The following is a 72,089-nucleotide window of genomic DNA, read 5'->3' on the forward strand; positions in this document are numbered from 1 at the left end:
TGGTGGAGGTGGCGCTGGTCCTCGGCTGCTCGGTGGGACAGGAGGGGTCAGCAATCTCGTGCGTGCGGAGACCAGGGAGTCCTCATAATCCTCTGACAGTTTGACGACGGCCTCTAGGGTATCCAGGTTGTGGCGCCGTATTCATCCTTGGGTCTCGGTGCCGACCACCTGACAGAACTGCTCCAGCACTATAGCCTTGCCCATTTGCACCCCTGTTTTCTGGGCTGGGCTGAGCCGGTAAACCATGTGGTCACACAAACATTGGGCGACCACCCTGGGGTGGGTCTCCTGTGGCCTGTGGTACTCCCAGAACCGCACCCGGTGTGTTTCCCCCGTGATAATGAGGCGCTGGAGAATGGCCTGTTTGACCAGATCGTACTGGCTAGCCTCCTCGTTGGTCATGGCCTGGTACACGACTTGGGCCTCCCCGCTTAAATAGGGGCCCAGCTGACTGGCCCAGTACTCTTTTTGCCACATCGCGGTGGTGGCCAACCGCTCGAAGGCAACTAAGTACGCCTCCGGGTCATCCTCCGCCGTCTTCTGCGCCGTTGCTTTAGAGGACGCCATCACGGGTCTTGCTGGTACTTTTCCGAGGGTGCGTTTCCGAGTCCGACCCTCTCAATCAGCGCCGTGTATTTCTCCTCCATCTCCCGTCTCTGCTCCAGCGCTTGCAACAGTGCAGTCAGTGTTGCGACGTCCATATCCCACACTGACACCACGTGTGAACGTGTGATTTGCAGTGCAGTGGTGATGCAGTGCTCTGGAAATGAGACACAAGACAGTTCACAATTAAAACGCTCTTTATTTGGCTGGGTTGTGTGTCAACAACACTTAAATAATAAGCACTGGCTCTACACAGCCATGTGTATTGCTCCATGCAAAACAAAGGTTTACGTCCTGAAATAATAAGACACTAATAAGAATAACACAAAACACAGACACGGTCACTTCTCCAGACAGTGAGTGCTCTTTGTGCAGGTGTGGTGCAAGACTACGATCGTGAAATAGCGGTGCAGCGTAGTCTGGGTATGGTGCTGGCTTGAGGCGACAGCTACAAGCCAGCACCAACAGTTAGAACAACAAACACACAAAACACACAGTACGTGCCATCTTTGATAGCTAGTGCAATCACGTATCCTCCAATCACTTACCGTATTAAGGCGATGAGTTCTGGTATTGTTACTCTGCCCCCTTCCTGGATGGTCGGCTTCCAACTGTCCCTGGAATGAACTGCCAAACCATCCAGTACGGGGCACACTGTTCCTGTTATACAGCGCCCTCATAGTGAGGGAGGGAGATTGTTGACTAGGATTCATTCGCTCTCTGTCACACCTCCCCTGACAGTTCTCAGATCAGGGGAGAGAGAGGGGGGAGAGAGAGAGAGAAATGTACTGCTGATGTCTGTCATGCCAATAAAGCATCTTTGAAAGAAAAGAGAGAGAGGGGAAAGAGGAAGATAGAGAGAAACCCAGACAGACACACACACAAAATGTGATGCCCACACACACAAGCATAGAGCACTTTCACCCATTCCTAGCAATCATTACATGTATTGAACTAATTCAGTTATCAGTAAGATAATAGTCAATTAAATGATTATTAAAAGCACATACCACAATTGTCAAAAATACCAGATGTTACAGCACTGTGACACACACACAAAACGGTAAATAAATTGGATATAACAATTTAAAAATTATACTACACACAGCTGTACAGAAAAGCAACAAACAGTAATGCGTAATCACCTACCACACAAGGCAGTTTAAAAATGAATGAATGACTCTTTGGAATCAGAATTCAACTTAAATACTGTGCATTTTGCCGGCGCGCCATATATGGAGACACTTCATTTTTATTTTTTTATTTTTTTGCCGGACAAGAACCGTTTTTTACGTGCTGGTTTTTCACAGTTTAAAAGATCTTGTGTTGGGTAAAAGGTGAAAATGATGATAGTAAATTAAGCATTATTCCAACTGAGTGGATCAAAGGGTTTACCACAAAAGATTTTGATGAGGAAGGAGATGAAGATAAATGGCATTATGTAGCCGAGTGGAGAGAGAGTAAAAAAACGGCTGCTGGAAGGATGGCAAGCTTTGGACTGTGAAGTGGTGAAAGTTGGAGGTTAATTAAAAACATATATTTATTTTAATATTCCTAAATAATAAAACAGGAATGTAATAATTTAATGGTATGTTGGAAAACAATGTTTATTATTGTATTTCACTATGTCAAGAAGGCAACTCCTTATCTAGGCCCTGGTACTCTCCCTCCTAGACTACTGCAACTCCCTCCTGGCTGGCCTCCCTGCGTCCGCCACCCGTCCGCTCCAGCTCATCCAGAACTCTGCTTCTCGTCTGGTGTTCTCTCTGCCTCACTTCTCCCACGCTACTCCACTGCGCCGCTCACTCCACTGGCTCCCGATCACCGCCTGCATCGTTCAAGACTCTTATACTCACCTACCGATGCCTTGACTAAAGTGCACCCCCACCCGACCTCTCCACTCCTCCTGCACTAGAAGACTGGCTGTACCTCCTCTATGCTCCGCTGCCTCCAGAGCCCACTCCTTCTCCACCCTCGCCCCGCAGTGGTGGAACGACCTTCCTATCGATGTCAGGACTGCCCAGTCCCTGACCACCTTCCGGCACCTCCTCAAGACACACCTCCGTATCCCTTGTTAAATGGTGTTTTTTTAATCCCTTTAATCCCTGAAAGCTATTGCATTGAAGCCTGGAGAAATAATTTAAAGATGTGCTATTAATCTTAATACAATACTTGTTGGTGTTTTGGTCTTAAAAAAAAAAAGTTCCAGTTGGCATGATTTTGGCAGATATTTGGATACAGTAAATAATATTTATTACTCAAATGAAAATGTCTCTTATAGGAGTGTACAGTGAGTTACCTCCAAAGTGGGAGATAAAATATGATAATTGGTTTAAATTTAGCTTCACAAGAAAGGGCATTTCAGTAAGATTTCCAGGTGGCCCCATAGTTTCTGACTGCCAGTGTTTATGCAGTATAATTGTTTTTTATAACTAAGTTTTTTCTAATTAATGTAACTGTTATATTTAAACATGCTTCCCAGTGGGCAATGTTGATTGCAGTGATGTTGTATATTGGCCAGAATAGAACCACAATCCAACATCAGAATCTTAACCTATATGTTTGTGCATCATTGACAGTTTATAAACTTGTTTTATGTCAAACCAAAGGTACATGTCATGTTGACCAGACACATAATTTACAGTTGGGATTTAGATACTAACTGTTTATTTCATCTTCAAAGAAAACAATTATTTATTCCCATATATACATTTAAGTAGTCCGATATAAGAACAATTAACTTAACAATCTGGGTCAGTTATGTATTAAGCTTAAATATATTACATACACTTTGTATAAAAAATAAATAAATAAATAAATAAAAAAAATAATCTGATGTTGGATTATGTTTGTAAAAGTGTGCCTTATGGTTGGATTATAGTTGCATATGAAAGTTATTTTGAGGTCAGATTCTGACCTAGTCACAATGTTCTGATTCTGACATTCGGTCTAATGTTCCTATTATGACGTTTATACAATGTTGTGATTCCAACGTCAGAAAAACTTCCCTTTACAACCTTATTGTAACTGTTCAATCAAAACTAGATGTGTCACCATGCTTTTTCCAACTGTACCAGAATTAAATGAAAGCCATCTATAGGAATTTTTCCATGTGACATAAATGCTGTTATTCCATGGCTGAAAACTGACACTGGGTGACAAAAAGTGATAGGAGTGCAGCCACCTAAAATCGTTGGTATGAGACCTTTCTTTATGCCCATGCGGCCGCCTGTAATTGCGCCCCCACCTGAGCCCAACCATATTTATGATGACAGGCCCACATTAGAGGGAGAGCCTGAACTTAGCCCCACTTGTTGAACCTCTGTGACGGTCTCAGTGGTCTCAGTGTCACAAGTGATGGTTTTTAATTGCCTGCATTTTTGTTGTGTGTTTTATTAGTGAATCTGTTGTTTCAAAACTGCTGCTAATTCTCCTGTGAACTGTGACTGATGTTTGGGTTAAGCACTTTCCCCACAGTCAATAGGATGTCCCACCTTACCTGCCAGTCCAGCCAATGATGGGCTGACTATAAAAAGGGAGGAACAGGGACCAGGAGGGGAGAGAAGCGTTTCGGGAAGAAGCACACAATGTGTCTGGAAGAATAGCGAGGAGACAGCAGTATTGGAAAGGAACAGCAGCACAGAGTATTCTATTTTAACCCTGTTGAGAAACAATAAAAATGTTTTTTACCTATCAAAGCATCCAGTGTGTGTATATTGGAACCCGGGGATAAAAAGGTCCTGCATATGGGAAATTTATTATCTACTCGGTCATCAAGTTCTGTCCTTGTCAAACCCAATGTGGCGTAGTCGTTACAAATTCTAAAAGCAGGTTTAGTACGGTTACCCCTGGTCACCCTACCCGTGACACGGGCATACTGGGTCCGACGCCTTGTTCTGTTCTATACTACTGTACTACTTTCTAATTCTTCAGGCCCGTTATTTGGAACAGTAGTGCCGCTAAAACTGTCACTGACCAGTTGTTCAGATTCATTTGTTGTTGTCGTTACTTCATTTTTATAGGATTTAAAACCGAAATGTGATAGTCTCAGAATGTTTTCCAGCAGGCATTTTTCACTAGCTTGCTTTAACTTTTGTTTGTTTTTTTGTTTCGCTGCACCACTAAGTTTTTCCATTTTTTCTGTATCTCTCTCTCCCGCTCTCTCTCTGGCGCCTGACCAGTAAGAGACGCAAATGTTTAGCTACTGCAATCACAGGGCAAGTGGATTGGATTTTAAACTGTAAAATAGCAATTTTTATTTTTGTATTTATTTTAACCAGGCTATGGGCCCCCTCTGCAGCTCAGGGCCCTGGACAAATGTCCCGGTTGCTCCCCCTTAAATCCGGCCCTGGTTATCACTTGAATAGGAGGGTGCTATACTGTTAATTTCTAGGGGGAAATGGCCTTAGAATGTCTAAGAAAATAAACATGACATCTAAGGGATACACACAGTAAGGGGTTTTAAGTGCTCCTGTGCTTTTCAAGGTCACTGCAGATAGACAAAGCTATGGGTTCAATATGGCCTTCCTTCCCCTTATTGAAGAATTAATTTAGCATCACCAGGAGGTAACATTTTTTTTACCACCCACAATTTGGCCCAAAGTACAAATACAAGCTATTGAGAAACAACTTAGTTGAAGGAATAATTCAGTTATTCCTTGGTGTAGTTTCTTGTTAGAAATGATTTAATTCCTTTGTCTTTGTTTCAAAATAGGGTCCATAGTATTTTAGTACAGTAGTCTCCAGATAAGAGAACACTACTTGGGAAGCAAGCGAAGTGTTCTCTAAGAAGGAGTTGACCACCAGACACAATATAGATCAATATATAAATATGTATTAATTGTCATGATGCACGTGCATCAAAATATGAAATTAACAGAATAAGTAAGAGAAAAGCAATAGGCAAGTGTATGTTAATAATAAACTATAATAATGAAGTAACAGGCAAACTAATGTTAATAAACTAACTGTCAAACTAAATTAACACAGCACCCCTACATGTTAAAAAATGCAGCAGCAGATCTAGATTAATTATGAATACATGGACAGGAGCAATATTCAAGACACGCACAAAAATGAATAAACAGAATGGTGAAGCAACCCGCAATAATGGGAAACACCAAATTGCTCGGCAACTTATGTCTGATTCATGTTGTTTTTTCAAGAGCTCAAACAATTTCCAATTTTTTGTAGCAAAAGAAACAGCAGCGTGTTCTGCCATTTTGTAGCGATGAGGTGCACTAGTGGAAATCAGAATACAAAACGAGGCAATGATAAATGACACTCTCACAATGACAACTCACATTTGAAAAGATTAAATAAACCATTTAAATTTAAGTTTGATGATCAAACAGTACTGTATCAGTTGTGAACTCTATCAGTGCCAAGAAGGTGTTCTTTTAAGCAAAGTTCCTGCTCCTTTAGCCGGAACATTTACAATGGGAAAAATCAGTTTCACCACAAGGGTGTTCCCTTAGGCGAAGTGTTCTCTTAAGAGGTGTTCCTATACGCGGAGACTACTGTATTCAAGTTGTCCATGCTTGGTATGCTTTAGTTTGAATATAACAGAACAAGTGTTGCAGCTGTCCTGGGTGTATGTCCTTCAAAAAGAAACATAGGGCCCAATCCAATTAACTATGGAAAATTTAAATCTACACACAATTAAGACATCATCAACAAGTATGTCAATAATATCCCCGCCACGGCTGTAAATTCAAAATTAGAGCTATCAGTATGATGAAAAAGTTGATGACAATGACATATCAAAATGATATACAGAAGAGTATAGAATAAGAATTACCAGGCTTCATGACAATTTGATAAGCAATTATCCAAATATATATGGATGAATGGACAGACATACACCCTCTAAATACCCAGAGTCTGATGCTCTCAATAACTTAAGCTAAATAATATTAATACCGAGTTTCAGGATAGTTGGATAAGCGGTTCTGATTTATGCATAAATGAATGCATCTCATAAAAATGTCTCTATATATTTATAGTTTATATTTGACTGCATTTTCCCTACTGATATACTTGTTTTTTTTTAATTAAGAGAACAAGTATATCAGTAACATATATCCCCTGCCGCAGCTGTAAATTCAAGATTCAGTATGATGAAAAAGTTGATGACCGTGACATATATCAACAGCATCACAGAATAGTAGAGATAGAAAAAGAAAGAAATGTTTAATCACAATTTGATAAGCAACTATTCACATACATGCACAAATATAAGTGTGGCATACATTTTGTTTAAAACTAATGAAAGTCGTCCATATTGCTATTCATAAAATAACACTATGTAACACAATTTTTGTTCCTGGGTAGTAAGTGTTATTTCCTAATTTCTTATGCCTAAAAAGTATAGAAAATGGCTATTATTCCCCACAAACTTTGCTTTTGTGACCAGGACAGTGATATTTTGAAATTTACCTATTTCCAATGCGAAAACGGGCGAATTTGTGTCTTTTCGTTCACATAAAGTCAGAAAAAAACAACATATGAATCCAAATTAACATGTATTTATACTAAAGTAATACAAAAATGACTACAAAAGATTTAGAAGTGAGTAGTTTTTCGAGATTTACGATTATACTGTAAATCACTTTCACGAATCAGCCCCCAAATGTAGTCTCCCATCATGTTCTCGTTATACTATCCTTGGTAGCATTGTTCAAAGTCCAGTATATCCTGGTGGAAGCGCTCGCCTTGCTCCTCCGAGTATGCTCCCATGTTCTCCTTGAATTTATTAAGATGAGCATCAAGGATATGGACTTTGAGGGACATCCTACAGCCCATTGTGCCGTAGTTCTTCACCAGAGTCTCAACCAGCTCCACATAGTTTTCGGCCTTGTGATTGCCCAGGAAGCCCCGAACCACTGCGACAAAGCTGTTCCAAGCCGCTATCTCCTTACTAGTGAGCTTCTTGAGGAATTCATTGCACTCCAGGATTTTCTTTATCTGTGGTCTGACGAAGACACCGGCTTTGACCTTTGCCTCAGACAGCTTAGGGAAGAAGTCTTGAAGGTACTTGAAGGCTGCCGACTCCTTATCTAGAGCTCTGACAAATTGTTTCATAAGGCCCAATTTGATGTGCAGTGGTGGCATCAGCACCTTCCGGGGGTCCCAGCCGTACTCATCATACTTCAAGGCATCCAGCAAGGTCTTGATGCTGTTGTAATCCTCTTTGAGGTGCCATTTTCTATACTTTTGAGGCATAAGCAATTAGGAAATAACACTTACTACCCAGGAACCAAAAAAAAATAAAAAAAATTGTTACACGGTGTAATCTGAGAAAACGGGCGGCTGTCGCAAGGCACTATAAATGGGTATACAGTCGTTCAAGAACGAAAATCCGCCTCTTTTTGATGACATCATCGTCATTATTAACGTTCCCTGGGTTGCGACGTAGCTGTTGCAAAAAAAAAAAACGGAATCCATTGACAGTGGCCTACAACTGAGTCTGCAGCTGCCAGTCATGGGCAGTTTGCAAAACCTAATTCCGATGCCCCTATCACGTTTGCCAAAAATTCAGGACACGGATATACTTTGTATTTTCTTTGTTTTGTTTGGCAATGCTGGTAAACACATTTCCATACGCACACATAAAATTTCCATTCTTAACTGCAGGACCAAACAACAACAACAACAACAACAAATAAACAAAAAGCACTGTAATTGGACTGTAATAATAATAATAATAATAATAATAATAATAATAATAATAATAATAATTTTGAAAACTTGAAATGTTAATCTTACAAATTCATTATTATTATTATTATTATTATTATTATTATTATTATTATTATTATTATTATAAAAATAAAGACTCCCTTTCAAACACTGATCGAGCCTCGCACTGAAGCTCGATCAGTGTTTTTTGCAATACCAAGCAAGCCCAAATTTCCCACGACTGCATCAGCAGCACTGGTATGCTGTATATTGTAACGCTCCATGAAAATAACAGGTTCACACAGTCAGTATTCGTCCAAACTGTTTATTGTGAACACAGGTAAAAGAAATTAAAAAGACCGCTGTCAGCTGCGGATCACGGCAAAGAAATAAAAAAACAAACTATTCTCAGTCTCTCACTTGCTCTCAGCTTCACAACGCTGTTTCAAAATAATTATGCCAGAGAATGTGTTCTTGTCTGAGTATATATATATATATATATATATATATATATATATATATATATATATATATAACATTTTCCTTTATGGGCGCACTGCGCCAGCGTCCTGGGTTCGAATCCGGCATAGGGTACTGTCGGTGTGGAGTTTGCATGTTCTCCCCGTGTTCGCGTGGGTTTTCTCTGGGTACTCCGGTTTCCTCCCACAGTCCAAAGACATGCTGTACAGGTTGAGGTTAAATTGCTCTCTGTGTGTGTGGTGCCCTGCGATGGACTGGCGTCCTGTCCAGGGTGTAGTCTCGCCTTGCGCCCTGTGTATGCCGGGTTAGGCTCTGGCTCACCGCGACCTTGTAAAAGAGTAAGCGGTTAATGATAATGGATGGATTTTCCTTCATATAAAGCTACAGATTTTTTTTTTCTTCAAAATAGACAGTGTCAATCACGGGTATGTCAAACTGTATAACAGAGCAAGTGTAGTAATAAAATATGTCTAAAAAAAAGTCTGCCGAGGCTGTCCTTAGTTTAGACGACTGTAGAAAGCGTTCAATAACTCCTAGTTATCAACAGCATTTTGCTGTCGATCACTCTTATGAATAGCAGGTTGACGCTCAGGACCGATTAAAACGTATGCTAATGAGGCAAACGTTAAGCTTTATCTCAATTCCTTTAAAACATGCTTTCATAGACAAAAATCGTTGGACCTTTAACGACACATCTCAGTTATCTCTTATAAATAGCAACTGCCGTTAAACATGGACGAAATCCGATCATGTACTCCTGTTTTCTCATTTCGACAGGCGTTAACCCTTTATGAATAGAGCCCTATGTACAACTGTTTCCACTATGTCCTTTTAACAGGGGGATAATAACGAGAGCCCAGAACCTTTAAATGGCTTCAGTTGGTAAAAGCTCAAATAGATTTCAAAGTTATTTAGCAGTTCACGGTGGTAACTGTCCTTTCTCTCAGGTTTCTCTATTGGAAGCAATAGGTTAAAAAATGACATATTAATTTCAATTCAATTAAATTCTTTGTTTTAACCAGGATGATAAACTGTTGTGATGTACATCTCAATTTCAAGAGAGTCCATGTAACAGCAGCTCACAATCACACTCAATCCATTACAAATATTTGCTACACATTTCACAGAACATTGCCAGCACAACATTGCCAGCACTATTCAACTTTATAACTGGTCCAGCAGTGAAAAAAGTCTCAAGCAAGCAGGCAATGTACTCCAAGTATGAGGGGCTTGGAATGCAAAAACGTTCTCATTGTGCTTAGTACTCAGAGATGGCTTCAGCATATTTAACCTAATGGTATCTGTGTTAGTATTAGTATTTATTATTGTATTGTTGCCTGGGAAAGCCCACATGAGTCACCTGTCTGTCCTGGGGGACAATGACAAACAAAAACCTGATCACTCACATACATGATAAACAATAACCAGACGAAACATAAATTACTTTAATCAGTTATGTATTAATTTAAAAATTCAAACTATTGGAAAAAAAATTAAAATGTCAACTACTGTATAGCATGTTTAGATTAATTGGTTTTGGTTTGGAAATAGCAGTGTAAACCACAACATGGAATGACTGATAAACTGTAAAACACTGTGTTGAAGTACTGTACCATAATGTGAATTCCTGGAAATTGTGTTTAATATTACAGAAACAATAAATAAATAAATTATTATTATTATTATTATTATTATTATTATTATTATTATTATTATTATTATTATTAATAATAATAATAATAATAATAATAATAATAATAATGTGATATTTTTAGAAAATATTTAGGAAATGTCTGACCTTTTTCCGCTTTATTAAGCTATAGGCTATACTTTGTTTGAGGCAAGACGTTCTGTAATAAAAGGTTTAGTGTTTAGGAAAATGTACATTTACCTGGCTCTACCTGTAAGATCCGTGTGTGCTTTAAATACTGGGCGGGTACTCTGGTCGTGTCTGAACAGCTTGCGGCTCACAGAAAGTCGCTTACTCGACAAGCAGAGAGAGAGAGAGAATTACTTCTCAGGTAAGTCTTGAAAACCATCCGTTTTAATATATACTTGTGTACATTTACTTGTTATATTAGGCTGTAAAGCATTCGTTCAGTTTTCAATGGCCTTTTCTATATAATGGCTCATGTTCAAAAGTGTAAAGGTGTATGTTTTTATCAATGTAAATTGTTTAACCTGCCCGCGTTTACTTGCTGTAAACGCTAAAGATAAAATTTTGTTATGCTGTGTTCATAACGTTTGTTTCACTTTTATTACAAATTTGATTTGCAGCACAGCATTGGCGTCTGTGCTAAATGTTGATTTTTATCCCAGCAATGACTTTCGGATATCTGTTTGTAAGTTATTGTATACGATTGTAAACGATGATTTAAAAAAAAAAATGCCCTGATACCGGCCTACAACCCTTCACATGTAGCAACTCGCAGAGCAGGCATGCACACAGTTCTCGGCAGTTCAGTTTAGAATGTAGTGAAACAGTTTTTTTTTCCTTTTAGGGAAAATCAGCCTATCCATACAGTAGCACAATATACAGACAGTATTTATACATTACTGCCTGTAATAAACTGCATCATACGTGATTTGTAAGATTCTGCAACGATAAATAGCTTTTAAGTAATGCAGCTTGTATAGGGGTAAAGTTTATTTAAAAAATACATCTATCCCATTTCCAGTACAGTATACTGAATATAACGAACATTCTATGCGTTTTTTTAATTAGGTTGTTGTTGTGTTTTGTTTTTAAATACTAGAAATATATATATTAAGGTACTTTGGAGTACAAGGCTTTGTGATTTTTAAGCTTGTGTAGTATTAGATTAGTAGTACAGTTATAGACTGGTTTGGTCACTATGAAAAACACCCGAGGCTGCATAATTCACAGTGTGTTTCTTGACATCACCATAAATCTAAGCAACCCTGTAAATACCAGGTTTAAAATTAAATCCATGCCTTTTTATGATTTTTTTTATTTAAAGTGTATTAATGTTATGTCTGTATGGTGTTTCAAAAGTTAGGAATTTGTAGAGCTTTCAAAGCAGACAAAACAATGTTGCTTACACTGGCAGATTACTTTGGCTGCCACAGTTTTATGACTAATCTGCATGTGCTTGTTATACAGGAACAAACAGTAGTGTCACAAAAATTAGCTTACACAGTGCCCGGGCTATGGTCTTGCACAGCTGCAGGTTATTTGTATGTTCTTTCACATTTTTCATTTTCATTCAAAACGATTATTTCATTTTCTCAGGTTTTCGGCTTACAAAATGACTACAGCTGCCGAATATGGAGCCACTTCTTGGGAGCTCTGTGTGCAAGTGGAGCATCAGTATGAAGGCGAACCAAAAGAATTTAATATCCGAGTCACAGGAGACCTCCACATTGGGGGACTGATGCTCAAATTAGTCGAAAAAATCCGTAAGTCATGTTTTCACTCTGTTGTTTAGGAGAATGTGTCTTCAAAATCTTTAATTTTCAAACTCTTGGTCTGACACAAACAGCCCAATGTGATGCACATTTCTTGTGGAGTACTAATTGGCAGAGAAAACATGATTGTTAAATAGATCAGAAATTAAGGGATAACTGCACTAATGCTGTAATAGTCTATATTAGCTTTGCATGGATCAATGCGAATCATGTTTAATATACATTGGGGCCTGTGATAGGGTACCTCTGCCCCTGGGTGTATTTTTGGTTTATTTTGTATAGTTTGGGCTATGTATCATGGGGGAGTTAATGTATATTGGTATGTGAGCGCAGGGATGTGGGTTTGTGTGTGTGTGTGTGGAATAGTGGCTACAGGGAGGCAGTTAAAATCCTCCCTGTAAAAACGAGTGGGAATGTGGCTGGAGCTGTGAACTGAATAAATGATTATCCAGCCACAGGTGTATAAATAGGGTCATCATGAGTGAAAAAGGGGTGTGTGTTCGGAGGTGGAACGAGGGTCGGGCGGTAAAGCTTAAATATAAAAAATTGCTACACGTGCTGGTTATACACCAGCACGAAACTTGTTTTGTTTCGTGTCAGTTTTGTTTGTCTATTTGCTTTAGCCACTGTGCCGTTTTTGTTTGTGCAAGTGTTTTTTTTTCTTTTAATAAAGAAACAAGCGCATTTGCGTCTCGCACCGCAGTACTTGCCTTTGTTGTGGGTTACTTCTTCCGGGTCTGACGTCATCCACACAAGCCATCCTGTGACAGGCCTTAAGGCTATACGTAATGCAGATTCTCAACACTGTTATACTGAAAGAGAGCTGGAAAAACTTAATAAAAAGCATTAGTTGTTTTTTTGGAGTAATTGTCCTATTATCGCATGATTCAATATATAAGTAATTATAAAGTTACATCAAACATAATAGCATAAAATGAAATAATGTGACAATGTTTTGGTCAACTGCAACAACCATCACTTGTCATAGCTACAGTAAGTAGCAATGTTTTTCTAGAAACACCAGTGAATGAAATGACCTAGGAAGTGAAGCAGTAACAGACAAGTGTAGTGCCAGATACCATGTTTTAAAATTAAAATACATGTTTGCTGTAGCATGTGTTTCATTGAAAGCTGCACATTTGAGATCTTTACAGTAAATGAAAGTGCACACTAATACAGTTTATGGAATTATTTTGTTACAATAATTATTTTTGCTAAAAACCATTTTAAAGTGAGTTTCAGTATTCTAAAGTTAGCTTTACAGGGCATCTTCCAGTGGGAACCATCTACTCTTACCCTGATTTTCTGAGACAGTTTGTGAGGTTTCTTATTTCTCATTAGCCACCAATGAGGACCATGACTTAAACAACCAGGTCAAACTGTTTATAATTATTTTTATCCTTCTTCTGCATTGATTTCAAGGCTGAAACTTTTACCTAAGGCAAGTATCCAAGCCAATGAAAAGCTTGTTTGTTCTTGTCAGAACAAATCAGTGATTCCGGGGGCAGATGGAGACAGGTCTCTTAAGGCCTACTGTATAATAAAATATAGCTTTAAGATACAGTTTGAATGAGCTGGCAATTATATTCTTACGTAAGGAATGATGAAGAGCTGAGTAATCGAATAAAACTTTAATGATCAGGATTAACTTGATGGGTTTGGCTGACTTAATCAGGTATTACTATGTCCATTTCATGGCTTTGAGTCAGTTTCAACCTATTCTTCAACTGATTACAGAAAAAAAAAAAACATGCAAATAATTAAACTTATATACACTTATTTATTCCTGATTTAACACACCACTTGTGGTTTGAAAAAGTAGGATGTGACACAGGCTGGACCTAGATTTATTGAGTCAGTGCTTATTCATTAGGATACCTCATTGTACGTCATCTGCTTCTTTTCAGACAAAATAGTTATGCAAAGCTTTATGAAAATGTATTTGTACAAATATGATGCGTTCTACAAAGGTTGGATAAGTTTGCAATGCTTACATAACTACAGACAACAGGAAACATATATCACTAAACATACACCCTTACCACATAGATTTCCTTCTTACAGATATTATGTATTAAATGTGCTTTGTGTGAAACTGTGACCTTAACATTTGTCTTCTCAGTAATATTATAACTCAGGATCAAGGTTCATACTGGAGGGAGGGGCGTCTGTTTCACATCTGCCCAAATGAGTAAAAGGGAGATTTATTTTCACCCATGCAGCCTAACTATATGTCTTTCCAGGGAATCATGTTGTCATTAACTTAAACCAATGAAAAACTGAAATAGTTTGTAAATTCCTCTTTTGAAGTTTTTTTTTCTTTCTTTTTTAGCATTTACAAGTGAGAGAAGTACAAATTAAAATTATTTGAAACTACTTAGAGGACCAATCCAGGAATCATATTTTAGATTTAAATTGATCACAATACTGTCCAATGTTGGATGTGATCAATCTTTTCCTATTTGTGTGTATGAATGTTCGGATGACCACTTTTTTCTTGAACTCTTATAAGTTGTGAATGACTTGTTTGGATTGATTTAAAAATATGTACACACCTGCAATATATTAAGGGTACGAAACACAAAATTGCAGATTGTTATAACAAAGGATTCGCCCCCCAAACACCCAAAATACCCACCACAGTTTAATAATAGCTCCATGAGCTTAATTAATAGCAAGCACACATTAGCCTGATTCACTGTATTCTATCTCTGGGTCACATTGAGTCTTAAGGTGGCATTTTTCTCTGAGTCTTTTCATCGCTTTCGGCACTGCTTTACCCCTTAACTACATAATAGCTAAATAAAGAATGTGCCAACATGGGGTCTATTCAGTTGATCTAAACAGGTGTGGATCTAAGTACTGCCCCCATTTAAATCATTAAAAGAAAGGAATTTTCTGAAAACCAACAGCTATAAATTAATACTGAAATCTTAATGGAACACAACTGTGTACTTCTCTTATTTCTGGTCACTCCTGAAAACCAGACACTGAGGTCTGTTTTAATGATCTAAACAGTGTTGGATTGAAATACTGCCGCTAATTAGTTATATATTGTGTATTGACCCATTACAATACAAAACACAAATCTCAGCGGATGCATTAGTAAATTGAAATACCATATGACAAAAATGAATACAATAGTGTAAATTAATAAAAAAAAAACATGCAAATAATTAAACTTATATACACTTATTTATTCCTGATTTAACACACCACTTGTGGTTTGAAAAAGTAGGATGTGACACAGGCTGGACCTAGTTTTATTTTGAGTCAGTGCTTATTCATTAGGATACCTCATTGTATGTCATCTGCTTCTTTTCAGACAAAATAGTTATGCAAAGCTTTGATTACGCAACTGATAGATCAATAAAGGTCATACTGATACAGTACCTCATGTCTTCCATCACCACACAAACAAAGTACATTATATTGCAAACATTATAAAATGGCTTAAAAAATCTAAGTGATTGAACTAGAAACTAATAGAAAACAAGCATACTCATATAAGATTGCTATCACTTTTGGTAGCAGTAGTTTTTTTTCTATTCTCAATCTGTTTAGTAGAGACAGACACAGCTGAACCTCACACTGATGAAACAGATGAGGGAATAATTTACAGAAATTCACAAAGTAGACAAAAACGTGTCAGTTTCTTCTTTTAATGAAGATGGTTTATATGCAACCATTTAAAAATAAATACATCCTCAAGGTTGATACAAAAATTGTTTTTGCTTTTTTTTTTCTAGAGATTCCTCAAGACTGGTCAGACTACGCTCTTTGGTGGGAACAGAAGAACTGCTGGCTGTTGAAGACCCACTGGACACTGGACAAATATGGAGTGCAGGCTGATGCTAATCTTCTCTACACACCTCAGCACAAGGCTCTGCGGCTGCAGCTGCCAAACATGAAGACTGTAAGGCTGAAGGTCAGCTTCTCCGCTAAGGTTTTCAAGGCCGTCACTGAAATCTGCAAAACCCTAAGTAAGTCTTTCATAAGAAATATATAAAATACTTTATTCCTTCACAGCTAATGACGCTTCTTTGAAAATGGCTGCCTGTATGTCATGGATGATTTGAGATCGGGCAGTGACGTCTTTGTTCGTCTTTTCTTTGTCAGCGATTTTAATACACACATCATTATACTTGAATTTAAGACGCAAGCCATTTTTTCGAAGGAATATGGTATATCAAATAATGCAATACACTAAAAAAAGGTTAATGTTTAACAATTAACAGATGTGCTTGTACATTATTTTGCTTTTACATTTCTGCTAATCAAATGTAGCTAGAATTTTCAAGTTATGAGAACACTGATGAAATAATTAGAAACTCTAATAGGAAATCAGACAAATGAATCTGCACCACATATTTACTTAAGGATTTATGTTCCATAATCCTAAGGTCATAGTAGCTAGAAGCTGTCCTCCTTGTGTCTTGAGCTGGACAGCAGGTAAGCGAGGAGCCTGATCTCTAAGCTGACTGAAGGGAAAAACCAAAGGCCGTTCACAGCTTATATTTTTAAACAAAATAAATATAGTGTGTGTTTATGATAGGGGTTGGGGATCCTCTTCAGTGTATGCAGTAGGATGAGAAATGATTCCATAAAAAGCTACTAAGATTTTGTATGTCTGTTTCTTCGGATCTAAGGACTTGGATGGTGCTCACAGCGCTATAAACTACATGGGCATTTTATTTCCTTATTTGACATGTTCAGTATGGTGTTAGAGCTTGCATCACTCAGAGTAAAGTATATGTATGTATGCATTTGATGTGCATGTGATGGGGATAACGCGTCAGCCACCGTATACAATTACAAAATGATGCAGCTGCGGCTCAGAAGTTTTGCTTTTTTTAATTGTTAACTGTCCATTTACAACAGGTGCCAAACTTTTATGAACAGCTGTACTGTAACTGCAACCACGATTGATCACTATTACCCTAGTCTTTAAGGAATGGCAAATGTCCCATAAGAATACTGATCGGTATATGTACAGACAACTAGGTAGTAGGTTAAAAAAGGATGGCTGCTGGATTGTGACATGTATAAGCTTCAAGCAAAACGCATTATAACTCAAACAAGCAGGTACTGAACAAGCTGTTTGAGGGTGTGTCTTTATATGGTGTCCACTTTATATGGATCACCCCCTTCCTAATAATGTCATAACAGACTTGAAGATTTATAGTGATTCTAAGTGTTTTGTTTGTTTTAAATTTGGACTGTTGTGTAATGTGTATATAGATTATTATGTTTTCTTTTAGAGGTGGAGGACACAGCTGCAGTCTTGTGTAATTCCCTGCAAGTTGGTGCTTGTAGTTACAGTGAAACAAAGAACAGTTTCTGGATTAAACTGCCTCCTGACTGCTGAGTTCATTATCAGCATAAGTAAAGCCAAATAATAACTTTATGTAACTGAAAAATCTTTGTATTGTATGGAAACCTGGTGTCATTAGTTTTAGTTTATTTCCTGACAAAGGCAAATCATCTGAAAGTGTTTGAAATTTTCAAACACATTTAAACTTTTTAGATAGATATATAAATAGACATGTTTTCAAGCAACCGTTACTTCCCCAAGGGGAACCTAGAGTGATAGAAAATAAGAAACTGATAGAGTGTTAGGATAGATTTGGCCGGGGGTCCCCTCTGGCAGTTGGGAACTCACAGCCAACCTCTAAGGTTAGGAAGTGAGCTTCACTTGCCCCCAGTGGAAAACCGTTGCAGAAGTGGGGCAGAGTAGTTGAGGAAGAGGGGAGGCTGGGGAAAAACAAAAAAGCAAGATAGAGAATAAGGATGCATTCCAAGGTTTAAATAGGTGAATTGATGAATTGATCATTTTGGCAAGGGTGGATCCCTAGCTCCTGCCCCCTGAATCTGAGTTAAGATTAAAATTATTTGCAATTGTCTGCTTGGTAGATTTGCCATTTATGTCAAGGTACAGTAGTACCAGGTGAAAATCAGGTAAAGTTGTTCCAATCTACCTGCACATGTGAAAAGTGAATATACTGTTATCCAAAATGTTACGGTAGGCAGTTTACTTGTTATTGCAAGGAATCCTCAGGAAGAAAATGTTCTGTTCTGACATAGAAATTCATGATATAAAGGTTGACCAATTTAATTTTTATTTCAAATCAACCACACAATTATGTAATGGTAAGAAATTAGTTTTTTCATTAAAAAAACAACAAACTTTTGAGTCCTTAAATAAGCCTTCTGAGCTGTGTGTTATTTTTGTAGATATGTTCCAATTTTCTTTATTTGCCTTTCACAAGAATGGGTCCTTAGATTTGATCAGTGTTCTGTAACACGTAACCATAGTGACACTCTTAATTACCTTTTTGAAATTTGAATGTGTAGGGAAATGCAAGGGAGCATGCCAGTAGATGACCAAGATCTCAGGTTATTGGTGCTTGGTCTCCCTGACCCTTAACTCCAGAATATACAACAGGCAGGCACAGGTCTGCAGTATGAGGAAATTTACCCTCAAGGCTTGTCCAGTCCGGAACATGTCCACACAAACCCTCCCTGCATTCCTGAATTTCAGCCTTCAGACTGCTCAAGATTGCTTTAACATGTGATTTCATACCTTTTATAGGCAGCCAGAAATGATTGCAATGATAAGATACAGATAATAGCAACTCCAATGGAAGGCGGAATAAAAAGTTAAGCTTCCAAAACTTTATTAAGGGTTTAACATCTATACATAAAGTATATTTAATTGTTTAAATACATAAAAACGAATATTTGTATATGTATATAATATGCTATGGACAGAGCTTGAGAATATATCTCTTTCTGAATTCCAGATATCAGAAGGTCAGAGGAGCTGTCCTTACTGAAGCCACTAGATGAACCACAGAAAAAGAAGAAGAAGACAAAAGAGAAAAGCAATGATCCAATTATTGAAGACATTTTAAATTTGGACAACACTGCAGTCACACCAGGAACTGCAGGTAAATCTGATTTTATTGGAGTAAAAGTATCCAAAGATTGTGTTTAAATGTGTTGTATGAAAACTGTTTCACTTCTCTACTGTTAGTCATTCATAGGCAAGTGCATGAGCCAAAGACAGGGCTATATTCTGCTGCTAGATCAATTGGAGGGCTTTTGACAGATAGCAAAGATCTGTATTAGAAGCTTGCATGCCGCAATGTTTTTGTCAGTGTCCAGTATTGTTAAACCAATCAGTAACATCACTAATTTGAAGTAACCTTCCACAGTACCAACCAAAATGGCAACAACAACATATTTAAATGTGTAATGCATAAATACTGTGCTTTGCATTCAGCAATAAATGAAGAGATGTTGATCAAAAAGCCAACTTTAATTAATAAAAGTAGAGGAAAATGTTAACGCGGCATACGTCTGCTGTATTAGGAACTTTCACTATAAAACTGTTTTTAATGTACAATACTAACAACTAGCTGCTCTGTAATCATTTTAAATTGATATCTTTACTTGAGATGCCAAGGTCTCCATGGTGCATACTGCACTATAGACTGCTTTTGTGGGAAACACCTGAAGGAATGGCATTCATTATACACGTCATGACAATTTTACTGCATGTCAAAATGAGTGGCAATATGTATAGACAAAATAAATGTCTGCTTGATTATCACAGACAATTAAGTTTTGCTGCTCACTGCGTAGACCTTTGTGTTACTGTTAGTGGTATAGAGACACAATTATATAACTACAGTAATCCAATTCCCACATTATCCTTTGCAATTAGTGTTGGTTTAATTACTGTTTTCATAAAGGGATAACATACATGTAAATATATTAAGTTGCTGAAGCCAGCGTTTGTAGTACTGCACATGTACAAAGCAATTAGATCATTCGAACGATTCCTACAACGTTAGATGAACCAATTCAATATATGAACCTTCAATTTGTTACTAACTCAAGAGCAGGTTTTGGCCTGTTTAGTAATTGGATTTGGTCCCTCCATGGAAAAAAAAAGGTGCTGCAGAAAGTTACATTGATGTACACGGTGCTGTAAGACATCCTTTCTACTCTGATCATTCACATTTCTATTAAAATCAATTGCAGAAGAGCAGGGGTGATAACCCCAAGTTTCATAGATCATTTTATCATATGTTAGTTCTGGCCTGGCAGAATCATCCTGCTCTAATAATCAACTTACATCTTGCAGGTTTCATCTCAAGTTTATGTGGCCTAAAACTGACTGGGTGTCTTTTTGTTTCCTTACTAGCAAGCCCTGGTCTGTACAGTAAAACCATGACACCTATATATGATCCAGTCAACGGAACTCCAGCGTCTTCTACTATGATGTGGTTCAGTGACAGTCTACTAACAGAACAGAACTGCAATGTCCTGGCTGTCAGCCAGTCAAACTGCCCACCTGAAAAACTAGCAAAGCTCTACCAGCCACTATCGTTAGTTGACAAAGCGGCAATAAATGCAGGGTAAGAATGTTTGTTACAGGGGTTAATAGGGTGATTTAAACCGATACAGAACATAGTTTTTTTGTTTTTTTCTCATGAACTCTTTACTTACTGTTACTAATAACGCTGATACATAAATATGTAAACATTTTAGTAATATTACAGTATTATAAACTACAAGAGTTCACAGCCTTACTATCTTACAGTTGCTGCGTGCCATAAAGATTGGTATCACTGACTGACTTAGCGTAAAACTTCGATTAAATGCCTCTGGCATTTATTTACAATATTTGCCAGCAGACCCGGCGCGTATTGGAGACCGGTAATTATTTGAGACCTGGCAATTATTTGAACTTTTATGGTAAGTACGTTTATTTTGGAGTTCAGGTGACACTGTAAACCTATGATAACAAAGCTGAAGTAATTTATACAGTAGAATGGTGCAGCATTCATAAAAAATTGTAGCCTTATTACAAACAGTTGGGTGTTCATTATTTCTTATGTTAATTATTTTCCATTTGTAGATGGTTAGATTCATCCCGCTCCCTCATGGAACAAGGCTTTCAGGAGGAGGATAAACTTCTGTTGCGCTTCAAGTACTTCAGTTTCTTTGACTTGAACCCAAAAGTAAGTACTTTAACTTATAATACTGGCACTGTTACTGTGCAGTACCCAAACATGCAGAGTCTAAATCTTACATATATGTGAATTGCACCTGTGCAAAATTTTCTTCCATATATATATATACATATACAGACGTGCTCAAATTTGTTGGTACCCTTACAGCTCATTGAAATAATGCTTCATTCCTCCTGAAAAGTGATGAAATTAAAAGCTATTTTATCATGTATACTTGCATGCCTTTGGTATGTCATAGAATAAAGCAAAGAAGCTGTGAAAAGAGATTAATTATTGCTTATTCTACAAAGATATTCTAAAATGGCCTGGACACATTTGTTGGTACCCCTTAGAAAAGATAATAAATAATTGGATTATAGTGATATTTCAAACTAATTAGTTTCTTTAATTAGTATCACACATGTCTCCAATCTTGTAATCAGTCATTCAGCCTATTTAAATGGAGAAAAGTAGTCACTGTGCTGTTTGGTATCATTGTGTGCACCACACTGAACATGGACCAGAGAAAGCAAAGGAGAGAGTTGTCTGAGGAGATCAGAAAGAAAATAGTAGACAAGCATGGTAAAGGTAAAGGCTACAAGACCATCTCCAAGCAGCTTGATGTTCCTGTGACAACAGTTGCAAATATTATTAAGAAGTTTAAGGTCCATGGAACTGTAGCAAACCTCCCTGGGCGCGGCCGCAAGAGGAAAATCGACCCCAGAGTGAAGAGTGAACAGAAGGATAGTGCGAATGGTAGAAAAAGAACCAAGGATAACTGCCAAAGAGATACAAGCTGAACTCCAAGGTGAAGGTACGTCAGTTTCTGATCGCACCATCCGTCGCTTTTTGAGCGAAAGTGGGCTCCATGGAAGAAGACCCAGGAGGACTCCACTTTTGAAAGAAAAACATAAAAAAGCCAGACTGGAATTTGCTAAAATGCATGTTGACAAGCCACAATCCTTCTGGGAGAATGTTCTTTGGACAGATGAGTCAAAACTGGAGCTTTTTGGCAAGTCACATCAGCTCTATGTTCACAGACGAAAAAATAAAGCTTTCAAAGAGAAGAACACCATACCTACAGTGAAACATGGAGGAGGCTCGGTTATGTTTTGGGGCTGCTTTGCTGCGCCTGGCACAGGGTGCCTTGAATCTGTGCAGGGCACAATGAAATCTCAAGACTATCAAGGCATTCTGGAGCGAAACGTACTGCCCAGTGTCAGAAAGCTCTGTCTCAGTCGCAGGTCATGGGTCCTCCAACAGGATAATGACCCAAAACACACAGCTAAAAGCACCCAAGAATGGATAAGAACAAAACATTGGACTATTCTGAAGTGGCCTTCTATGAGTCCTGATCTGAATCCTATCGAACATCTATGGAAAGAGCTGAAACTTGCAGTCTGGAGAAGGCACCCATCAAACCTGAGACAGCTGGAGCAGTTTGCTCAGGAAGAGTGGGCCAAACTACCTGTTAACAGGTGCAGAAGTCTCATTGAGAGCTACAGAAAACGTTTGATTGCAGTGATTGCCTCTAAAGGTTGTGCAACAAAATATTAGGTTAGCAGTCCCATCATTTTTGTCCATGCCATTTTCATTTGTTTTATTATTTACAATATTATGTTGAATAAAAAATCAAAAGCAAAGTCTGATTTCTATTAAATATGGAATAAACAATGGTGGATGCCAATTACTTTTGTCAGTTTCTAGTTATTTCAGAGAAAATTGTGCATTCTTTGTTTTTTGTGGAGGGGTACCAACAAATTTGAGCACGTCTGTATATATATATATATATATATATAACTCATAAGAAAGAGGAATGTTCATTTTAACTGCTTCTACGTAAACCCAAAATGTTTTGTACAGGTTTTATTAAATAAGTGGCCCATAGTGTTGTTTTAAACTCTTTAGCAAGGAAGCATCGGTGTATATACACTAATTGGTGGCAAACAGTATATTGTATTTTGAGATCTAATAGTTTTTTTATTACTTAGTGTGACAAATTCACCTAAGTTCAGTTGTGCAATTCTGGCATCACACACATCATTTTCATAGGGTTTATATACCTTCCAGGCAGGAAACCAGGAACCAGTCTGGCCTAGAGGTTTCAACTTTGTCACAGGCCAGGGATTGAAAACATGACCCCCTAACCCTATGTTGTGTATCTCTAAGACACATTTCATTAGTGTGACCACACAGTACAATAGTTTGAGAATGCACATTGTGTGACTGAAAAGATATATGTAGCCTGAGGGTAGGGGTGGGCTTTGTTTACAGCCCTGTGGCTAGAAATTACTTTCAGATATGAGTTCACAAAATAGGTGCAGCTCTCTAAAATATGTTATAGTTAATGAGTTGCTTGACAGACTATTTGCCAGTTGCAGCACCCATAGCCTGGTGGGAAGAATAAACATGCTGTTCAAATATATTTATGGACAGGTGTGGCAGTGCGAAAGCATAAGGCACGTATGCGTTGGTGTGGGGAATAATGGGTTGGCAGGGAGGGGGTTAAATTTCTCCCTGTCAAAATACGTGGGAATGTGGCTGGAGTCATGAATTGAATAAGTGATTTGATTTTCAAACTCTTGGTCTGACACAACCAGACCTTGTGGAGTGCTAATTGGCAGAGAAAATGTAATTGTTAAATAGATCCGAAATTAAGGGATAACCCCACTCATGCTGTAATAAAGTCTATATTAGCTTTGCATGGATCAATGCGATTCATGTTTAATATACATTGGGGCCTGTGACAGGGTTTATGTGGTTGTGGTTTATTTTGTATAGTTTGGGCTATGTATCATGGGGGAGTTAATGTATATTGGTATGTGAGTGCAGGGATGTGGGTTTGTGTGTGTGTGGAATAGTGGTGACAGGGAGTCAGGTAAAATCCTCCCTGTAAAAACACGTGGGAATGTGGCTGGAGCCGTGAATTGAATAAATGATTAAATGATTAATTAAGGCTCCAGCCACAGGTGTATAAATAGGGTGATTACGGGTTAGGTCGGCCAGGGTGTCCTCGGCTCACCGCGCACCAGTGACCCCTGTAGTCTGGACGGGCGCCTGCGGGCTTGCCTGTAAGCTGCCCAGAGCTGCATTGTCCTCCGATGCTGTAGCTCTGAGGTTGCTGCATGGTGAGTCTGCAGTGTGAAAAGAAGCAGTCGGCGGACGGCACACGCTTTGGAGGACAGCATGTCTTCACTGCTCCCAAGTAAGCGCAGGGGTGGTAGTGGTGAGCTGAGCCTAAATAATAATTGGAAATTCTAAATTGGGAGAAAATAATAAAAAAATAATTGGCGACTATTACATTTTAAAAAAAAAGTGTTTTTGTTAGTGTTTTGTCTGTTTTGTTTTGTTTGTTTGTTCTGATTAAAAAGCGCATTCGCACATTTAACTTGCAGCTTTCTGTGTCTGAGACCCCGTTCACACTTTAAGGGTCGTCTTTTCTCATATGTGAAGGCTCCAATAAAGAAACGGCAGCCCAGGGCTAGTCTAGGAGTGCCACCATTTCGATGTGGCCCAGGGCCTGCAATCCGAGCCCAGGGCCGGCCTTTAAGTACCTATGAACGCAAAGCAGACTAGGGCCGGCCAATGTGGTTGCATAGCACAGTAGACACTCCCATACTCCCACTTGTGTGAAAGGTAAATAGAAAGCTGAATGTTCTGCTAGCCAAGACAGCAGTGGATCAATACTGAATGGTCATTATTTCAACATCATACAACTTTAATTATAACAGTGTTAAATATTTCTACAATTTTAATTATAATATTAAATAAATAAATAAAAACATCTGGCGGGTTAACGTTGTTTCTTTCACATAATATACAAGCTGCAGTGCATTCATAATTATGCTTAACTTGTCACAATTACCTTTTATTCCTGTTATTTAGTAACTAAGCAATAAATATAAAAACTGCCGGCGACTTGGCATATTCAGCTGCCATTGTTTATTTTGCATGCAACGATATACATAGCTACAGAAGTGTGCGTCTTTACATTAAAATACCTATCATTTCTTTAGCTGCTTTTACACACACATAAAAAATACTGTTTTCATCCACAATATTAAGATCATTGATGCACCATGTGAGGGTGAGACCCTCACTGTAATATTTCAATGCCTGTTATTGCAATTATAATTGTCAATGCTGTTCTGCTGACGCTAGAGCAGTGGTTTATTATGTATCGTGCATGTTGTTGAGCAAAGTGTATTTGATATATGACGGTGTATTGCTGTATTTTGATTAGGGCGCTTCCCTCAATGGAATGGTAATGGACTAGAGAATAATAATAACAAGTAAACAATATAATAGTTTAACGCTAGAAGGACCGGAGATATACTCATACCTAGAAGCCCCGCAGCAGTCTTTCTGACGGCTGTATTCATAACACTGTAATAGTATCACGAAAGGAGAAACAGTCAGATGTAATAGTTGGGTTTTTTTTGAGTACGTTACATAAACATCTGAAAAAACGAAGCATATATATGTATGTATATATATATATACACACACAAACATTAATTTTACAAATCAAAACAAGAAAATGTAAGTAAATAAACATCTGAACAGACATCGGTTTACAACATACATATTTCTAAAACTGAAACGATAGCAATACATTTTTAACTTTTCAACAGCAATCGGTTTATTATCAGATGCACAAAAGCAACTGAACAACGTAGATAAACTTAGAAGAAAACATTTTACAGAAGCACACAGCACAAGAAGTTATAAAAAAAGTCTAATTTATTTTTCTTTTTTTCTTGTTTTTCGACAAAATTGTATTCCTTTACCTTGAGTCTAAGGCTGTTCACAATCAACCTTGAGTAAGATAATGCGCTTCTCAACGCCGTCTTTCTGCACAGTTTGATGTTTTATTTTTATTGCATTTGCCAACCTGCATTGGCGTCTCTTGTGGCTGTCAGCGGGGTTGCCAGTGTCAGCTGTGGGTACACGCTTGGCAGTTTCTCTCTGTTCCAAATGCTTCTTGCAAAGTTCCTGTGCTAACTGTAAAATATATTCTCTCCTTGGTAAATTCTGCTCTGTGCATTCTTTGTAAAGTACCTAGGAGTTGATGGCTGCTAGGTCCAATACATTGTAAAACACCTGAACAGATCACCGTCGGGAGCCAGCTTTCACGGAATACTTCCATGCCATCTGATCCAAACATAAATTTCATATTTTGTTGCATTGTAAAACTCCACAGTCTCTGGTATTTATTTTCACTAGTCCCGATGCTAATTGACTGACCAAAGCAGCACAGCTGGCAAGCAGGTGCTAGCCTTTCAAAAGGCTATTGTTTTTCAATCAGACTGTCAGTCATTCGCTCAGGCAGAGAGTAGAGACTAATCGAATTACAGCTAAACACATTGCGGACTGGTAAATCAAAATAATACAGCAGAATACCATTTGTATAATGAAAATACAATTGTTTTCTGTGTGGCCGTCAATGTGACTGCTCCCGGGGCTTTTAGGTATAATGTAATATATCTCCTTTATTTCATGCTTTGTGAGAATATTTAATACATACGGACAGAAAGGTACACAAACGCACAGCCCCATATGTGTTACACGTCTGGAGAAAATCATATTTTAAAACCAAAAACCGCCAAAATGACCACCGCGGGGCTTCTAGTGTTAAGGATAGCGTTTGTAAACAAAGATGGTACTGATGCAGGGCAAACAAATACGTATATGAGAAGAAATGAGATGTATTTAATGCCACGTCTTTCCTTTTGGAGGGAGCAGTTGTACTATTAGGTGGTCAATCGTGAGCTTGTCTTGTGAATTTCAGTCATTGTATATACAACCTGATAGTCATTTGCAATTAAAACTGGGGCGATGCCTAATTTTTCACTATCGATATATCGTTCTCCAAAAAAAGCTGATGCATCGATTCATCGACATTATGAAAGGGTTAAAAAAAAAGGCAGTGATACATGTGGAGTTGTGGATTACTGTGTAATATTGCAAGTAACGCTTTAAAAACTATTATGCATATACAGTAGCAATTAAATATGTTACATTATTGTTTTTTTTTTTACCTTATTCGTGTTGATTTGTACCAGTTGGGGGTCAAAGCAAAATAAAAATAAAAAGTTGTTTAAAACCATAACCAGTCAGAGTAACAGGATATTTTAATAAAATGCAAAACAATAGCAGCAGTGGTTTTCTAAAACGCAGATGTAAAAGACAATATTTCCCTTTTTTCATCCCTATCCAATCATTTTGTTTATATTCTGAAGTAGTTTTATGCAATGCAACGTGTAAAAATTGTTCCACTGCTCCCTGCATCGTCTTCTGCATCTCATTAAATGGTCACGTAAATTAGTTGTGTTACCAGAGTATCCCAAACATTACTTTCTTTACTTTTCTTTCTTGCCATCGTACTTTAGAAAATAATTGTCAAACATCAAAAGGCATTTTAGCTCGGTCGATAGAGTATTTGTAATTCTAACACAACGCTCTTAACTTGCTCTGTTACTTTGAAGACTCCTGCACAGATCCAATCCCATCAGTAAACACTCACGGGGCGGGGCAGGGGGGGAGAAGGTGAGCTCAGTCTCATGCAGATTTAGTGAGTCAGACCTGAGGGGAGAAGAGAAGCGCTGAGCTTAATGCAAAAAATAATTGCCAATTCCAAATTTAATAAAAAATAAGGGCTTTCCTTTGTTTAAACTCTTTACACAAAAACGATGCACAGGCTTGACTACCGATAGTTGTCAAACGATACGATGCATCGATGTATCGCCTCAGCCTTATTTGCAATCTGAGTGAAGTATCTGTTACAAAAATAAATATTTATACCTGTCAACACTAGCAAGTTGCTGTTTCCTGCGTTCTAAATACCTCCATGTTCTTGAGAGAATAATGTGATTGTGGGTGGGGGTAAGCTCGGATCGTCACCCCGTTACACACTATAACAATTAAGTCAATAATATATTGTAATGACCCTTCTTGTTCATGGCAACTGGATTAATTATACAATAGCGTGCCGCTGCCACCACCTTTGTTTAACCGGGGGGTCTGGTAGTTACTGATATATTTTTAGTATAAAAGGAGGAGAGTGTGCGAAGTCACGTCACAAAGAAACCAGGAACAGCAACTCAGGGCAAACCAGTTTATTAATACACAATTAATTAAAACAAGGCAATTAGCGATCTTAGAACCATACCAACAGGATAGACTAATTAAGTTAATAATTCTCTTATCCAGGGCGACTTACAAGATATCACATTATTTTTACATACAATTACACATTTCTACAGTTGGGTTTTTACTGGAGCAATCTAGGTAAAGTACCTTGCTCAAGGGTACAGCAGCAGTGTCCCCACCGGGGATTGAACCCATGACCCTCCGGTCAAGAGTCCAGAGCCCTAACCACTACTCCACACTGCTCCAATGGGTAAGGGAAGGGGCAGGCACACCCACTACAGACCTTTGCACGGTAAGAAAATAACTCAATAAACAATAAATCATTAGTGAACTTAAATCTCAATGCAATCATAAATCATAATAAGTAACAATACACAAACCACAACAAATCAACTAACTGCTAATAGCAAACAAGATCAACAATATCTATACATCACAGCAAACTCAAACACACAGAAATAACCCCCACCAAAGGTTAGAGTGAGTGTGTCCGTCCCTTACAGATCCACACACGATTTAAATACAGTGTATCGATTTAAGTGTGGTTAAGACCGATAAAACACCCAGATTACAGGGTAGAATATACAATACAATAGTATAACAGTTTATAATTGATTTCACAGTCAGTCAGCCAGCCAGCCAGCCAGCCAGCCAGTCAGTCAGTCAGTCAGTCAGTCAGTCAGTCAGTCAGTCAGTCAGTCAGTCAGTCAGTCAGTCTATTGCTGGTCCAGGCGCCCCATGTTAAGTGCCGGTTCTCTTTTTAAAGTCTGGGCAGTCAAATTGCAATCGCCGGCACCTGCCGACAGACTGCATTGCACTAATTAAACAGGTGTGTCTATTCACAGTTCTAATGGAGTGATCAACGAGGTCCATATAATTGCTACTGTGCTGCATTGAAAAAATATATATTAATAAGAAATGTCTGCTACAAATCAAGGATTACTGTATATTCCTGTAGCTCTTCCATTCTGAGTGCAGGCTATCATTCCAAAACAAGCAATCTGCCACATTTTAGGCCTACTTTACAGTCATGTGTGAACTCGCAAAGGCACCTTTAACCGCAAATGTGAATGGGGTTGCAGGGCCAGCCCAGTAGTGTGAACTATCCCTGCACTGTGTGAATGCATTGAGTGTATTTTTGTTTAAACTGCTACCCTATCTGGTGTTTTAAAAAAAAGTTTATCCACAAAATAATATATATTGTAATGTAAAGTTTTTGTTTACACTTGAATAATACAATTAATGTTTGACAAATACATTCTTACAGTACCAATTATGTTTGTCTTTGGGCATTGTTACTCAAACCAAACATTTAGTTAAAGGGATTGTCAGTATTCTCACTTTGTTTGTAATAACTTTAGTATAAGTAGTTAAGTGGTATTTTTTCTGAAAAAACAAACAAACAAAAAAAAATGCTAATAATGATTTGGAATAAAATAAACAAATATATGAATGTTTTTGGCTATTGCTATTTAACGTTTAACCGATAGTTGTTGAAAGCCTTGAAAATGAATTCATTTTTATGGCTTAAGTGATACTTTAATTATATTCTGATGCATTTATTCCTGCTTTGCTCGACAGTACGATGCTGTCAGAATAAACCAACTCTATGAACAGGCACGGTGGGCAATACTTTTGGAGGAAATTGAATGCACAGAAGAAGAGATGTTCATGTTTGCCTCACTGCAGGTAGGTACCTAACCTTCAGTTGTAAAACCAGATTTGTTTTGTTTTTAATATAGGGGAAGAACAAGTCTTGACAAGAACATAATAGAGCAGTCAGGGCCTTATTATCCCAGTTACTGGCAGGTATCAGATTTTAGTCTCAAAATCTTTTGAGAAAATTTTTCAGTTCGACCAGTGTGCAAATCCCGTCCTTTTCTTCTTGTTTGAACAAATGAAAGCATAGTCGCAGACAAAAGTATTTGGGCAGTTTAAAAAAAAAAAATGAGAAAAACCACAAAGAAAGTTATTTCTATAATTTAATTGTTCTACTGAAAGATATAAATGAGAGATTCAGCTTCATAATAAAACAACAAATTATTACAATGAAATAAACACGCAAAAAACTAATTTTATACTTTGACAAAAGTATTTGGGCAATCAACGTATTTTGTATGAAACCCATTTGTTGCTAATTATTGACAATTATCATGATTGAAAACCAACACATAATGATAATTATAGAATAAAAATAAATACATTATCAAGTCCTGAAAAATAAATTGTAAATTTGTGATTAAAAAAGCAACAAAAATGGGTAAAACTAAAGAGTACAGCAACGATCTCAAAATGGCAGTGATACAACTAAATGAAAAAGGAGAAACTATCAGAAAAATAGCAGAAAGACTCTGACAAATATAGAACAGGATCTACTGCAATTAACTCCAGGTGCGCAAGACCAATAAAGATTTCTGCAAAATCTGGAAGAAGAATCATTTGAGCAGCCCAGCAAAATCCTCAAATACTGCAAAAGATTTGACACAAGAATTGAGAGAAGATGGTCAAGAAATTCACGAGCGAACAATTCAACGATACCTTAAGAAGAATGTCCATGGGCAAAACCCAAGATGCAAACCTTTGTTAAAAACAGTACACAAAAGAAAGCAATTGGAGTTTTCCATTGAATACTTGAAGAAGCTTGACGAATTCTTCAACCAAAGTTTATGGTCAGACGAATCCAAAATATAACGAAGAAAGCAACAATATGTTTGGAGAAAGAGAGGAGAAGAATTTAAAGACAAGTTCATCATGCCCATTGTTAAATATGGTGGAGGTTGTGTGATGGTATGGGCTCGCTTTTCTTCCTCAGGCACTGGCGACCTTTGTATTGTAGTAGGATCAACGAATGCTGCAAAATATCAAGACATTTTGCAGTCTCATTTGTTACCCAGTGCTAGAAGGCTTAATGGACGGTTTGCATTCCAGCAGGATAATGACACTAAGCATTCTGCGAAGTCTACAAAGAAAATTCTGAAAAAAGGAAGATTACAGTTATGGATTGGCCATCTCAGTCCCCAGACCTGAATCCCAATGAGATGTTGTGGATTTACTTGGAGGCTGCTGTTGCAATAAGGAAACCAAAGTCGATTGCAGAACTTAAAGCTGTATGTTTTGAAGAATGGGCAAAAATATCTCTGGAAAGATGCCAGGAACTGGTTTCAAAATACAAAAAAAAAAACTGCAAGCTGTAAAGGAAGCAAAGGGTGGGCACACAAAATACTAATGTAAGGGAGCCCAAATACTTTTGTCCAAGTACGAAATTTGTTTTTGCATGTTATTTTTCATTTTATGCATGCTATGTACTAATTTTGTTGTTATATTATAAAGCTGGATCTCTAATTTATATCCTTCAATAGAAATTATAGAAATCATTTTCTTTGCGTTTTTTCTCATTTTTCTTAACTGTCCAAATACTTTTGTCTGCGAGTGCATCTGTGATATTATGCTGCTTTTGTGGTTGCAGCTGTAATTCCTTACACTGACTGTTTACCTTGCTGTTATTTTAACATTAATGATAGGGCACCCACAGTTGACACTGTGGAGAATGACAAGATGGCTGTAGAAAACTGGCCATTAGGCATGTCACAGACAATTTTGTGTTTTTAAAGACAAAAGTTAGTGTATTATTTTTATGTGAAGAAATACTATAATGTGCAGTTGACATAAGGATAAACAAGACATTTATTCTTTTTTTTTTCAGTACCATATAAGCAAGATGTCCAAGTCTTCCGAACCGCAAAGTTATTCAAATGAGCCTGACATAGATGAAGTAGAAGCTGCCCTAGCTAATCTAGAAGTGACACTTGATGGAGCACATTCAGACAGAATGCTGGTATGTCATTGGTTTTTCACTTCTTGAATAATTAATAATCGATAGCTACCTCTTAGCTGTACTTCTCCTCACACACACTATTTCAGGATGAGTTTTCTTAATTGTACCCCATCCACGTGAAGGGGGGTTGTATGAGTTTAATTCCCTAGGTAAAGTTTGCGACATTTATTTTTACAGCTACATTGCATTAACCTGTGGCATGTCAATGAGATAGACAACATGCTTTTACATAGGGTCTTTATAGTTAGTACACAGTTCTGTTTTATGGTTCTCTTGATAAATGTCTTGGTGTACATATATCTAGTGTACTACATATTGGCTGGTGTTTCATCACCACTGGGAGACTGCTGCGTGACACGACTAGCTAGAGTTGAGAAAAAATGTACTCTGGCACACAGTCACCCTTGGATCACCAAACAATCTCATGACCAGGGAGACTAGAAACAGTTATCTGCAACAGTCGCACAATTAAAAGCATAAAACTCTGAGCAATGTCTTTTCACAAAGCCTCAGTTCCAGTCAATATTTGTCTACTATAGTCCACTGAAGTGACTATTGACTGCTTTACAAATGTAATTTCTAAAGGTATTTTTTTTTATATATCTTGTTCACTTTAGGAGGACATCACTGATGTACCAAAGCTTTCTGATTATCTGAAGCTTTTCAGGTGAGTATAGGATGCCCTAGTGAAAATGTATTTTACAATTTAAAACCTAAATGTTTTGTAATTTCTATAATTGTATAACTGTTCTTGTAAGATCATAGACAGAATAAAATAGATACTGTATAATACACAATGAATGTCTAATAATACCATTATTAATTTGTATGTGTTTTTAGGCTGATAAAAAAAAGAAAATCATATCATACCAATGAAATAATAGCAACATTTTTCTCAGTGGTATACAGAAGTACACATTCTGCATTTAAGTATCCAATAACAGACAGATTTATCTTTTTCTCCTCATACTCAACTCTTCAGTCTGAAATTCAAGTTTATAGAAAATTGAATGATACATATTAAAGCTGTAAAACATGTGCAAGGAAATGATTGTTCAATAATTACTTCTTATTATTTATCTTTTTGTTATTTTTTGTTAGGCAGTACACATGAAATAAAGAAAAAAAAAAACGCTTCTTTGATATTCTATTTAGAAACTTTTTTTGTGGTAATTGTCCTTCGGTGTTTTAAACAAAAATGAAAAACTTCTGAGCCACACACCAATATACATATGTTTGTTTTCTTAACATCAGCACTGAAGAGGCAACAACGAAAATGAAACTGTTACACAAGGGTGTATTAAATTAACCAAAACATGGTTGCCTTCAGCAATCAGTGTTTTGTTTTATATTCTTGAAATTACATATAAAATGAGAGCTATATTGTAGTTTGTATTTTCTTTAATTTTCTCCTTATCTTTGTGTTGATCATAACACTTTCTCACTGAGTTTATTGCAATTTGTTTTGTTAATTTTAGGCCCAAAAAGCTGACCCTGCGAGCATATAAAGAGTACTGGTTTGTTTTTAAAGACACCTCCATATCATACTACAAGAATATGGAATGTGCTCGAGCAGAGCCCATTGAACAGCTGCACCTAAGAGGTATGTCTAAACTATACACCGCAGTTACATAGAGCCTTATTTCATATAATTACATTTGTATCATTTCATCCCACTGAAAGGTAAATGTACTAATACATGGCCAGATTTATGAAACATGTCAACTGTTTAAGCAACTAGTTTGATTTGATTTGTTCCTTGAACTTTGACACTCTCCAAGCGGATCAGGCTCATTTACAGTTATAGAGATTTATTATTATTATTATTTGTTTATTTAGCAAATGCCTTTATCCAAGGCAACTTACAGAGACTAGGGTGTGTGAACTATGCATGAGCTGCAGAGTCACTTACAACTATGTCTCACCTGAAAGACAGAGCACAAGGAGGTTAAGTGACTTGCTCAGGGTCACACAATGAGTCAGTGGCTGAGGTGGGATTTGAACCGGGGACCTCCTGGTTACAAGCCCTTTTTTTTAACCACTGGACCATACAGCCGATTTAAAACCCATCTCATGACGGGGCCGAATTCTGATCGGCAGTGCATCACATAAAACTGCCCATGACATTTGCACTTGGTGAAAAGAAATGAAAAATAATAAAAATGATATGGCTCTTGTTGATACCCAGAATATGTAAAAGGGGTATTGAATTGGGCTCTAAATAGGACTTGCTTTTATTTTTTTTTATATTGAATATTATTGCAGATGTAAATTAATGATAAAACTATGCAAAGAATCTACTTGTACAACCCCGCAAGGCAAAAAAAAGCAGTTTTTTCAAATGCATTTCTTTAATGAAGGTGTACTGTACTTGTCCTAGCTTGCCTTTTGACAGAATGTGCTTCAAAGATGTTGATATTGTGAATTTTGTGGTGGGTTTTTTTCTGCTATTAATTGCATGTAAAAGTTTTGTTACAGTCTGCTTTTTTTAAAAAAAAAGTATGCAATTGTATGAAATAAATCAAGGTAACGTCGGTATTTGTTAACAAAAATGGTTGTTGGTTTTGTATGTGTGAGGAAGGAATGAGTACTGTAACTTGAGCACCTGAAACTGCTCTCATAGGTTCTTGCTGGTGTTTAATGTATGTAGATTGCCTGTCACACTTTGGTATTGTTTGACGTGAGAGGTAGTTCTTTAAGAACCCAATCTGATACCATGATAACTTACTTGTCATGACTGGCACCTGATTGGCTGGGTTATTGACGACTATGTTGAGAACCACTTGTGTGGATTTGATACAATAAGGAAATTTGTAAAGCAATTCTATTTTACATGCTGTGGATGTCTCATGGTACTGATTCCTGCTTGGTTTGTATATCCTTGGCAGAGGTTAATGTGTATGTTACCATTAATGGGTTTATGAACACATGAAACATAGGGATATCAAATGTATACTCATTTCTGGTGACCAATGTTTTTCTTGAATATCCTACAGGTTGTGAAGTTGTACCCGATGTTAATGTCTCAAGCAAAAAATTTGGAATCAAACTCTTAATTCCTGTAGCCGATGGCATGAATGAAATCTACCTGCGATGTGAAAATGTAAGACCATTAAAATAAAAAAGCATCTTTAGTAAATTATTATTATTATTATTATTATTATTATTATTATTATTATTATTATTATTAATGTATTTTTTAGCAGATGCCCTTATCCAAGGCAACTTACAGTTGTTTCACATTACAAAATCACATTACAGATAAGAGCAGTTATAAAATACAATAAAATCAGTAGTAAATAAGAGAATTAAAATGAGAGAAAATAAAAATACAGTAAATACAGACTAAGAGCAGTTAAACTTAAATATTTGGTTATAAGAGTAAATTCCATTAACAGCAAGTAGTAAGTACAATAAATTGATAAGAATGATTTCAAATAAGAGCAATTACAAAAAACGTGAATACATTTACCTTTAAGAGTAAAATCAAGTACAAGATACACAAAACATAATTATGATTGAGAGCAGTAGTAGAATACAACAAAGTGTGGAGCAGTTAAGTGTAAGTACTGATACAACTGGGTGCCATATAGTCCAGTATAGTCGAGAGTTGTGAGGTTTACAGATGTGTCTTGAGGAGGCGCCAAGGACTGAGCAGTCTTGATATCCGTGGATAGGTCGTTCCATTACTGAGGGGCAAGGGTGGAGAAGGCACGGGCTCTGGAAGCGTGGGAGTGGAGGAGGGGTACAGCTAATCTACCAGTGGCAAAGGAGCAGAGGGGGCAAGAGGGCGTGTAAGGAGAAATAATAGTCTGGAGAGAGGAGGGAGCAGAAAGTTATAGACAGTTATAGATGAGTACAAGAGTTTTGAATTGGATGTGAGTGGCGATAGGGAGCTAGTGGAGGGAGCGGAGTAGCGTGGAGTGGACGGGTAGTGGAAGCAGGGAGGCCGGCCAGGAGGGAGTTGCAATAGCGGGACAGTACCAGGGCCTGAATTAGGAGCTGTGTGGAGTAGTCGGTGAGGAAGGGGCAAATTGTTTAAGGAATACATTTGTATATTTTTCAAAATAGAGATGGAAAGGAATTGTGACATTTTTAAAATTATTTTCAAGCATGAATCACTATGGCTCTGGATTAAAGTATCTAATTAATGTTGTGTTTAATGATATAGCTAACAATATTGTAGGCAGAAAATAATGCCATTATATACATAAGCTGTTTGTTGTTGCTTTCTGCAAATCACAAGTATTATCCAGACATGAAATTGTAATACAAAAACTTAATATTTTGCCTAGTTATATATTTTTCAATCAGCTCAGCACGATTGAGCTGCATAACATTACAATAATCTTGTATTTGAACAAATTGTGGGTTGTTTCTGAAGGAGAATCAGTATGCCAAATGGATGGCTGCATGCATGCTGGCTTCCAAAGGGAAAACGATGGCCTACAGCTCCTACCGAACTGAAGTCCGCAACATTCAGTCTTTCCTGAAAATGAAGGACCTAAACTCCGCTCAAGCGCAAGCTGCTCCGAATCTAGAAGCCATGGAGATGAACTCAGAATGCTTTGTGTCTCCCAGATACGTGAAAAAGTACAAAAACAAACAGGTACTACTGCATGTTAGGTATTTTACTTGTGAATTTTGCATTTTGAGATGACATCACCCTTTGATCTTCCTGTTTATTCTATGAATCAACTATATTCTAGATACGTGATAGGTTAGAATGCCATTACGATCTGTCTGATCAGTCTTGAGGCCTTTTACATCTTTAAAGTGCCTTTAGAAAAATGTTACCCCATTTCATTGATATGAAAGGTGTGGAGTTAGTAATGCTTAAGAAGGAATCTGATGTAATCTGGCTGATGCTGAAATGTTCTAGCTAGATTACATTACTTCATAAATAGGTAACTATATATTTAACCAAAAAAGATTTCTGAACAGGGTTAGTCATATGGCATGGAGTTTACAACCACTGTCATATAAGATCATTCAGGTAATTCTGTAATAGTTTAAATGTATACTGTATAGTAAAATACAGTTATTTCAGTCTTAGTCTAGTCTTTCTCAATTCAAAACATGCAGTGTTATGAGTGTTTACATACCTATAAATCAACACAACATCCTTTTGTGTTTTAAACAGCTAACAGCACGTATCCTGGAAGCACATCAGAATGTCTCACAAATGTCTCTTGTGGAAGCCAAGATGCGCTTTATACAAGCATGGCAGTCGCTACCTGAGTTTGGCATCAAATACTATATTGTAAGGTACAGTAAATCTACTTTCTGTGTTCCATAGCTTTAAACACTCAATCACAAAACACACTTCTCAGTTTCTTCTTTTTGTATGCTTATTGGACATGATTTATGATTTATTTTTTTCAGAACCCTTATAGATACCAATGGGACAATATTAGAATATTAGAATCCTTACCAGAACCATTTGCAGATCATAACATTACCTTGCTTTCACAAACATTTTATGTGTCTGACTGCATTACATTTACATATCTTGAAACCTCTTAATCAGTTATGATTCACTCAATAGCTTGTGCAAGAAAATGTCCTTACTGTAGCAAGTTTAATCAAAACTTTTGATATCTACCCCCATTTTATAATACTATCAATGTCCTGTAAGAATTTTAATGTTTAATCATAATTGGACAAGGGGTTATGTAGATATATGCAAAACTCAAATGTTTAACATACATATGAACATCATAACCTTACATAATTGTCCTTTGTTAACATGGGTGAAAGTGGCCAATGATCATTTTTACAAACACATGAGGCAAAACCAATCTCATTCTCTGATGCATTCTGAGCTATTTTGGACCACTTTCAGTAGCAAATTTGAATAATTCAGATAACATACATTTTATAAAACGTAAGCTACACAAATCACTTAATTAACCAAGTACAACATGATCCTCTCCTAGTACAAATAAAAATGGTTGGAAGTTTAGACCAATAAAGATTAGAAAAGTGTTGGCAGTAAAAGGCAAAATGTGTTGATTTCACTGGCCACATTAAATTTAATCAACTATCATGCATTGTAGTTTTCCAGTCAGATCATTGTAATTTGTAATCCATGGTAACACTGTGTTAAATAAAATGTATATATATATATATTTTAAGTGACACCAAGCCTTCATAGTATACTGCTCACAAATAAAATAGGGGATATTCAGCTAATATTACAAAACCAAACAAACCACAAAAAATGTATGTGAATGAATTCAATTTTCTCAGTTAGAAGGCAGCTATCTGGTAATTAGCACAAAAAAAAAAAAAGGTTTTCAATTCGCTGGCAGCCACTTTCTTTTTTTTTCTAACAGGCTCTAGATAGCATGACTAGTCTTCGGTGCTTAGCAACAGCAGGTTAAGGCTAGTGTTATGGAAGACCTTCAAGGTTTTGCTTTGTGCAACAGTCTTATCACAAGGTCTTCCCTTAGACCAATTTAACTGGAGTCTGAGACTTAAGTCAATACATTTTTATGAAATCAACACCAGAATAAAATGTTTTAGTCACTTTGATTTTATTTGTGTCATTATCAAAAGATTTTTTTCATCATCACAATGTTTCTGCTTAAGCATCTGACTACTAATCCTAGGGTGGGCGAAACAGGCGCCTGGCGATTCTGCCTCTAAAGGTCTCCACACACCAGATGTGATGCTATAAGTGACCAAAAGAAATGTATTATTGAGACTTTCACACTGCCTGCGATGCGACGGGCGACATTAAAGTGGCACAGAAGCAATGCGAAAAAAATAGAATTGGTGTCTTAAGTTTGCGATTTTGTTGCGCGACACCTGGGGAACTGACCAATGAGGAACAGCTTCCCTTGCGTGCCTTCAGTAAACAATTGGGAAAGAAAAAATAATTATTGCAGTATCAAAATACATGGAGCTGTACAATAAAAGGACACAAAAATGATAGGGAGAAGATCTGCCAGTCCATTTCCAGGGAACTGGATATAGCTGGTGTGTATGAAATAAGTATTCTGAAAAGCTGTTATGTATTCTACATTTTTATTAGCTTGTAACAGGGCCAGGAGCCCTGTACATGAAAAGGGGGCAGGGCAAAGCCCTGCCATAAATGTATTTTGTATTTATTTTAGAACGGGGTACCCCTCCGCCCCTGTGCAATTTATTATTTTGTATTTGTTTTGTTGTATTATTATTATTGTTATGATTTATTTATTTATAAATATGACGGCAAAACCGTATGTTTTTGTTATTTTCATTTAAATGTGTTCTGGCAGAGGTGAGGTCGGCAGCTGTTTATTGTTTATTTAAACAAAAATAACAAAAATAAAAGGTTTAACATAAAACACACTGCTCACAGAGCAAAATAAAAAAGATAAACAAAAAATCACGAACACCAAAAAACCATATAGGTTAGACTGGGTAATCACCTTCACTGTTCCTATATTTTTGATGGGGAAGTAAAGGACAAATTCTACCTCACACTACAGGCAGAGTTAGAGAGAGTACCACGCCACAACCTAACTATCGTCATGGGAGACCTGAATGCCAAAGTCAGTAAGGGCAATACAAACGACAGAGCAATGGGCAGACATGGGTGTGGCACCATGAATGAAAATGGAGAGAGGCTTGTTGATCTCTGCAATATGAATGATCTAGTCATCTGCAGAACCCTATTTCAGCATCGTGAAATTTAGAAGCTGACATGGTGTTCTCCAAATGGCAGTGATAAGAATCAGATTGACCATCTGATGATAAATGGCGATGCTCACTGACAGATGTAAAAGTTAGAAGGGGAGCAGATGTTGGAAGCGACCACCATCTTGTGACAGCCTCCATCAAGCTAAAACTGAGAAGTGTGGGTCCACCAAACAAGGAACATAGACGCTATGACGTTGACAAGCTAAAGTCCCCTGAAATACAGAAAGCCTTCTTTCTGCAGTTGAAGAACAGGTTTCAGGCACTTGCAGACCTTCATGAAGAGGAGGGGAACACAGATGAGGAGATTAACAAGAAGTGGGACAAAGTAACAACAATCTATAAGCTGATCAGTGAAGGCTGTTTAGGCTACAGGCAGAAGAGAAGAAAGGAGTGGATTACACCCAGCACATGGAACGCCACAGAAACCAGACGAACCCTGAAGAAAAAGGTTCTAGACACAAAATCCCAGAGGCTGAAAGACAAATACCATGAGCAGTACAGCAAGGCACACTGTGAGGTCAAACATAAGAGTGGACAAATGACGCTATATTGATAACCTGGCACCACAAGCTGAGGATGCAGCTGCCCAAACCGTCTACAAAATTACGCAGCTTATCAGTGGCAAATGGCAGACACCAACAAATGCACTCATCAAGGACAAACAAGGCTACTACTACTGACAACAGAAAAAGAACAAGAAATGCGCTGGACAGAGCACTTCAAAGATTTGCTGAACAGGGAGCCACCTACAGAGGAAGCAAACATCCAGGAGGCAGAAAAAGATCGTGATATCAATACAGATATCCCAACAAAGGAAGAGATCATTCAAGCCATCAAATCCTTAAAAAATGGGAAAGCTCCTGGCAAGGACAACTTGAATGCAGAATTGTTTAGGGTAAATTCTGAGTTAGCAACATCTATCCTGGTCCCCCTATTTACATCAGTCTGGGAAAGGAAAAAGTACCAGATGAGTGGACCAATGGGGTTATAGTAAAGATACAAAATAAAGGAGAACAGTGATTGTAATAATTGGTGTGGTAACACACTTCTATCTGTGCCAAGTAAGGTATTGTGTAAGATCACAGTCCAGCGTATATCAGAGGCAGTTGATAATGTTCTCTGAAAAGAGCAAGTCGGTATTCGGAAAGGGTGTGGATGCATAGACCAGATCTTCGCTCTACGTAATATAATAGAACAATGCTGAGAATGGCAACGGCAGCTCTACATAAACTTTATAGACTTTGAGAAGGCTTTTGACAGCATTCACAGGACCATCCTATGGCGCATTCTGCGGGCATATGGAATCCCTCTCCGCATAATCAACATCATCAAAAGCTTCTACTCCAACTTTACATGCAGTGTTGATCACAGTGAGCTCAGTTTTGAAGTCAAAATAGGAGAGTGTCAGGGGTGTGTCATGTCTGCATTGCCATCGATTGGGTCATGTGGCGTACAACAGAAGATATGCCAAGAGGCATCAGATGGACATGCTTCACATCCCTTGAAGATCTTGACTTCGCAGATGATCTCGCTCTATTATCACATACCCAACACCACATACAAGAAAAAACAACATGTCTCAACACATTCAGCCAGCAAATCAGATTGAAAATTAACCACAAGAAGACAGATATCATGACCCTTAATATTGCTTCACCATCACCAGTACGGATAGATCACGTTATTTCCAGCACAGAAACATTCACATACCTGGGCAGCACCATCAGCCAGGACAGTGGAACCAGTCAGGACATCCGGAACAGAATAAGTAAAGCCAGGAACACCTTCAGGAGCTTAAATACAGTTTGGAAATCATCAAAATACCAAAACTAAACTCAGAACTGCGTACTTTCAACACTACTCTATGGTGCAGAGTGAGAATATGACATGTCCAAACTGTCTTCATTCCTTATAACCTGCCTCAGAAACAATCTCAAACCAAGACCTACTCACACAGTGCAGCCAAGATATGAGCACCATCATTACCAGGAGGCGTTGGAGATGGATTGGCCATGTGCTTCGGATGGAAACTGATTTCATCATCAGAATAGCAGTAAGATGGACACCTGAAGGCAAGCGAAAATGAGGTCGCCCGAAAACAACAAGACGAAGAGCTGTGGAAGCTGAGCTGAAAAACCTGGGGCACAGCTGGGGAACTGTTTATATTTATTATTTGATATATTATATTGAAAAACCCAAACCTAATTTGAATACATTTGAACTAATTTTGTCTCAAACAGACACACTGATAGTTGTTTTGACGCATATTAATAACGTTTGTTATATAAATATTGATATATTTTTATGCGGGGGGGGGGGGGGGTTTGCTCAGAGTGCTCAGTGCTGCTCATGAACTTTGCAGTTTTCAATTCGTTATATAATTGAATACTAAATCAGTGAAGCACAATCTTTCTGCATGATTTAGAAGTATAAATACTCCGATAAACATAAATAAAAATGTAGCTTTTTTTAAAATTTCCATTTAGAAAAAACAACAATTCAAGGAATATCACTGTAGAAAATGCACAATTAAGTATAGTATAGTAATTGAAAAAGACATGCCATGTGCAATTCATTTTTCTTTATGATTGTATCTTCCAGTGATCTCAAAACTTAACCCGATCAAAATGTGTCAGTGGTGATCCCTCAGTTATATACTGCATTTTCAAGTACAGTACCATGACCAATAAGCTACCAGCAAGCAAGGTGTGACGAATGGCCTCCTCTCATTTGTAAACTTTCTTATGTTCTTAAGTTATGGCCACGAAAACAAGAAAGAGAGAGGTGAGATGTACAGCATCTCTGCGACGCCCGCAAAGTGAAAGCACAGCCCACGTGACCTACCTCATATACAATCTCTGCTTAACTCAATCTGAGGTTGTAAATAGCAGCGCTCCAGTGTCATAAACCGGCCGCATTTTGATGGAGCTCGCTGATCAAAAAATAGTTCTATTTTTAGATCAGTGATGGAGCTTCGAACATAGCTTATCCATTTGATCCCAGAGCGGGAACATGCATATTGTATAGAGTAGTCAGTAATTTATCTAACCATTACCAATATTTGTATATTTGTTTTATGTCATGCATACTTCACAGGTTTCGAGGATGCAAGAAAGATGAGCTGTTGGGGATTTCCTACAACAGATTAATAAGGATAGATATGAGTACTTGTCTTCCAATAATAACCTGGCGGTTCTCGAACATGAAGCAATGGAATGTAAACTGGGAGATTCGTCAGGTACAGTAAGCTTATTGTTTCATGAGAGGATTTGTAGTGTGTTGCTTTTTAGTGCTGTATTGTACTGTAATAAACTGACTTTATAATTCAAAAAACATTATCTAAAAGTAGAAATACATTTCATAAAAGATAATCCATGTGAATCACTATTCCAGGTAAAATATACAAAAACACTTTAACATAAAATAACTACTATATTTGTTACTTAAAGCAAGCTATTTACTGTATATTTTTGGGGATTTTTCAGGTTGCAATTGAGTTTGATCAGAATGTGTCAATCGCATTTGCCTGCCTGAGTTGCGACTGTAAGATCGTCCACGAGTACATTGGAGGGTACATTTTCCTGTCAACCCGATCCAAGGATCAAAATGAAACTTTAGATGAAGAACTTTTCCATAAGCTTACAGGAGGCCAAGACTAAGAATGTGTTACTGTTAGCTTATTCCAAATGTATGAGCACAGTGAATCCAACGGAGGATTCCAACCTGCTATCAAATCACACTCGTTTTTGAAGAACCAATTTGGAGTTGGGAAGACCTAGATGACGACATTTCTTTGTAAAGCAACAGTTTAAAGCAGATGTATAATAGTACTACTTTAATCACTGGCCAATTTAAATCCATGTTTTCTGTAACAAAACAAACTCCAGATGAAACTGACTAAGGATGCATTTGGTTTGCTAAAAACATTTTGATATATGTAATACACATAACAGGGTCTGTTCAAATATTCAAATATTGAAAATGTTAGTGATTTAAAGAATGGCAGCAACATACAAAGGATTTTTTGGACAGATAAATACATTTTGAAAGTTTCCTCGTGAATAAAGTTTTTTCTGATGATTTTCCAAGTTGGAAATGAGTTTACAGAAATTCTTCAAGTCCCAAGTTCCAGTAATTATTTTGTACCTGCTGTGTTTAGAAGAAACGCATGTCCTGTGTTGTCTGCATCGAAGTGTCACATTTTTAAATTTGTAATCACATTTGAGTCATATTAGCTGGGGAATATCTTTATAAACATTTACTAGGGAGTTTGCCAGGAGAAAGAGAGTTTATCTTCTAAGGATCACAATGTATCCAGATTATGCTGCAGTGTGGAGTAGTGGTTAGGGCTCTGGACTCTTGACTGGAGGGTCGTGGGTTCAATCCCTGGTGGGGCAAACTGCTGCTGTACCCTTGAGCAAGGTACTGTATAAATGGGTAATTGTATGTAACAATGTGTAAAACAATAAAAATAAATAAATAATAATAATGTGATATCTTGTAAGTCGCCCTGGATAAGGGCATCTGCTAAGAAATTAATAATAATAATAATAATAATAATGCTCCCTCCTGCAACATTGCTGGATACACTGCGATGTTTAGAAGAAAAAATACTTTCTCCTAGCAATCATTCCCAAAAGTTGTAAAAGTAATCCCCTAGTTCAGGGATTTTCAACCAGGGGTACGCAGGACACCTCAGAAATGTACAAATATATTGGATTATATATTCTCAAAAACACTGTGTGTAATTATTTAATCTTTGCTTAGCAGCTCAAAGTAAACCGCATATGAAAATAAATATACAGAATCTATCGTGTCCACATTTTCCACCTGTACGCGTGCGTGATTTCGATTGCGTGGCTTTTATAGAGGTGAAGCAGGCGTCTGCCGATTGTGCCTATGGAGAGTGCGCTGTGCTGCTCCTGATTTTTGCTGTTTGCTGTTTTTGACACAGTTTTTTTTTTTTTTTTTTAAAGAAGTATAAATGATCCGGTAAACATAAATAGTAGGCTAATCACAATACTCATACTTCGACGGGTTTTGTTTTATTTATTATCGCGGCTGCATTTTAGCAACAGCAATAGAGGCTGATTAATTATGTTGTCTGTGTTTGAAATGGATGCATTTTTTACTTGCATAACAAACACAAATAATTATGCAGAGGTGGGAAGTAAATGGTAACGTGATAAACATTTACATTGCAGACTGTTGTATTAGTATAATGATTTGCCAAATAGAAAGCACAAGTGTTTCCAAAGATATTCCTAAATACTGTCTTTTAATTCTGTGCATCCAAAGAAATGTTATTAAGTTTTAAGGATTAAGCCTACTGTTTTGGAATTCTGTCTTAAACCAGCAGTTTGTCAGCACCAGACTGTTGTAAAAACTGATATATTAAATAAACAGGGAAAAATGTGTTAACCAGATTATTCAGCCTCTAATTGCAATTCAGTTAGCGAAAATTGTAAAGAGTACTTTAGCTGATCACTTCCCGACAGAAGGGGTACAGTTTCAAAAAAAGGTTGAAAATCCCTGCCCTAGTCGATTTACTTCTGATATTGAAATAACAGTATCAAAGCAATCACGATTATGTTGAAAAATGTATTGCTGCGATATGGACAACACAGGGTAAAGCAAAGGTAATGTGTTTCTTGTAAACACTGCAGGGGGTTCTTTAAAACTTTAACTATATGCAAACAGCATGAAAATGTATTGGTCTTGTTTTTTTAATATATATATAATGTGGTTTTAACACAACACAAGTATTGATGTGTAGGCTGTACAAAGGCTAACGTTATGCTTTCTTGGCTTTAACAACACCTGCTGGATTTCTGTCAACGTGGCCTGGTTCATTGTACTTAATTTTCTTTTAAACCTTCAGAACAATTAAAAACCTTAAAACCATGCCTAATGGAAGAAGCTGGTAATACCCAGAATATGTTATTTTCACCTGTTATAAACTACATTGAAAGGGATGGGCTTTCTGTTTCTGTAAGTCTAGTTATGAAGTTAAATTTAGTAAGAAAAAGTACCAATAACATATTAATGTTGGTAGATTTTTAATAATGTTCTTTATCTGTTGCCTTCAAAATAGGTACACAAATAATATGGGCACGTTACAACAGTAATGCAGTATTTTACATGAAGCCTATTCCGCACCAAGGTAACTTGGCATTATGCAATCTGCCAGCTTCATGCTTTGTTATATATTTGACAGCAGCAATGAAAAGTGTTCTGCTAGATACAGTACTCCGGTGTTACCTCAAACCCCATTTGATACCAGAACCCCATTTAGAACACTCTTTATGTTTGGGGACGGGTGTTTTTTTCTACTAGTGCAAGCTGTCATGTAAGACTACTTCACTGGTTAGAATATAAAGAATATAAAGTTTGCTTGACATTTATGTACTTTGATTGTAGGTAACAGTTTCTTAGCAGAAAAACATTTATGTAAATAAATTAATTATTATACAACTTGTTGTAAACTCATCAACCCTTTCCAAAGAATCTGGTACATCTTGCCATAAATGCAATTTTATTCTTATTTATAATACATTCACTAATTAGTTAACACAGTCTCTTATGGTATGAGTGTTGTTTTATCAGCATTGTTTCAGTCTTATTGCCTACACAAAGGGTTTGTGAAACCCTATTATGAGACATTCAGCCATAGAGATAGAAACTATCAATCAAGAACTCCATTAATAAGTAATGCACCCAAATGTATAGTTCTGAGTGAAAAACAGACCGGTCATCACGTGTATATATATATATATATAAGTACCTAACCTATTCAAATATTAGATTTTATGGGGCACTCCTATTCAAGCTGTAATAGTCTGCAATTTAGACCTGACAACAGCGATAATGATTCATAAATTGGCAGACTCCTTTTTTTGTGCAGAGACTTACCCAACCTGCATGATTCTTGCTTATCTCTTAAAAATGCTTGTTCCATTCTTACACTGCAGGTAAATTATACAAAGAGAGAGTGAGAGAACAAAAAAGATCAACTCGTACGCACAGTGCTTGAGAAGTAGTCATATGGTTAAGTAATAATCATTGAAAATTTCCCAACATATTTGCTTTGGCCTTTGTTAAACGGTTACATTTTGCACACAATCTGTTATACTTGTATTCAATATTTCCATTAGATTAAAAATTCAGTGTTCTTGTTGGTAAGTATTTGCATTTATGTTTTATCAACTACAAACTATGTTTCCTTTTGGCTTTTTTATGTTAAGTGTAGATGGATTTTACCTTTTACAGAACAGCAGTCTACAATGGCATGTGCTTAATAGTGCCTTCACAAGACGGTACTACCTCCCCTAAGCACTTTATCATGTTTTTTGCTTATCTAATGTGTCATGCAGGAATGCATTCCCCTCTTAAAACCCACCCTTCCACCATGCACTTTAAAAAGAAAAAAACAACGTGGGTTACATCACTTTTTTTTTTCTCTTCCTATACAGATTAGAAAGGCTAAGCATAATTTTTCATCCTGGATAAACAGTAGTTGCTGTTACTTATTTCTTAACAGGACTTTATCAATTTTTTAAAAATCTTTACTGGTTATTGGGGTCAGTCCCCAAAACTAATTTGTAGAAGTTGCTAATGATGTAATTGCATTAGCTAATATTGGCTAATGTTAACACAAATAATTATTTTGTTTCAAATTCAGTTAAATTGCCCAAAACCTCACTCACTAGGATGCTGTATTTTTTGGCTACCATAATGTGTGCTTCACATAGCATCTAAAACTAAAATGTATTAGTACATTTTTATTGGTTTCCTTTCAATGAAACTTTTTTTTTTTATTTATTTATTTTTGCTTCCGCATACATTGCAGAGGAATACGACCAATATTGTACAACATTTTCAGCTTTTACTATGTGAGTTTATTGTTGACAGTTACCTGTCAAAGCTAAAAATTAATTGAAATAATTAACTATAACCAACAGAATTGGTTATTGTAAACATTTACTGGTCATTATCACCAAAATATTTAACCTTATACATTACCGTAAAGGAGTGACTCTTAAGCTCATCAGTGACCCTAAATGGTAAGAATTTGTCAAGGAACACGCCCAGGCAGCATCAAAGCAAGTGTCTGTGGCACTGCCTGTTCCTCGTCACCTGACACATGTTTAATTGGCTGTTAAAGGTCTGGGTGAACTGTGACCTTTGGACTGTTTAATAACATTTGTTTGGTTATAAATTTTAAAAAATAAATGATTTAAAACCTGTTTGTGTTCATCAACCTTAACTTCTAGCACTAAACTATAAACTGCAGTACAATTATAAGAAACCAAGTCAAATAAGCGATGAAGACATGCTGTCTTCAAGTGAGAACACTACATTACCCCTTAATTAAGAACATTTACATAATTTGCTTGTATTTGATGCTCAGATTTTTGTTTATCAAAATAAGAAAGGATACTCCCTTTCAAAAAAATGTTAACATTATGAGACAGACCCCACCAGCCCACACCCTCTTTCCCAATATCAAGAGACAGGGTTCTAATAAATTCCATGGTGGAAGGAAAACAGTACAGTTCACAGCAGTGCTTGTAACCATCCGACTCATTCACTTATCTGAGTTTGTTAACCAAGCACCTGCATCCAAGACACTTCAACAGAATATATTCCATTCCTGTGAACTTTGGTGAGTATATTTTACACAAGGTATAAGAAACTTAGACACAAGTTTTGCTGGTCTAATTCACTTAAGTTTTGAAAAGTTTGATCTTATATTTTGAACTTTTTGAATTTATGGATAATTCACAAGGCGGCTGCCGGGACTAGTGTAGTACATAGAAGGCAGAAAGGAGGTGTTAGTGTGACAGTAGCGGGCGAAGGGACCCGACTTTAGAGAAGTGGACTGCGGTCCGGACTTCTGAACAGACTGCGGTCTGGATAGAAAAGAGATCCCCCCCCCCCGGAGAGCCATCCTCTGTGGAAGAGAGGGTTTGGTCTTGAAGGCTGCGGTACCGGGGATCTGAAAACATGAGAAAAACTCTACTGCAATAGAGCCGCCTCGCGGAGCGAGAATAGGTCTAGCGGTGACCTGAAAGGAAGTAACAGTAAAAGGGGTTCGTTCCCTGACCGATGTGGTGCTGCCCTCGGATGAGGTGAGACTGCGGTCTCTGAAGCCGGGAGCGGAGGAGCGTCCCGCAGGGAACCTGTAAAGAACGAGAATAGGAGGGTTAGTTGGGACTCAAGCACTGAGAGATTAAAGCGGGCCACGTCCCGAAATGTTAAATATAGGAAAGAGCCTCACTGCGATGAGGTAAGAAAAGCGCATGAGCTGCGAAAGGATAGTGTGGCCGGGGGTCCCCTTTGACTCATGCGGTGAGAACCTCCCTTAAATAAGGTTGAGGAAGCGCAGCTTGCCTAAGGTCGGGGAAGTGAGGCTCACTTACCCCCCAAAGAGAACCGATGCAAAGGCACGTATGAAAGGAGGAAAACAAAAAAACACTAGACAGGGAAGGTGTGTGTAATTAGGGTTTAAATAGGAGATTGGTAATGATAGGCAGCAATTAAGGGTCCCGGCACGCCCCCTCCCGAATCTCGCCGAAGGGCTAACATTTATTTTCACAGTAAAATAATGTATACAAATCTGACCGTGCAGATAGTTTCAAGTCATATTGAAGGCGTTCTTTTTAAAGGGATTGAAATAACACAAACAGTTTTTAATTAGGTAAACAGTTTTCATTTTGTATTTTTTTCCTTATAAATTGATTGCCTTTTATTTTAATAAAGATGGCTTGTTCTTTGCAAACAGCAACAGGATATAGGACATATTTAACCACAGTTATAATAGGAAAATGAAATCCACAGATAGGATTTGATCTATTTTTTTTTTTTTTTTTTTTTTAAGAAAATACTGCACCACACACAGTACATTTTTTGAGAAAATTAAATAATAATTCTATTAAAAGTTTACTGTCTTTAAAATGTTACTTTACCCATGGTGTAACATTCTTGAACTGAGCAACTGCCTGATGATTATCAAAGATGTCAGAAGTATTTGCTGAAGAGTAGTCCTACACAATAAAATAAACATTAAAATATGTTAGTAATATGTCTCATAAGAATTGCTTACATTCAGTTTTATGATGCTTATAAAATGTTTATTTGCGGGGGGAAAAAGTTAACAATTCACTGCATTAGGAATTATGTTATGTTAGATTTCAGTAGCAAGTGTGCTTTTACTGATACATTTTGAAGTTTACTACTAAAATGTAGATTCCATACTTTTTTTTTGTTTGTTTAGATAACCACAAAAGTATATTGTATGTAAATACCCATACAGCATTTCAAGAAGGTCTATTCAATTAACCTAAAAACAGTGGCAGATCAAAATATTGCCACCCATTAAATATATTTTTAAAAAATAATGTAAACTCATTTTTAATGCATCTTTTAATGATTTAAACAATGATGGTATTTTTTATTTATTTTAATGCTTCCTATTAGCAAAATTAAGAAAAAAAAAAATTAAAATTAAAACTGAAGCTATTTTAATCATACTAGGTTTCACAGGATTACTGATTATTTTTTTTGTTTTTCCCCCCCAAAAAAATTTCTTACAGACAAATTAAAAACATGTTCCTGTTTCTCAGCTCTGTTCTGGCCATGTCTGTGTTTTGGGAAGCTGAATGCAACCAAGCAAGTAGCAACACATCTTTTGTCCCCGAAATACACAGCAGCCTGTGGTCCCTCGACCTTTCTAAAAGAAACCTGAACTCTAGCTACATTTCTTGAGGGATCTTTAAGCATGTACAATTAGAATATCTGAATCTCTCAAACAACCGCCTTGTGAAGTTCCCTCTCTGTTTACCAGCAAACCCAAAAGTCCTGGATTTAAGCAACAACAATACTTCAGAGCTTATAGACCACAGTTTTCAAGACCTTTTGGATTTGCATATTTTGATATTAAATCATAACAACATAAAACAGGTTTTGTTGAATACAACTTTGAACCTAAAGGTGTTGGATCTTAGTTACAATCAGCTTTTATCACTGCCAGTGACAAACTGGACCAACCTCACTTATTTGTCCATTGAAGAAAACCAAATAGAAAATGATTATCTAAATGATTTACACACTTTCCAATCGCTTGAGCATTTGAACCTATCTGGAAATTCGCTTGCATATTTTAACACATCAGGCAACCTCACTGAGCTGGACATAAGGAAAACCAATATAACAAGTGAGTACTAAACTTAAACAAAACTTCTACATATTTCATACTGTAAAACACCAAAGAGCAGCCCTCTCTATTTTGTTCAATAGGTATAAGAGTCCCCCTACACATCCTGAGTGTTCCTTTAAGAAAAAAAAAACAAAAAAACTAACTATTTGTCCTTCACACATTTTAGTAAAGCAGGACGGCACAGCATGTGTTTAGTGGGGCTCTAACTGGAAAGGGACACTCTGCCCCACAAAGAAAGCATAGGGGACTCTTATACTGTAAGTTCGGACCAACATGGAGGAGAACTCTTCTATACAGTACAGCATTGTACCTTCATAAAACATTTGTTACATAGACAGTATATTGTAAATGCACACACCTTCTTTATGCTAATGTATACCTGTATTACACAACAACAAACAAAAGTAGACTGTTTTAAGTGAAGAAACATGGTTACATGTGTCAGTGTGATAAAACTGTCCAAAAGTTCTTGGTATTGCATGGCTTGTATCACATGGTTTGCGTGTACAGTAATTCACAATACATTATAAAAAATATACAAGCTATATAGGATAGAATTTAGAATGATAGGGTTCATTAAAATACAAGCTGGTAAACCTTTCTGTAGTGCAAAATCAGCATGTGTAATAATTCACCTTAGAGCCTATCTCTATATAAATTTCAATAAATCCCATGTTTTCTTTCAATATCACCAATTAATATCTTTTATTATTGGCAGATGACACTTGGTCATTTACAGAAGCTTGAAACACTCAATTTGGAAAGAGATCTCAGCCATCAGAAGTATCCTTTAAAAAAATGCATGCTCAAATTAAGCCATGTGAACTTCAAAGACAGGTTCACTGAACACTGGAAATTTGCAGCAGTTGAAATTCCTCTATCGAAAAGTAAGGACTTTTGAAAATATGTTTCAATTTAGAAAAAAGTGTTTAGAAGATTTTTTTTTTTTTTAATGTTAATCTGAAACTACTTACTGTTTAAAATATTAGGGCAAACATGATATGCAACATAGAAACAAAAGTTTAATTGACATTTTCATTTTTATGAATTTAGCTGCAGTATGAGCACAGTTGACTCAACAAATGCAAGTTCTTCAAAGACGACAGAAAATGATAATGAAAGCCTAGTTAACTGTGAGCTTGGGCTCCGTTTGCTTCTGTCTAATCCTGGCAAGAATCTTGAAAGGTAAGAGCTACAGCATTATGTAATAGTACAACTGCACAGGTCTGGATCTCAATATCCTTCTTACATTATATGTTTGTATACTTTTAAAAGGACATTTTAGAAACAAAATAAGACACAATGGTTAGTGTAGCCACAGTATAGTTCATTCACCTGCACTGTTAGGTGACTTTAAATGGGTGGATCTTGAAAACAAAAAAAAAAACAATTAAAGTAATCAATGTCTCTCATTTATTCAAAGTGGTAACATGTATAGGTGGATTTGACTTATGTTTATTTGGACAATTAACAAACAAAGATAAAATGTTACTCAACATTCTGCATTAATTTGTGTTCTGAAAAGCCTTTTTACTAGCTAGCAAGTTTACTCAATAGTTATCATTTGTTCAATATTTACACAGGCATGAAGCAACCACAAGTTCCAGTTCAGAGAATGCACTAGATAATATTGTGACTACCATCAAAATAGCAGCTTCAGCCACCACAAAAGCAGCTATACAGACCACCCAACACAGACCACCGAGCAATCCCACCATTCAATTTCAAACATTTGATTATGACTTTCATGAGCTTGAGTCTGATGATTTACCATCTAAACATGATCAATTGAATCCTCAATTGGTGCCATGTGACTGAACCCTGTAGAGACATTCAGATTCCTTGCTTGGACCTGCAGAAGCTACATAAATGCTTAATCCCAGGAATGTCTACAGCTGCTATACGGCCAAACCCACCAACACTCAAAGAGGCCTCTGAAATTACATATACATCTGCCAAAATCCATTGGTGTGCCCCTTTGCTGTAGGCGAGTACCATCTTAAGGTAGTACGAGAAGACGGACTAGTGCATCTGAATGATCACATTCACGAAACATTTTGAACGTTTACTTTGTACGGGCTTCCAGCTGCACAACACACCATGTCTGTGCTACGGCAAAGAACAAAGCAGGAACCTCCGATGAAATATGCACTACATTCAAAACTGAGCATGATTATACAATATTCCTGTATGCCTTTGCCACAGCTACAGGTTTGCTTCTACTTGTTGTAATCATACTGGCAGTATGTCTGTACAAGAGGTCTAAAAATACACCAACCGAATTTCCATACCTTACAAACTCAATCTCTATACAGAACCCAGCCTTCAGCCACCAGATGGGGAAGTAAGATTTTTCATGTAACATATAAATGGGGCGATAAACAATAGTCTGCTTAATTTGCTAAAAACTAGTTGGACAATTAAAGAAGTGACATCATTCACAAAGCTTTACCACACATTAAAGAATGTTTTTAAATCTATTTTACAATAATAAGTTTGATATCCATGAAACCGTTCTAGACACTACTTGCCTTGATTATCAACAGCATAGAACAGTTTCAGGAACTTCAAATGTTACACTATTCCTGAAAACATTTAAATACCATATAGTGGTGCCTAAAATGTAAACATTTACCCTAATATTCAGTATGGAAAGTTATATTTAGTAGTTGTGTAAAAAACAAGTCCCCAGAAAAGCCAAGTACATTTGCCAATGATCTGCAAGAGAGTAACACTTCATCCAGATGGCTTCAGACAGAAGAGGGAACTTTGCTAATCCCACTGTAGAAATATCGTTGTTGTTTTCTAAAATGATATTGTATATACTGTCAACATTATTGACATGTCACATCTAATATCAGGAGGTATCGGCACTTGCTATGTAAATTGTTCAGTTTTATGTAATAGCTTATTTCTGCCCAGTAATTGCTTAAGAGACACAGTAAACACAGCATTATATTTTCCTGGAGTGGAATGTCCACTACTGTCACTCATGATCAAAATATATTTGGATGAAATCTGACTATTCATGGGTTATATGTTTTCACTGCAGACGAGTACTGTCATCTGTAGAGGTAAAGTAATGCACAAAACCAAACCATAAAGATTATCTTGGCTTTTTTTATTTATTGGATTCTGCCGAGTCAATGCCCAGGGGGGGTAAAGGCAAAAGTGGAGAGGGGCGTTGACTCAGGCAGGGGTAAAATTACAGGCATTATTGCAGAGGGAGTATTTTTAACATTAGGTAGATAAATTATGTTTAGAATTAGGCTTGCTTAAAAATCAAAAGGTAAAGCCCAGCATACAGTCACAATAAAGAATCAAGAAGTGCAGTTAACATACTTAATGGACAGTAAAATACAATTCAAAGCTGCTGCAGTATGTCCACTGTTTTGTCATTTCAAATCTTTTCACAAAACAAACATTCAACTTAAAAGCTGCAGTGTGCAGTGCAAAAGCACATCATGAAAACATCTGTAGGTGAAAAACGCTAGAATAAAAGGTCGCTACATTTAAAAAAAAATGAAACTTGAAATTTACGGCCCACTAAAATAAATGGCTTTACAATCTCTGTAAGTAAGAAACTGGGAGTGTCCAGCGTAAAAACACAACACGAAATAATACATTAACGTAGCATTCAGCGTAGTACTTTAGCATTAAAATGTTCAATTACAAGCTGTTGCAGTGTCTAAAAAAAAAAATCCAAAATATGGATTGTTGCGTAACAGGAAAGTGTAGTCAATCAGACTGCAGAGTCTATATCTTCTGATCTGAAACCGCCAAACCACACCTCGTTATCTAAACCGAAGATAACCCTAACTCAGAATCATTCAATGCACAGAGCAACTACTATCTATTCATGTGATATTTCCCCTCAGGCATTATTAAAAACCAGAAATTAATGGTGACAATTTGACTTTCAGCTAAAAGTTGGGGTGGGGCGATTGGTCAAACAGGGGCATTGACTCGGCAGAATCTGGTAGGTTAATTGAATCCATTATGTTTTAATATTGAGGTTTCTACAGTTACTACAATTGTGAGAATGCCTGAACTGGAGATATACAGTGCCTTGCAAAAGTATTCAGACCCCAGTTCTCTCATATTACTGAATCACAAATGGTACATTGAAATTTCGTTCCGTTTGATATTTTATTTTAAAACACTGAAACTCAAAATCAATTACTGTAAGGTGACATTGGTTTTATGTTGGGAAATATTTTAAAGAAAAATAAAAAACTGAAATATCTTGATTGCATAAGTATTCAAGCCGCCTTTTGCTGCAATAACAGCTTTAAGTCTTTTGGGGTAAGTATGTACCAGCTTTGCACACAGTGTCGGAGTGACTTTGGCCCATTCTTCTTGGCAGATTTGCTCCAGCTTGTTCAGGTTGGTTGGACGACGCTTGTGGACCGCAATTTTCAAATAGTGCCACAGATTCTCAATGGGATTGAGATCAGGACTTTGACTGGGCCACTGTAGGACATTCACCTTTTTGTTCTTGAGCCACTCCAATGTGGCTTTGGCCTTGTGCTTGGGATCATTGTCCTGCTGAAAGGTGAATTTCCTCCCAAGCTTCAATTTTTTAACGGACTGAAGCAGGTTCTCTTGCAGTATTTCCCTGTATTTTGCGCCATCCATTCTTCCTTCAATTTTAACAAGATGCCCAGTCCCTGCTGATGAGAAGCATCCCCACAGCATGATGCTGCCACCACCATACTTCACTGTAGGGATGGTGTCTTGAGGCATGGGCAGTGTTAGGTTTGCACCACACATAGCGCTTTGAGTTTTGGCCAAAAAGCTCTATCTTGGTCTCATCTGACCACAAAACCTTTTCCCACATCGCAGCTGGGTCACTCTCATGCTTTCTGGCAAACTCCAGATGTGCTTTCAGATGGTACTTTTTGAGTAACCGCTTCTTTCTGGCCACCCTCCCATACAGGCCAGTGTTATGCAGAGCTCTTGATATGGTTGACTGGTGCACCATTACTCCACTCCCAGCCACTGAACTCTGTAGCTCCTTCAAAGTGATTGTTGGCCTCTCTGTGGCTTCTCTCACAAGTCTCCTTCTTGTTTGAGCGCTGAGTTTTGAGGGACGGCCTTTTCTTGGCAGTGCCTGGGTGGTGTGATGCAGCTTCCACTTCCTAATTATTGATCCAACTGTGCTCACTTGGATATCCAAACACTTGGATATTATTTTGTACCCTTTCCCTAATCTATGCATTTGTATTACTTTATCTCTAACTTCTGTAGAATGCTCTATGGTCTTCATTTTCCTTCAGATTCACAGCCTGACCAATGATCCTTCAACAGTGAGGTTTTTATCCTGAAAATGTGACAGGAACTTTAATGGTTCACAGGTGGAGGCCAATGGTAAGGTAATTGTGTCCTCGTTAGGGCAATTTCTTTCATCGGTGTAAACTGGGAGCTTCCACAGCACAGGGGTTGAATACTTATGCAAGCAAGATATTTCAGTTTTTTATTTTTCTTAAAAATATTTCCCAACATAAAACCAATGTCACCTTACAATAATTGATTTTGAGTTTCAGTGTTTTAAAATAAAATATCAAACAGAACGAAATTTCAATGTACCATTTGTAATTCAGTAATATGAGAGAATTGGTCAGGGGTCTGAATACTTTTGCAAGGCACTGTATATATATCTATCATTGGTCAATGTGATTGCTTAGGTATAAGTGTAAATCAAATGGCAACTACAGGCCAATTAACAATAACAGTTCTTTATTGTAATACACTTTGAATGTATATTGATAATTCACATTGTATCTACATTTATCAATTTAACACTTTTAATAATGTTCTGGTGTAGAGTCAATGATGTACAGTCTCTCTACAAAATGCTTTCATCATTTTGTGTGGTTTAAAACCTGTACAGTCTTTTTACCATAGTGGTAATAACTGTATGCTGATGCCGCTGTTGTCATTGCTGTAATGTACCTATGAAATACAAAAAAAAAAGTCAAAACCCCTTCCAATTTCCACTTCCAACACACTCTTAGATTCAATCCACAGTTAGCACTGCTTGTACAACAAGAGAGGCTGAAACCATGGCAAGTTAAGACAACAAATGACTAAACCTACACTTTATACTGTAATACTTTACTTTGTATTTAGACTTTTAAAATCAATTACAAGCATACACTGGATATAATAGAGCAAAGTAATGTGTCAGAGCATTATGTATAACTACATTAGTTAAATTATTTATTTATTTTTTCTGTTACAGAACTTGATGCTTGCTTTTTTACTTTTATATTGGAGACATTAATAAATGCTTGATAGAAAAGTTTGTAAAACTAATAATGTTCAGAACTTACCATAACGTTTGAAGAAACACGCTGTCAACATACTGGAAGACAGGTGCTGCTAAAGATGCAGCAACCAGTGTCAACTGAACAGCTGTATTTACCTAAATAAAAAGGTAAGGAACTGATTTAGACACTGAGCAACACATTAAAGAATGGAGATTCCACAACCACAAAACAGTATGTATTAGGCTTTACTTATTGTCTTCCATATCTTTGTTGTTTGCAGATCTTTATATTATATTTGTGACAGTCATTTTTTGTAAATAAGTCAATGGTATTCTACATACCAAATATTTAAAAAAACAATTAATTCTTTTCAATGAACATTAAGTATTAAAAGGTTTTTCAAAAATAGGATTCTCTCTCTCAAATACCTAGAAGGCGGTTCAACTAATACTATGATTATACTTACACGTTTATTAACAGCCAGTGGGATTTTTTTTCTTTTAGGGGAAGACTTTGTTTTATTTCCATATATACCCTTGTGCATAATTTTAAACTCTTCTAAACAAATCAAGTGCATCAACCTCACAGTAATGAATAAACTGTTAGTGTTTCGCATGTGTGCACTCATGAACAAAAACTCATATTATGTCAGATTTTCTTCATCTCTTTATATTTTATTCATGGATTATGGAGGTTAAAAAGTAAAAACGAACATGTCCTCTGCGTTTAACATATTGCACATTCCCAGTGATATTTATACAATACAATTATTCAATTAAATTACATAAAACAAAACAACTGCATTAGTGATGTTACAAAAAAGTAGTTTTAATTGATTAATTTAGAATCTATTCTTTATACTGTAATGTCTACTGGCGTGAATAAGGAATTCGAATTATAATTTGGAACTTATCAATTACAATGTTTTTTGTATAGCTAAATGTTGGAAAATTACAACTGTAGTCCATTGAGGTAAATTGAAGTAAGTTTTAAAACCAGTTAATTATTCATTTAGATGGGAAATGTATTAACTAGAGCTATTGTTTTGTAACTTACCACTAACTTAATGCAGTTGTTTTGTATTTCATTATTTAATTGAATAATTGTATTATTTGGGTTTAAATACCACTGAGAATGTGTAATATGTTAAATGCTGAAGATTCTGTTTTGAAATATTCAGTGCATCTTACAGTATACTATGTATTTTCTCTTACCTTGCTAATGAAGGTTGGTTTTAACTGAGCAGTAGCATAGCAGGGGTTAAAGAACTTGCTGAGGGTTCTCTGGAGGAACAAACAAACAAAAAAGAATAATCTAGTCTATAACACGATGCAGATTTTGATAGGAAAGCTTCAATGAATTTGTAAACCACACACCACTAAGGTATATGTTATATAACCATATTACAACCATAACAGCTGGTGTTTAAAATGGGCACAGTGAAAATCTCAGGGAGATTAGATCATATGACTTATATGAGGGACAGTGGTATTTTATGCTGTATTCAAAGTGTGCTTAAGTACTCTCAGGTGACATTGGGAGCCTTTTTACTAATGAGGGAAAGTACAACAATTCATAGCAGTCTACAATCAGGCAAAAAAAAAAAAAAGGTGAGTTAGAGAGCATTTTAATGCTGGGACTTTGAATCGTTGTTCCTGATTGAGAAGACAGAATTCAGGATGTCTTTTAGGTGAACATAGTATTTCAGTTGAGCTTTACTGTGGTGAATCCTTAAAAAATAGTCACTATTACATAAATCACTACTTGGGTAACTTTAAAAGGTGAACAGAATAACAGATGTTTAGCTGCATTTACTCACTGGGGGTGGAACAGTTTTGTATCGAACATAAAAGACAGCTGCAATCAAAGCGACATCCCTTGAAATAATCATGGCAGTGAGTGGTACTGGAACAGAATTACAAAGACATTCAGCATTATTAGTGTCAACACAAAAACTACACTACACTTAGAGCCAGCTGAACTAAGCGGCCACAGAAAGTAAACCTGATTGACTCCACCCCCTCAAAAATGAATATGGTCACTGGTTAATTCAGGTTTTACTGTAAAATAGTGAAAATAAAAGGAACAGGTATGAATTGCAAGGAGACAAGAAAAATTGAGTTCTAATAAAAATAAAGTAGTAATAGTTAACATGGGGTCAAATAAGGTGACCATTTTCACGTGTTTGAATAAGATTGAACAAACTGCCCAGTGATAATGTGGAATACATCATGTGGCAACTCTAAATATTCTCTTCTATTGTTATTTAGCCCCAAAATGACTTATATAAAACACCTTTATGTACACACCTTCCATATCTATTAACATATCTGAGTACACAGGAGGGACTGCAAGTCAGAGAAAAAAGAAATTGCTCCACCTGACAATTATTAATGTGACTGTTGGAGCACCTATAATTCTATAACTCCTATGTGCTTTTGCAGTTATATTGCTATTGAATGTGCAGTTTTGAAGAAACACCTAGTTTAATAAACTGTACTGTATTCTTATTTTTAAACATGGTATCTGGTTCACTAGCTTACACTACAGTAGGTTACAGAAACCTGTTTGCAAGCCATGTTTTTCAGATATTATTGACAGAGAAATGTTCCCAACCTCGTCAACGTTTTATTTCCTGTTATTAACGGACAAGTTGCTTCCCCTATTGTGCTTTTTAGCCAGTATCATGCTTTGACCCAGAAGACACTGCTGAGGTGAAATGAACATGGACGTGCAAGTGTAACCGATTTCCTGAGAGTAAAGCATACAAACGGTGAACTCTAATATAGTACCAGATACCATTTTTTAAAAACTTTTGCTACAACATGTTTCTTTCAAAAGCGCACATTTGTAGCCAATGGAAGTGCAAAACTTGTTACCTACAATCACTTTAACTTCATACCTGGAATGAGATGTGCATAAGTCAAGCTGATGTACAGGACGCTGATGAGTATTTTATCAGCTAATGGATCAAGAGCACTTCCTAGAGCAGATTTTTGGTTGGCCCAGTTACGTGCTATGTAGCCATCCAACTGTGGTGTATATGAAACAAGTAATTAAAATCAGTTGTTTTACATCAAGGTTATCATTATTATGCAACAATTATTTTGAGTAAGAGTACAAATATGAACATATGTAGAACAGATTTATAACAGAGATGCAGTTTCCCTAAATAGTCAAATGACTGGTTTCACATATAAGATCAGTGGTATTCAGGATCGGTGAAACCATCCAAAAGTGTCTAAATGAGGTTTTCGTGTTATCACAGCAGCTACAGGTATGGTTTCAGTATTATCATATCATACTATAATTCAAAAACACTACAAGTACTAATTTTTTGTTTGTTTCTTTTAGTAAAAGCTATATATAAAAAAAAAAAGCAGGTCACGGTCTGTCTTTAAAACTAAAATAACATGTTTGTATGAAGAGAAACGAAACAGTTACGGAGGCATAATGTAAGGGGAATGTAAGGGGAAACAAGTGAAAGTAAAAGTATGCATTGTTAACTGATTCTGAGGAAGGTTACAACAAATGTGGACACAAAATAGTTAAGTTTGATTGGAAAAAATACAGATGCTTGTGAACACATTCAGAAGGGTATGCCCAGATGTTAAAAAAATAATAATAATAATAATGTTGCAGTGGAATCATATCTGTAATAGAACTTTACTTAGGGAATCCTGTGTACCAAAAAGCCTAAGGATTCTAAAAAGGTACAGCAGTCCACTGTTGCAGACAGATAAATACTGAAGTATTTAAGCAATGATTGCAGACGTGAAAGCCAATTGTAGGAAATAGCTTTAAACCCAGTGCTTGCATAATTCAATTGAGCAAAAATAATTTACAATAAAAGATGCTACCAGTAGCCACCAACAAGTACTGGCCTATTTCATGCACTATTTCTGCCTATGCTTAATATTATTATTAATTAGTCATTTGGGAGATGCTTTTATCCAAAGCGACTTAGAGACTAGGGGGTGAACTATGCAGTCACTTACAATAGGACCTCGGTTTTATGTCTCATCCGAAGGAAAACACTAATTCTTATAAATTATAGTTATAAATGCATTATTTCATACTGTATGCCAATTTTCAGTACGGTACTCGTATTACATCTGCAGTCTAACCCAAGTGCCTAAGTGATCTACAAACAATCTTACAACCTACCAGATCAGTTATTCCAGCTAAAACAAAAAGACCTAGGGATAAATGAAACTCTTTTTCCACAATCAGGTATCCCAGGACCGGTGATAAACCAATCCTTGCCATGCACAGGAAATTTGGAATCGTCCATGGGTTTTCATACTGAAAGCAAATTTAAAAAATTGGTTAATATAGTAAAATACTGTATAAAACATTTAACACTGCAAATCTGGATGTCTATGGAAAACCTACTTATCACATTTCAATGCACATGAACATAAGAAGAACATAAGAAAGTTTATAAACGAGAGGAGGCCATTCAGCCCATCTTGCTCGTTCGGTTGTTAGTAGCTTATTGATCCCAGAATCTAATCAAGCAGCTTCTTGAAGGATCCCAGGGTGTCAGCTTCAACAACTTTACTGGGGAGTTGGTTCAAGACCCTCAAAATTCTCTGTGTAAAAAAGTGCCTCCTATTTTCTGTTCTGATCGCCCCTTTATCTGAAGATATTTATCAGTTGATTTGATCAACCTTTACTCCACTGAAATAAAACTTATTTGGGAGGTGAAGGGGGGCATGATTCCTTCAACACTGCAGAAACCGACATCTATGAAAAACCTACAGAACTCAGCTGCAATATAGGGAACAACTTATAGATATTTGATATACAGCTGGATTATTTTATTTATTTGACATTCAACAGTCTAGGGAATCTCTTTTGGATTGCACCAACCACTTTCCAGCACAGAAAATAATTACTTAACTGTTATTCACACTGCGCAAGCTGAGCTTTGGGAAACTCAACTGACAAAAGGCTGGATCTCTGTCCAGGAAAGGTAGTATGGGGTACTCACGTTTGACACAAAATGGGAATGGGAGGTGTGACAATGATACAAAAACAAACTCACTGTGCTCTTCAAGTTGGGAATTGCAATCAATACATACTGGTGTCCTACAGGATAAAGTTTAGATACCTGAACGTTCGGTGAAGTTCCTTTTAATGACCAGTACAGGGTCCATAGATTTTATAAGCTTTACGTAATTAGAAATACCGTTTATAAGATTATATATATATATATATATATATATATATATATATATATATATATATATATATATATATATAAACGTTGCTTTTTTTCACCCAAACCATGTAAAACATTAGCCAACTAACTCTCAGATATTATCTGGAGCAAGTCTATATACAACGTATACCTTACCAGTTCTTTAAAAGTTGTGACACCTTCGCCTCTGCCAGGTGTGCTAGAGACTTCAGTCCCTTTTCCCTGAGCTGCAGTCGGTTTCTCGTCACCGGTACTGTAACATCTGAAGCACAGAAGCCCCCCCGCACTTTCCAGTCCAGCATTTAAATTAAAAATAGCCTTTAACTTTGTCGAGAACAGGGTCATCTGGCGGCAGCGCTGGTTGTATCCCCTCAATTCCTTTCCTTCTCTTACTCCCTGAGCTAGATACGAAATACGCTCCAGTGATGGTGTCGGAGACGATTGCACCAAAGAGGAAGCAGGGGCGAAACGGCCCATGAAAACTGTAGAAGTTGTTCTTAAAATACGTTGCATATCGAATGTAAAGTGCTTGTCACAGTTCCTAGACGCTGGATTAGATGCAATGGGGGATTTCAATCTTTTGAACCATTTTATTTCCTTTTTGGCGCTTTTCAAAAGTGCACTCGATTGTGCCCATAATGTCGGTGATTCCTTCCTGGCTCTTGTTCGAATACCGGACGACTGAACAGTGTAACTTGTCCTAGCAAAGTGACTGACTGCACGTCCTTTGGCACAAATTATCATTTTACTTTTACAAACAGCTGAAAACATGGCAAACACCTAACACCGGTGAACTTTTTAAGTGAATCAAAAAAATGTATTCCCTGTACTCAGACTCCAGACCCCGGAGAAGGTCATTTTGTATGAATTTAGGTGAAACCCTCTCACACTTTTCTCCAACTCCGAACCAGTCTCTCCCGTCCCCAGCATGCACTACAGTGCCGCATTCTGAGCTGACTCGTTTACGACAGTCACAAAGTGTTTTCAGAAACAAAGCCTTGTTTGGATGAAAGGAAAAACAGAAAGCGCCCCCATCGAATGTACAGCAAAATAAAAACCAACTCAAATCTGGACAGCAAGGCTCTCCCCATCCTAAAGAAAATATTCATAATAAATAGTAATAGTGATAAAATCTGAAATATTTTTAGGTGACACTGGAAACCGATTTTGTATAAGTATTCAAACACAAGAAACTTTGAAAAGACATACTTTCTTATTATTGACTGTGTGGATTACCTTGAAACATATAATCAATTTACTGACATGCAGTGATAAGTAATTTCATAAAGCACAGCTGTAGGTCAATTTCATATACTTCACACCACTAGTGGGCAGTAAGCTTACATATTTATAACACAGTTCTACCACTGTGTTCTGTTATGTATGGTAGCACTTTGACACCAATTAAAGCCCCCTTGCTCAGGAGCCACACAATGTAAAATGAAACACAATCTTGATTGGTTTCAATGATAAATCTGTGCAATATATATATACACACACACACACACACACACACACACACACACACACACACACACACCTTGATCTCCAAGTACCAGGGCACCAGTCCCAGTCAATCCTGAGATAGTTGTGATGTTTCTGCAAACGAAGCAATATTACACACTGCCTGCAATTCAGTGAAAGTTAACATAGTTTTTCACCATTTTTCATATCCAGGTCAAGGGTTTTCTATTTCTCTTTTAAGAACAAATCATCTGCTATCCAAACTAAAATTGATGCCATTATATTTGTGCAAGAAAAAGCAAAGTCACTTCTGTCCAGTCGGGTAGCTAGGGGATGTAAAATAACATACAATCAATTCTTTTTTTTTTCAAACTATGCCTAGGATACATTTAAAATTATAACTGCTATAAGGATAGCGACACAGTATGTAATCCCTGGCTATGTCTGATAACTGTGATTACCTGTAACATCTTTTACCCAGTCCTGGCTCGCCAACAACCAACATATGGGGGTCTCCTCTTATAGGAATCCTATTTTTTTATCATCAATATACTTCTGACAGCCCCCAAACAAGGCCAGTGCTAAACCTGCTTTTACGAGCTGAAAACAAAAAAAATAAAACAGCATATAGTTTCATATTTCAACGGATTGAAGCTGTATATGAAGTTACTGTTCTTAAAAAAAAACACATTATATTTCAACAAGCATACTTACTGTATGACCATAATTGCTGGACAAAGGGAGCTGAAAAAAACAAACATAAAAGCCATATTGAATATTGTTGTATTTTACTGTGAATGTTAAAAATAATCTTAGAGTACAGTACCCTTTAAACATCATTCTTGGAGACTGAAGATTATATACCCAAATATTAATATCTGATGTTATGTACAACAATATTAAAAGGGTATCATGATGTAATACGAGCCTATAATTGAGTCCCAGGAAAGACATTCCTTGTGAAAACATTTCTGTACTTAAAACAGGTAAACGAGTCTAGAGACTCTGAAAGTGCTTTTTCTCAGGTAATGCAATAACCTTGTAATTCACTGCAGCCCACCGAAAATTCTATATTTAATCAATAAGCATCCTTAGTTGGACAAGCTTACTCAAATTGACATACTGTCAAAGAGGGGAATCCTTTTTAATTTTTAGAATGCTTTCCCTGACTTGAACAACCTTTGACATACTGAGTACTGCAATATCAATTGAGCTAGCAAAGGCTAAATAATCGTATTTTTCTTTTTATATTTAAACCAATGCTGTGACATACTTGACAATTAATTTAAGGAGGTTTTCTTTGGCCTGAATCTCTTGAATTGCATAAAGGTCTTTTAGAGAAAACTCCATCGAGGCCCCCTGGCTGTCAGATTCTTCAGAATTTGTTACTTTCTGTCTTTTAGAGGTACTGATTGTGTTGCAACAGTTACACATTCCCATATAATATAAAAAGTTTAAGACCAGTCTCATTGAATATATAATTTTTAGCAAATCAGAAATAGTCAATTGATCTGGGGGTCTGTGTTGCACATACATACAGTATATACAAATGTGGTGTGATTACTCCCATTACAAGTGGCTCATGAATAATTAAATCTTGATTTTTCCTAATTTGCAAATTATTCACCAGACAAAATTGAGACACTTTCTCCAGGTTGTTTTAATCTACTTGAAGTATGCAGATTTTGGCAAAAATGTTTTTAAAGGGTCCTATTTTTCCTTAATGTTGGAATACTTTATCTTCATGTGTACTTTATAAGAAGACTTTATAAGTCACCTACTAAGACAGTGCCACGCACCTCAACCAATGCTATTTGTGTCTAGAATTAGCACTTTTTGATTTCCTAGATATTTAAGTATTAGCTAACTACAGATTAAACACAAATCTACTTCAGATTTGAGTCAATAATTATTGGAGGATTTACAATGCCAAACTAAAAGAAACCATGCTCCGACAGTGGAAACCAGAATGGCAGCAGCACTCCAATTCTATGCAGCTAAGAACTTTAATTGGATAGTGGGCGATTAGCTGGCATCTTTCAGCCTTCGTTTTCAAAGGTGATGAGCAAGTGTCTGAAGCTCTTGGGAAAAGAGCAGGTAAATACATATGTTTTCCACATGTAATGTTAAACCAACATTTTTTATTTTTATTTTCACTACCGTAAGTGAATTTAATTGTATTGAATGAGGCCCTGAGTCTTACTTGTTGGGGCTCTAAAAGCAAAATGTAACTTAAAGGAGTATTTTACAACAGGATAATACTATAGGAATATAGTAATATTATCTATACATGTTGATTATTGCTTCGATAAAAATAATGATAATTATCAAGGTTGAGCAGATGCACAAAAGTCACTCTACAGCCACCATACCATGCACAAAACTCCAGTGACAAACAAATATGTAAAATCAAGTAAAACTACAACAAAATAGTGTGTGCATATCTTTCAATCTGTTTGTAGTTTTGCCGTAAATGCATTTTTGAAAGTGCCATCAAGTAAGCAGCTTGTTGCCTTTTTTGGCCTTTTGAAAACTTTTGTATGATAAAAAGGTTGTGTTAATAGTAGCATGTGACACTGAACTGGATCACGTTATGTAAATAGGCCTCTAGATCAAAAACCAGAGTACAAATCTCTCACCCCCCCCCCCCCCCCGCCCCCAGTACTTTGAATTCACAGTTATTAAAATAATGTGTGTCCATTGTAGAATTATTAAAACATCTTTATTTAATGATGCTTCCATGAATGGATCACTGTAGCATATGCTATCAATGTTATGGAAATTACCTGTATAATGTTACTGCTGAGATCATCATAGTGTGCATTCAGAGGGAGAAAAACATAAAAGTTATGTTTTTTGTATATTCATCAGCAGGGTTTGACTGTCAAGTTTTGATAAAGAGGGAGAGAACTTGTTTTGCTTGGGTTTAGTGGAGATATGTTTCTACAGATATATCCTGTGAGAATAGCACCTATGGGAGAGATCTCTTTGGTCTGATTAAATCATGTTCAGTTATTGAATGAGGCTTCACAGGTACAATTATATAGTTAACTACTTCAGGTTCTGGGTGCCGGTATAATTGGTTTGATTAAACAATTTACAACAGGGTTGGAACAAAGACCAGGAGGTCTTTAATATCTGACTGTTAATATATAACTCAAAGTAGCAACACATTGATATATATTTTTTTTTTTTTTCAAAAATGTCCATTGCCTTTTGTACTTTCAGGGTGCAAACTTGTCATTAGAATTAGCAAGAGCAGGTACTCAACCCCATCGACTCTGCAGCCTCCTGTCCATCCACTCCATTCATTGCACTGGCTCCCTGTCAAGACCATGGTTGTTTTTTAAATTGATGCCCCTTACATGTAAGCCCATATTTGTCGCATTATTACACTAATTCATGTTAACCTTAAACCATTGAATGAATAATGCATGAAACAGGATTTTATTTCCTTAAACCCACCAGGAAAGTGTCTACAAGTAAATTAAACAGTTCATTTAAAGATGTCAAGATGTAATTCATTGTCAGTAGCACAGAACATGCAAATATGCATGTCAGAAACACATCTTCCACCAAGTGCTATACAATTAGTATTATGAAAAAACGATAATTGTGAATTACATCCACTGTATATAACTTTTTTTTTTTTTGCAATTTGACATACAGATAGATGGACAGGTCGCACAACATTATATATAAACATGTATACTCTTCTACATAACAGTAAAATGTAAGTGTGATATACCGACATATAGACAGGCACCACTTTATAAAACCAGATTCTAAAACTGCTCTTAATATTGTGATCTTAATTTCCTAAGTGAAAGTGACATTTGTAAGAATGTAAATATGAAGACAGGCAGATGTTCCTTATACTATTATAAGAATCTGTAACTGTAAAAGACTGGCCTAACCGAATTTCATCAAAGCTGGATAAGTTGTTCGCTGTTAAAACTCTGAAGTATGACACTGTGCTTGCAAATAGGTAATACAATGCCAAAGCATCAGTATTTAATAGCAATACAGTATTTAAAATATACAAAATACTGAATGAATTGGGCAAAATATTGAAGTGCATGTTTGTATTTTCAAAGAGAATTATGGGATAATTTGGATCTTTATTTGGAGATATATTAGTAAACGTTTTGTGACAGTGTTTGGGGGATTAAATATATAAAGAGGTACAAGGATTACCATTAATAATTATCACAGGGGGGAAAAAATACTAAAGTACTGTAAACTTAAATAACACAAAATCATTAAAAAATACAAGGTAAAATCAAAAAAAAAAAAAATCGTAATACTGTAATACCGGTAGCTAATTTTTTTTTTATTATTATTATTATTTTTTTTTATTCACTTTACAAACATTTGCTAATGGTAAAATAACACTTTAAGTCATATATACGTTAACAGCAAATAGCCACTCAATCACCAGCAATACACTTTAAAAAGTAGCGTATCTGTTACGTATTGTTCCTGCTGACATTTTCAGGCTTGGCGCGCTGGTGACGTCACTACCGTTTCCGCTAGTTTATGGTTTCACAGGGTCAAGCTAAACTGTTCATGTTGATCGGCAGTTTTCATAATAGTAATTTATATTCGTCACTTAAATCATTGAAGATTTACCATTGGCAACGCTACACTCATTTCTAAACCCAATGTACCAGTATGTTATATCTGGGATCTGTTGCTCTCCCTTCTAGAGGAACTGGTGTTAATCTGCGATTGTTTACTTTTCCTGCTCACATCCAACGGGAAGTGTTGACACGTGGGAGACAGGAGCTCTGCTAAATTTCACCTTCTGATTGAGAAAGAAGGAAAGCAACGTATTCAGGGATGGAGAAGATTAGCGTTGATCACCGCACAATCAAGGAAGGAGATTATGTGGTCCTAAAGAGAGAAAACGTTTTCAAAGCCGTGCAAGTGCAAATTAAAAGGTAGGGTTTCAGACGTTAATTTGGAAACCGGCACGAGAAACATGTAACGTACTGGTAATTTAGAAACATTTTCAACCATCTGTCGCAGTGCAAGCATACCACTAGTAAAACCACACATATCCCCGTAGTTGCCATTTATTAAATATGGGATGCGCGTTGTGACATAAAATCAATCAAACTCTGGCAGCAGTAATGATGCATACAGTTTTTAAAATCTTTGTTTTCCTGGTCCGGTCCATCACTACGTCAGTAGTATAGAATGCAGCAGGATTGTATTTTTTATTTATGTTGTTCATGGTATACTTACAGTTTAAGACCACCTTACTGGTATGTTGTTTGAAATTACAATCTCGTAAAGTGAACTAGCCATTTTGTCATGTTTATGTAAATAAATCGTTTTCAGAAAGATACACCCCTCTGTCTTCATTCTCGTGAAGGACAGATGCCACTTGTTTCCTGGCTTCATGCAGCAGCAAGATGTTCTATAACTAAATATATTATAGGAATACATCTGCAATAGATGTAGAGGTTTTCGTTAAGGACAGAAAATAATATATTTTGTATTTAATAATTTCTAAAAAAAAGAAAAAAATCACTTCAATTGACATAATTAGTTAGGGTTGTTTTGAAACCTTTATAAACTCCCAGTTTGACAATACCAACAGTATTTTGTCATTATACTATAATAATTGTTGCGCTTGATCAACAGATGTGTTTTGTTTTAAACAGGAAAGTAATCTTTGAGAAACAATGGTTGCACCTCGATAGTGTTATTGGCCAGCTCTATGGAACTTCTTTTGAGGTTGCTGCTGGAGGAACCCTTCAGGCACCAAAACCGAATCCTGAAAAAAATCCTAAAGGTAATTTCAATTTGCACATTTATGTGGGGCATTACTGTGTTTATGGTTAACTCTTTTAGAAACTGCTGTAGCTTGCTGAGCACAATGCTAAAACACCCTCTACTTTATAAATGTGGCCCAATGTGTACTCCGCATTCAGCACAACCACTAGGATAACTTTAAATTTTATGGAACTGCAACGATAAGGTAGACTGAACAGACAATTAATAGCAAGTATGAAGTTTATTATTTTTACTACTAAATACACAAAGCTTCAAAGCATTAATTTTCCACACTGCATGTTTTTTGTGGGCTCCCCCCCCCTTTAGAAACCAAGGAAGCTGGCATGGATAATCGGAATATTGTGGATGATGGAAGATCACAAAAACTCACAAGAGATGATATTGAGACTTTAAAAGAGCAAGGTCTAAAGGGGCAGGTAATACATCTTTTGTTTGAAATAATTGTTTTGCTTTACTATCCCATGCGGTGGATTCACATCCCCAGTATGAGCCCTGAAACGCTGTATGATCATTTCTTATGAACTGCCGTTCTTCTAACTTGTAATGTTTTGTTCTGTGCTTAGTTGGGTATATAACGATATGAGGATATTGTTCATGTAACACAGGCTATATGATTGTTTTTTGTTTTCTCACCCTGTAGGAAATTGTCCAGCAGCTGATAGAAAACAGCTCAACATTTAGAGACAAAACAGAGTTTGCACAAGAGAAATACATCAAGAAGAAAAAGAAAAAGTATGTTTAAAGGATAACTGTGGGCCTCCAGACAGGAGGCCATTACCTAAAAGCTAATTTAACATAACCAACATTGTGAGATAATCGTAAGAACAACTGCAGTTTTTCCTAACCCTCTGTGTGTGTAAAGATGATCTTGGGCTTCAGGTGACTTGGGATAGTCATGGGATTTCACATACAAGAAGACTACATTTGATTTCCCAGTTACACACTTGGGTGATGAAAACTAAACAATGCGTGTGAACATATTGGTGGGAAGTGGCAGCACCTTACTCTGATACGTTGTATCATATGTCTTTGCAGGTATGATAATACTATAACAGTCCTGAAGCCATCAACTCGAATTCTGGCATTGATGTACCATGGAAGAGAACCTGGGAAAATCTGGTATGTGTTGAATTATTTTTTTGTACAGCCTAGTGTGTTTTTAGTTACAATTGCTTCTATACAGGCTGTAAATTGTACTGTGCTAAATATAATGTCCTAATTGTTGTCTTTATTACTCAATTTTAAAACAAATGGGGATTGTAAAGTATGATCACTCAAGCTTTCTCCACCCAGGTCTCTGCCCATGCAGGATTTAAGCTGTTGCGTGAGCAGAGTGCACTGCCATGTTATAGATTTGTTATAACTGTACTTTGTATTTGTAGTTATTGGTTTTTGTTTTTATTCACCTCTACTACAGTCACCTACGTTATGACACTCTGGCACAAATGCTGACTCTAGGGAACGTACATGCTGGCAGTAAAATAATTGTGTTTGATACCTGTGCTGGGCTGGTCTTGGGAGCTGTCATGGAGAGAATGGGAGGTAAAGTATTTAATTTGCCTGTACATACAACTCATATCTGTGTTAAGGATTTAATTGATATTTTCCACCTCATACTAAGTATACTGTCTCCTTATATTCCCTGTAACCCTCTCCACTCGTCCTCTACTGGCTTATGCCTTCTCATCACTCTCTTTCCTCTCATGCTCGCTCCTTCTCTTCCCCTTGTTCCCCTCTGGTGGAACCAGCTACCGGTTATCCTCAGGACTGTTCAGTCTTTTACTGCTTTCCGCTGCCATCTCAAAACCCACTCAGGGTTAGAAACTAACAATATTGTGCTACTAGTCCAAAGGACTAGTACCTTTTGAAACACATGTGTATGTATTTATATAAATGTATGTATCTGTTTTTCAATTTATTGCCTCTAACTGATATACTTTTTATATTTTGTTTAATTTCTGTAAGTCGCTTTGGATGTCAGCTAAATAACTAAATAATAATAATGAAGTATACATTTGGTAAACATGTTTCTTCAGGTTTTTTAAAGGAAATGAGCAACACATGAACATGCCTCCTTGCAAGTCTGAAAATGGAGGAAAGCTTTAGAAATGCATTGAGGATTTCCACTAAAATTGTTAATTTTAGCAGCTGTTTAAATCACGCTGTCTTCAATATTATTTTTTATCTTGCATAGTCATGTGGTCACTGAGTCACATCCTCACTATTTCTTCTG

General features: G+C 36.8%; 3 protein-coding genes across 3 annotated transcripts in view; 2 read left to right on the top strand and 1 right to left on the bottom strand.

Annotated features, from left to right (window-relative positions):
* The first annotated feature begins 10,676 nt into the window (after positions 1 to 10,676).
* On the top strand, positions 10,677 to 46,365 carry LOC117410475 (fermitin family homolog 1-like). Its single transcript, XM_034017050.3, has 15 exons — positions 10,677 to 10,784; positions 12,017 to 12,183; positions 15,942 to 16,175; positions 18,996 to 19,142; positions 20,405 to 20,618; positions 21,122 to 21,224; positions 29,949 to 30,056; positions 32,071 to 32,202; positions 32,820 to 32,869; positions 33,681 to 33,805; positions 35,199 to 35,305; positions 36,587 to 36,811; positions 37,346 to 37,470; positions 42,988 to 43,129; positions 43,377 to 46,365. The coding sequence occupies exons 2-15, from the start codon at positions 12,033 to 12,035 to the stop codon at positions 43,548 to 43,550; spliced, it is 2,037 nt and encodes a 678-aa protein (XP_033872941.1). The 5' UTR covers positions 10,677 to 10,784; positions 12,017 to 12,032; the 3' UTR covers positions 43,551 to 46,365.
* A 10,466-nt stretch (positions 46,366 to 56,831) lies between these two features.
* On the bottom strand, positions 56,832 to 63,619 carry crls1 (cardiolipin synthase 1). Its single transcript, XM_034017358.3, has 7 exons — positions 62,744 to 63,619; positions 61,549 to 61,686; positions 60,284 to 60,413; positions 59,201 to 59,286; positions 58,596 to 58,664; positions 57,445 to 57,536; positions 56,832 to 57,064 (listed from the first exon to the last, which is right to left on the bottom strand). The coding sequence occupies exons 1-7, from the start codon at positions 63,356 to 63,358 to the stop codon at positions 56,974 to 56,976; spliced, it is 1,221 nt and encodes a 406-aa protein (XP_033873249.1). The 5' UTR covers positions 63,359 to 63,619; the 3' UTR covers positions 56,832 to 56,973.
* A 4,909-nt stretch (positions 63,620 to 68,528) lies between these two features.
* trmt6 (tRNA methyltransferase 6 non-catalytic subunit) overlaps positions 68,529 to 72,089 on the top strand; it is a 13,056-nt gene continuing 9,495 nt past the window's right edge. The window contains exons 1-6 of the mRNA XM_034017649.3: positions 68,529 to 68,994; positions 69,724 to 69,854; positions 70,163 to 70,272; positions 70,497 to 70,588; positions 70,892 to 70,975; positions 71,274 to 71,398. Of these exons, the coding sequence (XP_033873540.2) occupies positions 68,894 to 68,994; positions 69,724 to 69,854; positions 70,163 to 70,272; positions 70,497 to 70,588; positions 70,892 to 70,975; positions 71,274 to 71,398 (643 nt within the window). The 5' untranslated portion in view covers positions 68,529 to 68,893. The remainder of the gene's footprint in view (positions 68,995 to 69,723; positions 69,855 to 70,162; positions 70,273 to 70,496; positions 70,589 to 70,891; positions 70,976 to 71,273; positions 71,399 to 72,089) is intronic.

Source organism: Acipenser ruthenus, chromosome 6 (genome assembly GCF_902713425.1).
Source record: "Acipenser ruthenus chromosome 6, fAciRut3.2 maternal haplotype, whole genome shotgun sequence".
NCBI classification, from domain to species: Eukaryota; Metazoa; Chordata; class Actinopteri; order Acipenseriformes; family Acipenseridae; genus Acipenser; species Acipenser ruthenus.

What these genes read in the sequence shown, in the direction of transcription:
- LOC117410475 (XM_034017050.3), top strand. Translation starts at nt 12,033, where the DNA reads ATGACTACAGCTGCCGAATATGGAGCCACTTCTTGGGAGCTCTGTGTG. An exon ending in CAAATTAGTCGAAAAAATCC is followed by an intron (nt 12,184 to 15,941) that starts GTAAGTCATGTT and finishes TTTTTTTTCTAG; the next exon opens with AGATTCCTCAAGACTGGTCA. An exon ending in AAAAGTACAAAAACAAACAG is followed by an intron (nt 36,812 to 37,345) that starts GTACTACTGCAT and finishes TGTTTTAAACAG; the next exon opens with CTAACAGCACGTATCCTGGA.
- crls1 (XM_034017358.3), bottom strand. Translation starts at nt 63,358, where the DNA reads ATGTTTTCAGCTGTTTGTAAAAGTAAAATGATAATTTGTGCCAAAGGA. An exon ending in TTATGCACATCTCATTCCAG is followed by an intron (nt 59,287 to 60,283) that starts GTATGAAGTTAA and finishes ATTCTGTTCCAG; the next exon opens with TACCACTCACTGCCATGATT. An exon ending in AACCAACCTTCATTAGCAAG is followed by an intron (nt 57,537 to 58,595) that starts GTAAGAGAAAAT and finishes CTTTTTATTTAG; the next exon opens with GTAAATACAGCTGTTCAGTT.